The sequence below is a fragment of the Ruditapes philippinarum genome, unplaced genomic scaffold (genome assembly GCF_026571515.1).
Source record: "Ruditapes philippinarum isolate M1 unplaced genomic scaffold, ASM2657151v2 ctg669_1_1_1_1, whole genome shotgun sequence".
NCBI classification, from domain to species: domain Eukaryota; kingdom Metazoa; phylum Mollusca; class Bivalvia; order Venerida; family Veneridae; genus Ruditapes; species Ruditapes philippinarum.
The window spans coordinates 116399-188487 of NW_026859351.1; the positions used below are offsets into that span (position 1 = coordinate 116399).

At 31.7% G+C, this 72089-nt stretch overlaps 2 protein-coding genes across 3 annotated transcripts; both read left to right on the forward strand.

The window, feature by feature from the left end:
• The first annotated feature begins 212 nt into the window (after positions 1-212).
• Positions 213-22316, forward strand: LOC132756195 (uncharacterized). Of its 2 annotated transcripts, none has more exons than XM_060747206.1 (6): positions 213-453; positions 12421-14855; positions 15094-15208; positions 16491-16667; positions 19671-19795; positions 20160-22316. In XM_060747206.1, the coding sequence occupies exons 1-6, from the start codon at positions 321-323 to the stop codon at positions 21096-21098; spliced, it is 3924 nt and encodes a 1307-aa protein (XP_060603189.1). In that variant the 5' UTR covers positions 213-320; the 3' UTR covers positions 21099-22316. The 2 variants fall into 2 exon arrangements, with proteins under 2 accessions (XP_060603189.1, XP_060603190.1); XM_060747207.1 differs by lacking the exon at positions 213-453 and adding an exon at positions 478-620.
• A 9568-nt stretch (positions 22317-31884) lies between these two features.
• Positions 31885-39876, forward strand: LOC132756197 (uncharacterized). Its single transcript, XM_060747208.1, has 7 exons — positions 31885-32334; positions 34204-35189; positions 35503-35602; positions 36644-36823; positions 37572-37681; positions 38152-38351; positions 39374-39876. Exons 1-6 carry the CDS (start codon positions 32244-32246, stop codon positions 38332-38334), a joined length of 1650 nt encoding a protein of 549 aa, XP_060603191.1. The 5' UTR covers positions 31885-32243; the 3' UTR covers positions 38335-38351; positions 39374-39876.
• The last annotated feature ends 32213 nt before the right edge of the window (positions 39877-72089 follow it).

Sequence of the window (72089 nt, forward strand, 5' to 3'; positions counted from 1 at the left end):
CAGTCAAATTAGTTTAATGTTATGTTATGTTGTGATTGGGTATTGATCGAAAATAGTGTTAATATATCGATAGTATGTCAAATAACAGTTATTGGTTTATTTATTTGTCTCCCCGTAAGCGCCTCCGGCTAATATCAACAAGCATAACAAAGCGATGGAATTTGAATGGCTGAGCGATTTCTCGCGCATGCGCACATCGGCTATCATGCTGAAAGGCGCTTGATATGAAAATTCATCTGTACCACATCAAAACATCATTTGAGGTTTAACATGACAGCTCGTTCAGTTTGTGAATATAAACATTCTTACGTACGGACAGTATGCCTAGAACATTTTTAGTGAAACGGACTGGTGAGATAGTTCAATCTAGTGAAATTGACAGTGATATAGATTTATCAAAATCAGCTGTTTACGAGATTTGTGTTGACAGGGATTTAACGGAACCAGCCCGTGGTAAGTGTAACAATTTAGTGATTTTCATGAGTGCACGGGTTTTCCGGAATGCACGGATTATTCATGCTCTGTTAATTTACAATGTTAAAATTAGCAGCCAGGCATAGAAGGCCAACATTCCTTGCTTGTATGATACAGAAAAGAGTATTTTCCATGAGATAAATGTGGTAATATTTTATTATCTTATAATAATTGTTAATGGTGAAAGCTGTTCATGTTTTATTATACGTTTATAGTTTTAATAGACACAACTGCTGTTGTTTTCCCAGATCTGGTTTCAAAATTTCGGACTCAACCTAGGCAACAGCTGGCATGTTGAAATGGTATATGTATACCCTCTTTATTACAAGATAAAGTAACTGAAGTTATAAATACCAAGTACTTAAACAAGCTGGCGAAGAGGACAGAAAATGTACATGCATATATCTGCTTTACACGGGGTGTCTATCAAATTTTATACTACTTAATAGTAGTTAAATATCTTTGCAGAAGGGTTACGTAAAAAGTTTATTCCCCCACTTGTTGCTTTAAAGATTTCGTCAGTATCTTAAAAATTATTTGCTAAGTCAACATTTGTTTTTGTGTAAAAAGCTACCCATACTTCTTTTTGACAGGGTTTGTCTAGCCTTTGTGTGTAATGTTCTTTTCCCTTTTATATGACCTCTTAATACATTCGCCTCACTTTGCACATTTTATCTTTAAAGAGATTTTATTTGCTCTCTGCCTATCAGAAATGCACTTGTCTGTAGAATATCTCGCAGCAGGTGTAGTCATAGCAACTGACAACGAATTAAACTTGTAAAAAGATCGACTATATTCAACAGGCTTCCTGCCACCTGTCGTATAAATACTTTAAAATCCGTTTAGAGCATTTTAAGAAACTTGATTCGGACTATTTTTGCAAATCGGTACCAGATAATACTATTGAAATAAAGGTTGTAAAACCCCCGTTTCAATGAATGCATTAAGATACCCGATATTCGGCCCCTAAACCCCCTATTGATGTTTAATACTTTTGTCCCGTAAGCCATAATATCATTTTATCTTTTCAGCCGGTTCGAACAACAATGGTTTTTAATCAAAGTCTATATTTATTTGACACTAGATAGAAAGAGTTTATTTGTAATGTAGAGTGACGGGGGAATGAAAATTGTTGCTTATTTCTTTTCCACGCTCTGTCGTCTGCTTTTGTTCACACACATTTATAGTACTTTTTTCCCAATTTTCCTCCGTGTTTAACTTTCGATTACATCCTCTAATGACTGGTTTCTATTTCGTTTAAAAGTTTAAAAACGTAATGTCAAAATTAAATGGAAAAATTGAAAACTGAAATTTGAAAACACCTGTAAGTGTATATAACATGGGTGGAGATCAGTAACTAATGGTTTTGTGAAAGCTCGGTTTTTTGTGAAGTTATTTACAACTATGTACATATTGACATTCCAGTATTGATATGTTTAACTGTCTAACTTCTATTATTTATATATCTATGTTAACTAAGATGTAAACAAGGTTATGATTGACAGGGTTGACAAGGGAGTTAGTTTGTGTATGTTTATGCATTACACATTTGACACGATAACTTATAACTTCATCACAAGAATTTTCTCATTGCATAAAACTATGCACTGCATAAATAAAATGTCACCGTAAGAAAAATATTTGTTTTATTTGTAAACAAAAATCTCTACGCGGCATGGTTTTTATTCTGCATCAAAAGAAGTATATAGCGATTATGCATAGTAGTTAATGCCAGATAATATCAAATTATTTCATATCTGTAATAGTGGTATTTTATAAAATAACAGAACTCGAAATATTTGCGCACCATTAAAAATATTTATGCCATGCGAGAATGGCATTTGGCAGTATTTGACGAACGCAGTTTGACGTCTGCATTTACCGTTTTACGTAATTGAAAAATATTGATACGTTAATTAACATGTTAGATAAGTCACCCTGACATTCACTTATGAACTGTGTAAATATGCTACAGGCTACGGATCCCTTCCATATTTCATAATTCACTAGGGATATTTTCCATCTTACCATGTTTTATCAATTAATGAACCGTTGGTCTGGCTCGTAGCGTTCACTTGTAACGCTGCGGGTAGTCGTGTTTTTCGACATGCAACGTGCAATCGCTCTCTGAGCCACCTAATGTATTCATGCGCGTAACTTAAACCCATTAATCAGTCGCAGACATCTTGTCCAAGTAACATATCTCGAAATAAAGGAACGCTGAGGAGGGGGTAACTGGGGAATAAAATTAGTTACAGTTTGTGAAACAATGCAAAAATGGGGGTTTTATACTGAAATTTTATATACGTAGAAGGGTCATAAATGTGTCATTTGTATTGTGGAGCTTTTTATATTCGATTAATAGTAGATAATCCAATTACAACTGGTTATCTGGTCTAATGGACGCTGGCTACTTTGAATACAGCCTTTAAAAGATATTCATTTCGTCGATTGGGATATAAATTCGTTTGAAGATGAAACTTTAAAAAAATGTGTCACAAAGTTTTATTATCCTATAAGACATGACATTGTGCGGAAGTATACTTGTTTAACGAACATATCTGAAAACCTGTCTCAAGGAATGCCTATAGAAATATTTCATTTAATATTTAAAAATTAATCTATGAACATTTTGCAGACGATAATATTTTATTTGGACCGTTCAGTTAACCGTTGTGATACTTGACTTCCGGTGCTTGTGGCAAATGAATTAGAAAACAAGTGATTATCATAAATATGCGACGTAAGACAGTTTAATCCCAGCTTTAATCCGACACCTGCTGCATAAGTTACAATCCGTTCGTCTGATAATTCATTACACGCAGGTAACATCTGACGGCTAGCGCGTGACCTGCACGTGCTCTTCTGGATACTGCAGCTGTTGTCATTGCTTACATTTTCACTCACCTAAATAAATAAAAAGTCAGACTTCTAATGCCATCGAACACTGTAGAACAGTAAACAAAAAATGTGCATTTACACAAAAGATAATGAGAATTCAATCGCGTTTATCAAAAGTTTTAAATTGTTTCGTCTGCATGCTCATTTTGTTGGTTAAATACCCCCGAAAATTGACTTTAATGACTCTTTTAAGTGCTTGGTCAATATTCTTAACTACACAAGCGATCTTTATGTTCTCATAATTTCTCCCTAAATTGACAAATATTACGTCTAATTTATTACCATAATTAACTGGTACTTTCTTGGTATGTAGTTCCCCCGTGCCTCTCTACGCGTGATTTGATTGGCTAACAAGCTCCGGGTATCTTTTGCCTGTTGAATGTATTTGCATACAAGGTGACTATTTGCCAAACACCTGTAGGTTTAAAAAAAGAAAGCAAATTTATTTTAAAGACAAATTTCTTTGACACATTTAGAAAGTTTCAAATTTTATCTCTATTTTAAATCGTTAGGCCGGCGCAAACAGGTTTATTTGGTTTCATTCTGAGGCGCTTATTGAATAAAAGAATATTAACCCTATGTATCGAATAATAATCATTTACATATTAATGTAATATTGAAAACAAATTTTGCCCGTTTGACAAATATACCTTCTTATTAAATATTCCTGGACCGTGGTGTTACTTATAAGCATTCGGTTAGATCAGGGAAGATTAAATCGAGTTTCCCTACAAATATTGAACTTTCGGCACTTACAGAAACTTGTAATCATAATGCGTTCATTTTCGATGTATCTTCATTTGTTTTACGTGTAAGTGTTAGAAAACAATAAGAGACATTCTAGTTCTACAAAAATGTTGCAAAATTTCTAAATCACATGTTAATAGATGTAGGCCTTGCTATTGTTAGTATGTGGCTTAAGGGAGGAATGGTCACACTAAAATTCCAGTCTTTCATTTTCGGCCTTCATTAAACACAAAAAACAACAAACAACAAAAACAAAAAAAAAACGCGTAAAACTGTGCGAAGAACCCAACGATTTTAAGGACTGTTTTATATGCATTCAACATGTATTACAAACATATCATGGGCAATTAACCATATTAAACCATACTAAACCATTTTAAACATATTTAACATTTGACATCTGCTCCATTAATGGTCTCCTAAGCAAGGCTGTAAGCAGACGACCGGCCAGATTTCAGCAGACGACTTTTACTGTTTCAGTTTTTATGTAGCCATGAAAGTAGAGGTAATAATCAGCCATTTCACGACACTATCTGTATGTAATGAGGCAAGAAAAAACTTCTGGCATTTATTGGTGTTTAAAAAGATGACAGCAAGCTTCTCTGTATGTTAAAAAAAACTTCTGGTGTCACGTGATTGTAATTTTATAAGCAACCCCGGGTAACGCTGTTGCGTATTTCTAGAATAATACAAATGTACAATTATTAATGCATTTAGTAACCATTTACCTTAGTTCAAATGAAAAACCTGAAAGCTAGCGTTATGAATCGGGTGAAAAATACATTATTACTAGTAACGATGATTAACTAAAAGATTGACGAGTCCGCGCAACCCACACAAACAAAAATTCAAATATTAGATCAAGTTAAAATGTAATACTATATTATATCAAACACATTAATGTAACATATTAAAAAGTGACAGTTGAAAATTTAATTTCAATTGAACACGTGTCGTGCACTGACATACGCTGATCAGGAATGCAATTTGCAATTCGATGGAAAAAAAAGGATTTGAAATTAGTTTTACGGGGTGTGCATGTTTTTTTTTTACTCACATTTTGTGATTGTAATTCATTATTTTGACTTTGAGGTATTTATGTATCATATATATATGATCAAGAACATAAAAAATATGGTTACAATAAAATGTTAACCATTCGGTGGACCGGAAATGGTGACCGCATAAAATGACCGTTATTTTAAATATGGTTAACCGTAAGAATGATCAAATCTCCCATATAAAGTATCTTATCTGATAGTAAAACACTTGAATCTTATCATAACACTCTTTAAATCCCCGACAATATTAAAATAGTGCTATCAAAATCTAAAGATAATATTAACACCCGTCCACTCAGCGCAAATGGAGGGAAAGAAGTGCGATGACTTTTGGCGTAGGAATTTACAGCGTTGTAAATACAATTCCTTTATATTTATCAAATATTTTGCTTTTTTTTCGAAATTCAAAATTCAGGATATAAGTTGAAACATATTTATTCCCCAAAGTTTATATAATGTACATACATATAATCAATAAACAAAATAGTTTTACGTAATAGAAAAGGATGTTGTATAAAAAGAAAATGTTTTGTTGTTGTTTTTTGGTTGTAAATATTTATTTCTAGTTAGAATTCTGAATACATGGCAACGAAATGTTTTTGGAAACTCATAGGTCATTTATAAACTTTGGCCGTATTTTATGGATATTTAAAACATTTTACTAGCGCTAAATCTTTTCGTATAACAAAATTTACATTAATTGTTATCGTTTACCCGTTTTAAAGCATTCAGTCTGCTGCAAAAACAGACTTGGTAGTTTGAATTGTCCGCGCCTTTTTGTTCTGTCAATAATGCTTTGATTCATAATATGCAATGCAATCTGTTACATGTAGGAATCTTCAGAGAATTATTGATTTTGTTAAAAGACAAAGGAAACCGCTATTGATTTCGTAGCGGGCGGATGCCAAAATTAGTTTTGAATCATTGAACGTGTTTTAATTACCCGAGGCTACCATAAAAATCCAGTTATCAAACTGTTAACAATATTCGCGCACACGTGTGACTAATGTATGATAGACAGGGGAATTGAATCTAGATAAAAATCTACCAATTAAAATTGGGAGTGAAATTCATGCTAACCCTGTAAAAGCTAGCCAGATTCAATTTCTAATTCTATAATAATTTCTTATCGTCTGATTCTTTTACATTCCTCCGCCAACATTGTCGTCTGCTTAAATTGAAAAGATGTTTTACATTGTTATTATTTTTGTACATTTTTTTAAACAATTCTTCATATTCTTTTGAAAAAACGGTCAGTTTATCGTGGGTACATCAGGGAAGATTTTGGCGGGAACATCCTTGTAGTGACCTTGTTCTGAATCTTCACAGTTATGTCAGGGGCGGGTCAAATAATTAGTCCGCGCACCTTATAAATTGATAAAACCTGACAACATATTGAACTAATTTAAAACGTGATGGAATTTGCAGGCATCTAAATGAATCAGAAGAAAACTGATGTATATCTAACTAGCAGGACTGTTGGCATACTGGCATTTCCCACAGCGTCTCTATTCAGACAAATTCTCAAGTACCCACAAATGAAAGAAAAGTAACAGTTTCTACAAACATTTACGCTTAAATTATCTCTACGTGGTGACCTATTCAATAGGTCGCTGACAGTTTCCCGTTATTTAAAATCTAACAAAAGATAGAATGTAGAGCGCAAGGGCAATCGTCAGGTCTCGATGAAAAGATCGCCACCAATTACTATTACATCGCAATAGCGTTTATCACCCAGTTATGTAACTGTGAATTGACCATAAATTGCTTCAAATTTAGGCGGGAATTGGTAAATTTGGTAAAAGATATTTCATTTAGACTAGCATTTAGATTTTGAAAAAAAGCTTCATATTGCTGATATATTGCTGATATAGTAACATATCTATACAAGTTCATAATTCTCAAATAAAATTTTAACAGTAGCCGTTAAACCATCTGTTCTGTTCTGCTAATGTATAAATATCTAGTTTAATTGTTGTTTTTATTAAAAACCTCTCTCTGTAAAGAAAGGCAACATACTGCTAGTATTCGGCGAACGGTTCTTCGATCAATTTTATTGATTTTCCCCCTTATTTCAATTTGTCATCAAACACAGATTATGACAATATGATGGTATGGTAACGGCTGTCGTCTGCTAGGAACCGTTACTGTAACGGTATTTGTAGTCTCCGAGTTCCTTCTTTGTTCTTTTTGAAAATGGCGCCTTTGTAACGGTACATTTACCAGATGGAGCAGACGACAATTAAAAGGGATGCTGATCATCTGTCGAATATGAAAAATAACCTTTGCATTTCTATTTTTTTTTGTCATTTGAGTTTCGGAATATGGATTACGTCCTTTCTTTAGTATGAAGAATGATTTTGTTTCCAATATTTAATTAAATTGCACTCTTTGTTGAAGGAAATCTAAATATCAAAAATGAAATTTAAGATTTGCGGTTACATCGACGTTCTATGTCGCCTAAGAAATGGGATAGCAAATCATTTTCATCTCCAGACAAAAGATTCCTGAAAGTTTTGGCGCACTTTTTCTTGAGACTGGAATTAATTAATTGCACATGCGCAACGGTACTTGAAATAATTAAAAGGAAAAGGAATCCACTAGAGGGTTCAAGAGTTTAGATAGAGATTAAAGTAAACAAGAATTTAACAGATGTCGGTCTATTACTCAATAGTAATAATATTTTCTGGGAATTGCAAGAAATGGAGGGAAAATTACCGTATCCTTGAAAACAGTGTTTGATAAGCATATTTTTTGTCTGTGCGCAAATCTGCAGTGCATTTAAATAAAAACAAATTTATGTGTTATTTAGCAGCCTGTTAGATCACGTGAACAAGTGTATTACATGGAGTCGTTAAGTTGGAGTTGATATCGAGGTACTAGTATCATTGCCTTTTTATTTGACCGTGTTTTTTTAGAATTAATATTGTAATACAAAATCTGAACCATTTATGAAATGACATTTACCATATGAGCATAATAAACTTATAGATATCATGAAGACTGACATGTAAGCGTAGCAATGATCTCCCCTTTTAACTTTTACATATAACTTCATACACCCGTTGGTTCCACCTGTCAAATACGCCCGTTTCTTTAAATTGTCTTTATATATAATTTGTAATAGTTTCTTCCTAATTCAAATATCTTCTGAAACTGATCGAAATTTTAAAACATTTACTTTACCAATTTCCGCTGTCGCCATTTCTAATTAACCGTAAAAAGTACATTTGTAGGACCAGAGGAGGAAATTCATGTCGCGAGAAGTGCACTAGAAATGTGCATTTATTATTCCACTCGTGCATTCTCATGTATTTTCTCGTGGGCGTTCCTTTTTTTGTCTGTCCCACTCATTTTAACAAATTTCTCGACAGAATTTTGACGGATATTAATTGCATGGTGCTCAGGATGTTTTCGGGTCTTGATGAACTGTCATTAAACGTTAAACGTTGTCATTTCCGCAGTAAAAACATCACTTTCGGAATGACATCCGGGTATTTAGAAATAAGCGTACATAATTATAGATATTTAAGAGTTAAAGCCATAAACCTTGTTAACTGTTAATTTATTTTGCTTTAATAAAATTTGGAATAAAATTGTGTTTTAAGTTTTATTTTTTTTAAGAGCTTGTGCACACAAAAGCATATCTTTTTTAAAAAGTTAGTGATAAAAATGATATTTCGGTGGTATATTTTAAATCGTTGTTAACGACTCACGTGCACTAAGACAACTACTACGAATTCAGACAAGACTAGTGTCATCCACTCGTCTATTGATATAAACTGACATTAATAGCTAGAGATAAAGAATGGGGGTATTTATGAAATGATAATATTGTCATTGCTAAATCCAGTTTGGAAAAACAGACCGTCACTCAAACTACGGAAGTTGGTGATCATATTTTAGCACTTTCGCACTATCAAATCCCGATAAATCACTGTCAGATTAGGGGCCACCTTCTAAACTGACCCCTACATGTAAGGACAAGGGCTGCAGACAAAAGACTGTCCGTTGAAATGTCTCAAAAGTTTCTCTATTGGACGGACACACCCGTTTCCGCTGTCCAATTTGCGGTATATCGAATATTACTAGCATTTGCATTAAAAACCTGCCATCAAGAGGATTCTCTAGAATATTGCCAAAGTTTCAACTGTTATTGCATTCTAATATCTTGAACACTTGAAATATGACAGGAAAAATAAAAAGATTTTTTTCGAAAGGGTTTCCCAGTGTTATTGACCTTAATTGAAAGTTACCATTCGTAATTGAGCGGACAGTGTCGTAAATCGGACATTAGAACTATTGCCTTTCCCCTTTTTCTACGGGCAATAAAGTGACCATTCGTGGGTTTCATTTTTCACAAAAGGGGTCATCAAGGTGACCCCTTTCTCACACAGTAAAGGGGCTCCGTTACCTCTAACCCATTCAAATATTTGCTGAGCGCTGTGATTTTCACCCATGATCTCCATTTACTGGTGGTCAACAGTTTGGTATTTCGTCAGAAATAAAAGAGGCAAAAAACAACATGTATGACTTCCAACGACCTCTTCAGAGGTTGCGCCCTGTGGCTAAAATAGGGGTGACCAGTTATGTTTTTGATGGATGGCTGTCGAAATAGACAAAAACGGTCACCTGTATGACAGCTCTAACGATATGTCTTTTTGATTAGATTATTTCGATTAATTTACCTTTTATTGACCTTTTAGATTTGATAAGAAATTTGCCGCGCATACGGAAGAAAATCTTGCACTGGGGGCTACAAGTTATTGCAGGGTATAATAATTGATGTTAACTTTTGTTATTGCCTATTAGGGAACGTCACTTGCTGTCAAGATATTATTAGTATCAATTGATACCGTATATTTATGGCTAATTTTGATCTTAGATAATTTCATTGTCCTTTTTATAATTAATTCATTTCAAATTAAAAGCAGGGTTGCATAACGGACATTTGATGTTTTTATTGACCATTATCTTTAATGATATCTCTTGGGTGTACTTGGATTTTGTTCACTTGGTAAGAATCAGTGATGGAATGAACACTGAGTTAATATTGGAGTTAATTTGAGCCTGAATGCGTAAGTCAAACGATTTTTTTCTCAATTTAAGAATTATTTATAAAGAAAGATAACTCAAACTGTAATGATTTTTTTTCTTTTACCAAGGAAACACTTGCTTCCCTTGATTCTCTCGGTTTACACAATTATCGTGACAAAAAAAGATTGTTGAATGATTGTTTTCTCTAAAATGCTAACATGATCAGAATTAAAAATTATGAAAATTTTGATATTTAGGGTGAATTGGTATGCACATTTTCGTTGTGTTTGTTGTTTGTTGATAGACTAAATGAAACCTTCTAATATTAAGCCTACATTAAAATTATATCGCGCTTCATTGAAGTATTTAGCGAAATTTTATGCTTTCCTAGATCAATAACAATAAATTAGATTTGATTTTTTTTCTGGATTCCAAACAATTTTCTAGTATTCTATATTTGCGCCTGCGTTTATTGAGTTCAATATTATAATTTATTGTACTTTAACAAATTATTTTTTATAAATTGTAAAACATAAGTAGTCAACTGCAAATTCTTTAATTCCCTTAAATATATTTCTTTTTTGATACAATACAATATCATATATGTATGTTGAAATTCAGGAATAATGATACTGTTGGACATGGTGTGTTATTTATTGCGAGCTTTATTTTTAATGTTTGCATTTGTTCAAAATGTCGTGATACTGAAACATTTTTTATCAACATTTTTGTTAATTTTAACGTAAGGTTAAAAACGGAATGAGGATTTATATATGGTTGCGTGTTTTACTATAAAGTTTTCGTGACCATTACAGAAGCTATCTACTTCGTCTGTTTGTATCATAAACATTGTTTCTTAAAATACAAAAAAATGTAAACAAAATAAAACAATAAAGATCTTGATACAATAACACTGCGGAGGAAGACATCTCTACATATTTTACAATTGTTTTTGTATGTTATCACCGCTAATCTAGAAATAATTGTGTCGCAAGTATTTAGCTTTTTGTCATTATCTTATAAAGGGCCGCTTTTTAGATTTCAAAGATAAAACAACGAGACGAATTTTTTAACTAAAAAGAAATCATAAAAATAGTTTTTTCTCTGTTTTTCCTGCTTTCAGAAAGAAAAATGAAACTTGAAACGCGCGCGAGTTGTAACTGTTGCCGTTTTTACGACAATAGACCTATTTCCGTTAGGAATGTCTGCGTGCGCACAAAAATAGAATTCTTGCTATCTGATCCGGCGGGGTTCAGTGGCTATCTACATATAAGATACAGATGGATCTCCAAAAAGTAATAAAATACCGAAAAGATCTAAAAAGAGTTTAAAGATAATTTCACGTTGCATTCAATTTTATTATCAAAGCATCGCAATAGTGAAAAAACGTCCGCGTTATTGTCGTAAAAGAGATGGGACCATTCTTTAACTTGTAACAAAAAAGACTGCAACTATCTGTTGACAACATGATTGTCGCCTGATGGACATCTTTGAAATATTGAGACATCTCTAACAATACAATGCAAGATGTTTTGTTAAGATTATCGTTCGCATGCTTTCACGAGACCGCCACTGTTTAACAAATATCTTGTTAATGCAAAGTAACTTTTTGAGATAAATTTTCATTATTTAAATTGACTGAAACACATGTCGGAGTGAACTATATCTTACAAGAACTAGTGAGACGAGAAGTAACTTTGCACCCGTAATGCTTTGTATCATTTAGCATACAAACGCAATTTGTTTTTTTTCTTTAAGATAACTGTCATGTATTTTTTTTCATCTCACTGATGTATAATAGTAAAAGTGTTTGTTCGTATTTAAATAACTTTGCAAATATTTTTGAAGTCAGCTGTTCTGCTCACACTGTGGATTGCAAAAAGCGCCACCTGTACAGATACCATTATACAATAAAAGCACACCTTGAATGTGCCCTAAGCACAGTTATTTGTAGATATATATTTGATGTTTATTTGTTGTTTTTGCCTTATGCATGTATGCGTATTTTCAATTATAAATGCAAAGCTACTAAGATATCAGTTCCCAATACTGGTGACTAAATGTTTGAAGACTGTACTCTTGTTCTGTGGTACATGTAGCAACTTTAAAGAGTTGGGGGCCTATTAGTACGATCTTATTTTGGATAAGTTAATTGATTTTCCATGACTGTTGACTAATCTATTCATTTTATATATTACAGGAGAAAAATGCCTGTTTAAAGCAGACGACACAATTCATCCAGTTGATCAGATTGTTGTATCCGAGTTTTCCGAATACACCGGCAATATGGATACAGGAAGTATGTCAGCTGAAAGAAAAGTTCTTCAAAATGTAGAAACACGACCTGACAACATAAGAATAAAACATGAAGCTGAAAGTGATAAAATAACATCAGACTTAAACATGACAAGTTCAAATGATGTCAGCACAGATCCAAAGTCAAATGCTAAGTTGACAAATTACATTGACAAAGAAAACATTAAATTTGAGCAAATGAACAATTCTGTTGGAGAAAGCACCGGTGTACTTCTTACCAAAGCTTTAAACACTCTTGTGAGTAGTGATTACGAAATGATTACGCCACCTAGGAAAAGTAAGTCCCCAAAGGCTTCCGCGCAAAAAGACAAAAAAGTCTCTCTTTTCCGACCTTACGATCTAGACAATGGGAAATCCAGTGATAAGAAACCTGCCATACCAGCACAGTCCCCAATGCTACTAAGATCTAACTATTGCAGTTCCGGCCAAGAATGGTTGATTGAGAAACGCAGCAAGGCGGAAGCTATCGTAAACAATGTAAACTTTCTTGGTATCCTCCAAAACGCTAGCACAATCGATACTAATTCTAAAACGTGTTTAAACAGACAAGAAAAAAGTATGAGCTGTACACAAATGTTAACAGGAAATGATCAAAATAACATCCGGTATTTAAATAGTAATTCTGAATTGATTTCACCGGAACAAAAGTCTGTTAAATTACCACCAGCTCTGTTACCGTTACCACACCCAGTCAGATCATCCACACCGAAAAATTCACCATGTCCTTCACCTAACTTAGGGAATTTGACACCTATTCCAGACTTAAGTGTTCAGCGGAAAGAACTGATTACTGTTCGGGAGGAACGCAAATGCCCTCCTCTAGTTTCTGCAGTGCAACAAACAATCTACAAAAACGAAACCAGTGAAATGAAGCCCAAATTTATTCCTATCCAGACGACACAAAGTGATATACAATCTTCCTCAAATGAGCTTCCGGTTCACGTGCGATATCATGCTTCTGTTGGACATCGACTTCCGTTAAAGCATAGCTATAAACACCAGAATATAGTGAATAACCCAACATTGGAAAGGGCAAGGTCTCCCATAAAAAATGAAGCCGAATCAGAAATAGATATGAAAGACAGATACCGCTCAAATAGTTGCCCGCCGATTTCAAAACAGTGCTCCGTGCAAACGCACCCGCAGAAAGGATTTTTATCTAACGTGACGAAAACTTATATTGACGCTGTCAAAGAAACTTGGGCAGCGCACCATGCGGTAATGACTAATACAATGCCATCAAACTGTGATAAACCTGTCTTGCCATCGTTTTCAACATTCACAAATAAGCTTTCATCTAGTCAAAATAACACTATGTCATTACCAGTTCTGAATTCGCAGAGAGGTCAACTCCAAGACAATAGTTCTTCAGCGAACTCGAATATTAAACATGTAAGAAGCAGAAGTGAAGAATTACGCCAATCATCGGACAGTAGCAATGCTCAACCTGAGCGACCTCTGTCCTCGGAACACGTGTGTGGAAATAATTCAGAAAAGTTAAACTGTACTGATAAACTTGTTTTAGAAAGTTGTTACAGAAATGCTGATGTTCGTGTGCCAAAACCTTCACAAACTGGCACTACCAATCCGCAGGCGACAAAAGCTAAAACATGGCACATTCCCCAAGTCACCCATGCTAATACAAATGAACCGGAAGTTGTAATGAATTATGGAAAACCTAGTCAGATTGGAAATGCGGGCGAAAACATAACCGGAAACGGACGCGCGATAGTATCTAGTCATCAAAACCGTGTTCCAGGCATACAGCGTCAGTGGACATGTGATTCTAGTCAACTAGTTAAAAATTATGACAGTGTACCCGGATATTACGCGCCGGATAGTGTGAAAAAAGTTACTTCAGATTTAAAGAAACAGTTCAACCCATCCCTCGATATTTACAGAGATCCAACGCATTTTACAGTACCAATGCTGGATCCGAAACTTCGAATGTTTATGACGCCACATGCTTTCAATCCGAACCTTATGACGCCAAATAGCCTCGGTGCCGGCCTGATAAATTCTCTTCATATTCCTCGTTATAGTAACATGGAGGGATATCAGAGTCATTCCAGAGAAGATTTAAAACCAAACGTGTCCGCGATGGGGACAGGAATAAGACACGCCCAGTCTGGGTCAGTGGGGCGCACTTCTTCAGATGGACGAGTGTTTACGGATAGAAATGCAAGCGTTCAGCTTAAACCAAGTCTTGTTGATCCCCGACGACCACTTTCAACATCGGCATTGCAGAACCAACCAGTTATACAGACAATCAAACCGGAAGTAAAGCTGCCGCTTACACCATTGATGATGATGATGAAGGTAAAACTTTGATCATTTTGATCATTTATCTCTATCTTATTTAAACATATGGCCTTATGTGGTATGGGTATATACTCATGATATTGTAAAAGTTTACTCAATACAAAAATAATTTTCGTAAAACAAATTTCGAATAATTGTAAATACTACATACATGTATAATAGTGTTAGTCTTGTTGTACTTTTGGGTTTAATTTATCATACCTATATAAGACATATATATCTTCCTTCAATACAGAGCGCCAATCAGACAACCAACGTGAACGCTAATGTTGAAGTTATCAACGGAGGGTATGGAATAAAAAATCCGTCTTTTAGTGCACCAAAAATTCAAGATTTCCCAGAACAATGCGGTAAGTTGGCTTCTTATATGGAATAATTTAGGCAACTTCGCAACCAACGTTTTTAATTACAAAGATAATATCACCATCGAGGGTTTCTTTTTTTATTACTCAAAGTCTTTGAAAAAAAAAAGAAAAATGGGGTTTTGTAATGATATGAATATTTATAAGATTTGAATCTAAAAGTTTTTTTTTCCAAACTTGTGTTGCATTTCTGCTATCTATGGTAGAATCTGATAGGATCTCTGATAAGAAAAAAGTGCGAAAAGGAGAGGTTTTTGTACAAAATATTATACACTATATATATACAGAAAGATTCGGATCGTATGCTTAAGGTCGCGACACCCAACGGGAATCAACCGTTGCTGTAAGGCAGTGCAGATATTCATCTTTTTGGCGGGTTTTTTCTTTTCTTAAAACCTGTTGCTTTTAAATTCAAATGATTGAAATTTAAAGCTTCTTTAAATACATGTCACCGAATAAATACGTTTTCTATTGACATATTCATGATCTTGACTCGTGTCGTCCGTATAATTTGGTCGTCTGCCTTTATATGGTACGGGTGAAATTTATTTCACTGGACTCATTTACCCTAGGGGTCATTTTGGTGTTTTACAAAAGCACATATGCCGATAATATGTTCACTAAAACGGAACATTAAACTTTTTAAAGATATGTCGTCGTGACCCCCTTTTTATCAGTAATTATTATCACTGTCTTGTTTTCACTGATTGCATTTGTTCATCTTTCTAGTGGTCCAACGGTAACATCGTTACTTTTTCAAATGCCATGCTATTGAAAACGAAATTCACCATCTGTTGAATCCGCTCACGTGCTTCCTATTAGAATAATAACCTTTCACGTAATGGGGGTCACTTGAGATTTTAAATTGGTATTAAACATGTCCAGAAGACGGCAGGGAGAGAATCCCGCCTCATGGACCGCAAGATATGACATTTTGGTGACAAAAACGGTTATTTGGAGGCATATGGCCCGTTGCATTTTGCACAGATCATTTGCTCTCTTTTGGAGCAGACGACATGTTAATGATGAAGCACGGGCACCGGAAATTTGTATTTGTGCAAGTTATCAATTACCGTTACCCCATAATTCGGGGTTTTTAAAGTCGTGGCCCGGTCAGCTAGATATCTGGAATTTTTATAAAATTGTGAAGGTTCGAGGTCAATACCGTCATGTTAATTTTCGTTTTCATTGAAAATGTATAACATATTTTATAACAAATAAAAAAATATAAGTTAATCTATTTAAAAAAACCCATTGTTTTCTACTTCAGTAAATCCAGATTCATCAAAGTTCGTCTGCAAATTTTGTAATAAGGAGTTTGCGCTACAACGTCTGCTGAACCGCCATCTCAAATGCCACAGTGACTCAAAGCGGTACCTCTGCACGTTTTGCGGGAAAGGTTTCAACGACACGTTTGATCTGAAACGCCACACTCGGATACATACGGGTATGTAGTTTGTTTGATCACTCACTATGAGATAGGTGAAAAGATGGTCCAATTTCAACTTGGCTTTGATTATTTAAATGGCGAGATGAAAAAAAAAATCCCCGAATTTTCTCAAATTATTTTATTTTTTTCTTCAAAAATTGAGTTCCATTGAATTTTAATCAATTCCGAACTATTTTTAATGCAAGTGAGCCATAGGTCCATTTTAAACTGAACTGCGTCATCAGCCAATCATAAGTGACTTTAGTTTGAATTGAAATTCAAATGTGTACAAATTGCATCTTACTTTGGTTGTGCTGAAATTTTAGTTTGCAAAAAGGTCACTGTTTGAATGTGTTTAAAATATATGTAGTACAAACTGATAGAAGTTTATATCCATGACTAAGGGTATATACTATAGTATCCCATCATGCATGTGAAGTAGGACAATACAATTACATCTTACTTTCTACATCGAGCATATTTAAACGAATTAACATAACATAAAAATCACTTTAAGATGAACAGTTTACCGATAGTATAGCACGTAAAACCCGTGCTGTACACGCTAATCTTTAACATGGCTCCTAAACCGTAAATTAAATATTCATTATGACAAGGCAGTTTGCAAATAATGTATTAAATGGCCGTATCAAATGTTAATTGCTAACGTAAGTTTTGTATGAACTCTAAAATATTCAGATTTCATCTTTATGATAATCAACTAAAATGGCTTGTCTTCAAACTAATTTTTAAATCATAGAAACGTATTTGCATCTGTCGGTGTTAGTTATTTTTGGCAACATCAAGCACGTGCCTATCTTTGTATTAAATTTTCATTGTAAAACATGAACGATAATTAACACTTAACAAATAGGCAATGTGCATTCGAACAAGCAATGTGCATCATTGAAAATAGTTTTTTTTACCAGTTAAGTACAACTTGTGACTACAGGGCTCAATGATATACTGAGTGTGTATGAATATTTTTTTTTGCCATATCCTATTTAAGCTATCATAAATATCATAAATTGTTTGCTACATGTTAATATAATGGTTAAATATTGCCATATTTGAAACTGCATCTGCCGGTTACTTTCATTTCCACTTAGTAAACTAACATTTCCCTTTCCAGGAAGGGATTTAATGCTAACACTAAAATAACATCTGTCTTATTTATGTACAGTGCAAACGTATGAAAACTTTTTTCCGGGAAAAAATTGATTTTTTTAAAACTTTTTACACGGCATTTCAATTTGTTTATTATTGTGATAATTGAATTGTTCACATTGATCAGCCAGACGCCGCTGATTTTATGGTAACTTTAAAGTTTAGATTTTTCTGTCGTTTAAAATATAAAACCACATTTTCTTCTTTTCATTCCTTTTTACCATATATAAACCATTAGGGTCTGTTATGTAAATAGTAGTAAAAATCCACATTGAAAATAGCTATTTTATATGATGGATGTGACACTCCAAACAGGTGGATTTTACAACAAACACTATCAATATATTCATCCTGATTCCGAAAGATATTATCATCGTCCCTAATTTTTTTTATCTCTCCCCTTTTTGAACTTGAAAAAGTCATTGATTACAACACTGACTGTCTGGATACCATGTCATAGCTATTCAGCACTTTTATACATTTTCTGTTTAGCAAAAAAGGCACTGTTTTAAATATAAAAAAAACAACTGAAAACAATTACGTCGTGATTAGCTTTTAACCTGCTTGAACCGAAGTGATTTACCTTTGTTAACCAGTATAGAGCCAGGCCAGCCTGCACATCTGAAAAATTGTAACTGGTCTGTTCCAAAAAGTCCAATAAGGAATACAGCAAGTCCAGGAATAAACTTTGTACAGCTTTCTTTTGGTCATCATTAATACTTTGTCGGAAAAATATAAGTGTTACTCAGAATCAAACCCAGACAAATGATCGGTTGATCCGTACTCGGGAATTTATTCGGGGGTGGCTGTTTGTAAAATTTATAAATTGTTTCCTTTTGGTAACTTCACAATATTTTACTTTTTAATACACTCTCGAAATTTTCATGAAAATTAGCATAAATGTGGAGGCGTGGTGCTTTAACGCTTTATAAAAATGTTACTTTAACTATGACGGTCGCTTGCTACATTCAAAAGAATTTGAAGTAAAAATTCGAAACAGATTAATATGCATTTGAATGCAGAAAATGACGAATCTGTTTCAATATGAAACGGAGTCATTCCCTATATTATTTTTAGTTGATACAGTGTCCTGATTAATTATTTTAATTGGTACTAAATTATGCACCGATGGCATGCACCCATATAACATCTGCATCAACTTGAAACAAGATCATATATCAAATAAGTCATACATAATACAGCCTCGTTTATCCTCAACTGATCTCTCTGACTTTGTACTCAAATTCATTGTTTATGAGCCGGTATAGTTGAAAACAGAATTAATTCCCGGGGTATAAATGAGAAACGGTTATCTATCCGAGCTGTTGATAAAGTTTTAAAATTTGAATAATCTTAGGCAGACGTGCACACCCCCCCTCCCCCCAATGCATTCATCGCTTCGAAATGTTATGATTTATTACAAACTTTGCTACTAAAATTCACCTACTAAAAACGTATGTAAATTTTCAACACTGGTGTATACTTTTATATGACGATAATTCATATCAAATGAAACGACATAAAAAAACTTTGTATTAAATTTTAGCTCGCTAGTAAATTTACAAACAAATACATTTCAAGTAATTTGATTTCCAAGACCAGTTACAGTCTCATACTGTAAAACATAAATAATTTTGAAGGTGACAATTCAAAATACTAGAACACTGTACAAGTTTGTTTTGAATATACATTCTCTTTTTGCCCATCAAATGAATGTAAGAGTTGCGAAACGAAATTCAAATCGCAAGCACTTTACTATGTTTTGTAAAGAATTAAATGTGCCTATGATTTCACAGCAAATGTTATTGTTAGCGATATACATAAAGATATATATTAAGCTGTTTTATATTGCAGGTGTAAAACCGTACAAGTGTCCCTCGTGCGAGAAGGCATTCACCCAGAGATGTTCCCTAGAGTCACACACGAAGAAAGTACACGGCATGGACCTACCATACGGCTACAAACAAAGACGAACAAAGGTACCGATGCCGCTTTTATCTTACTACATATTGAAGAAAACGAAAGAAAGAAATTGTATAATACACGTGTAGTGCTAATCAGGCTTAGAGTACTGTGTAAATGATGGAGTGTAAATCAGGCTTCATTCATATTGTGTCTTGGTCACATTTTCTTAGTATTATTAAACGTGACAGATATATGATGTTTCTTTGGAAGATCATGTCTTGATATATAATATTAATTATAATACATGCATTTCAAATAGAGACATTTCGTAGTGTTGTTTTTTGAAATTTATTTTTAAGTATTCTATGATTTAAGCATGACTGCAAAAGTAATGTATTAAATAATATATTTATTTGGATATACTTTATCTATTTCCAGGTGTATGTATGTGAAGACTGTGGTCACTCTACAGCGGACCCAGAAGATCATTTCCGTCATTTACAACAGAATCATCCATTCTGTCCAGCATTACAACGTTGTCACGACAAACGACAGTTCAAATTCCGAGCCGAGCAAGAAAAACAAGACATGGACAACAGTGATGGTAACATTACTCCAAATGCTGATCGACATGACAACGAACCGACAGAAAGAAAATACCATAGGGAGGAAATACAAAATGCGTTTAATCGTGTAGATGTTGACGACAAAATTGAACTCCGTAACGCTGTTGAAACATTACAAAGTAGCATAGAAAATGAACCAGTAGGTAACGTGGATAAAAAAGCAGAACCAGGTGAACATATCAGAATAACTGAAACATTTAAAGACCAGTCAAGACAGACTTACCCAGAATCTCTTTATTATAAAAATACAAATATTACAAACAACAGTGTAGAGATGTGCAAATCTAGCAGTAACAATGATAATGGCCAAAAGGTTGACCAATATAGTAATGTTTATGTTGAACCTGTTGCTGACAAAACAACTGTTAAAAGAAATACAGATTCTGCTATAAATGTAATACCAGAATCAATCAAACGTGTAGCAGCATCCGATCCAACGTGTAATTCACCTAAGAAAAAACTGAAATCCATCAATTCACCAAAAAAGAGTAAGACAAATTCATCATCCCCAATGAAAATCCGTCCTCCACAGTTTGGGGTGTGTGAAAATAGTAATAATATGCCAAAATATGACACGGAGAATGTCATAAGTAAGAAGGCAACAGATAATTTTATCAAGAAGAGACCGTTAGGATCGCTCACACAAAATACATTAAATCAAGAGAGGAACAGTCGGAATATGCAGTTGAGTAACAATGATATTCAGTCAGTGAGGAGACCACTGGGAAACATGGGCGGTAAACAATGGTGACATTACTGACGATTGACAATGTTGATATATATGTATAAAAGTTGAGTTGGTTAAAATAACTGACTAGTTTCAGTATTATGTTGATATTTTTCTTAATTTCTTTGTGGTGTTTCTTTTTTGCTTTTCGGTAATTTGGTATACCGATACCAATATAAGAAGCCGATGAGAACTGTTGTTGTAAATTGTAAAGTTATACGGGAAAAGTGCAATAAGTTTTTGATTTTTGTTTTGTTTTGCTTTGTTTTATTTTCTATGTAGATGTCGTTATTTGAAGCTGTATGATAACATACTTTTTTGTCGATGTGTGTTGATTTTTGTTTATTGACTATGATTGATCAGTTGATGTTGAATGTATCTATAAAATGCCAGTTTCAGTTGATATGAAAAGTAATGTCTCAAGTGTTGTGTAAAAGGGGACAAGCGTATAAAATGGTGACAGGAAATTGTCTCTAGAAAAAACCAGTATTGTTTGCTTATTTATAATGTAGCTTTGTTTGCTTTAGATATTTTTTTTGTATTTTATGTCTCATGTAAATGATATATGTGACATAAATAATATACAAATAAACTCTTCATACTCTCAGGATTGCAAATGGCAGCTTGGTTTTTGTTTTTTTACCTTTTCAGTATTATTCATTTATTTATTTTCGCTTAACTTATTTTTTCCATTTTTATTTTGACCTCATTTATCCTTAGTGTTTTTTTGTTTCAATTTTCCTGTGTTTTGTTGACTTATATTCTGGTAATTCATTTTCATTATAATTTCATGTGTTTTTCTCCTCAGTATTGCAAAATTTTGCCTTTGCTTACCTAAGTCGACAAGCTTTGATTGTTTTATCCATTTATTTGCATTTTTTTCAACAGGTGCTTACACTTTACATTCCGTTCATGTGTATTTTTGTATATACTCACATTTATAAATATGTAACATATTAAACACCGCCGACACGTATAAGTCTGCATTAATTACTCCAAATTCTTTGTTTACTAGTGCTGGACATTGTTTATTCTGGTATCTTCACACAGTACTATTGGATTTGGTTTGAAATACTTTCCAATGTCACTGTTTAGTACATTGTAAATCCTTGAACATTTCTTTATGCTTTTTTGTTCTTTGTTTTTGTTTATAAATGTACATATTGTATGATATTAACACCTATGTACATCGTTTGATTTTTGCTCATATCCATGTAGAATAGAAAATTCAAAATCAGAAAATTGAGTTGTTTTATTTTATCAGTAGTTAATATGATAGATTATACATATCTTGAATATGTTCCTCCATTATAGGAATGGCCTCCGTCTGTCAGTCAGTCCGTCCGTCTGTCCGACCGTAACACTCGTGTCCGCTCCACAACTTTTAAACTGCTGACAATTGTTTGAAATAACTTGGCACAAGTGATTACTTTTATGAGACGATGTGCAAAAGGCCATACTTTGGTTGATACCCACAAGGTCAAAGTCACACTGAAAGGTCAAGTGTTAAAAAGTCTACATTTTGTGTCCGCTCCATAACTTAAACGGCTGAAAAAATGTTGAAATAACTTGACAGAAATGATCACCATTATGACATGATGTGCAGAACCCAACATCCCGATTGCTACCTCCAAGGTCAAGGTTAAATGTTCATAACTTGGAAGATTTTAAAAAACTTGGCACAAATAATTACTATCATGAGACTATGTCCTTATAATATACATGGCACAACATCAAGGTATGTTAAAGGTCAATAAGTACACATTCATGTCTGCTGCGAAAGGTGATTTAGCTGTCCTTCAGACTGTCTTGTTCATATTAATGTCAGCGGGCCTTTTGATTGCATAATATTCAAGATGACTTGAGCAGTCCAACAAAACTGTGTCATGACAACTAGAGTGGTTCCTTATACGTTTAAGTCGAACAGCTAAAATAAGTTGGACTATTAAGTGCGTTATATAAGCTGACTGCCAACACTCTTTAGTATATTTTACTAAGATTTTTTTAAATAAAGCAATTTCTCTGGTGTGATATAATAAAAGGAATAACACACAGTACTTCGTACCTCATTAGCATTATTTTGTCTCGAACATTGGACGGAACTTACTCTTTAGCCTTGGTCCGTTAAATCTTTGCAGGCTTACAGATCGATGACTATAATGCTATGAGACCCTCAGTGCTTTGGCAATTTCTTAAATAACAGCTTAATTTATAACTCATGTACTAGTTATTAACATGAATTGCTTGTATTAATTTAGCTTCCGTGATAGATGTTAGACGCATAATAAAGGGTAACGCGATTTTAGTATTGCAAAAATCCTTTACCACGACTTGAAGAATCAAATAATATTTTTTTTAATCGTACAACTAGTCTAATTGTCATTTGTCAACGTTGATTCAGAAATCAAGGAATGATGCACTTGCGAAGAAATTAGTAACGGTAATTGCTGGTTAATTATTCAAGACCAATCGCCGAGATATAACCAAAAATGTGTTTAAACGAGGAAAACAAACATCTCGCTTGTTCGTTATATTTATATTTTCAACATTAGGTCAGTACAAACATAACTTTTCCTTCTTCCAGATTGTACTGAAATTACATGTCAATACATCAAGCCATGGTTCTTGCATCGACTCAGTTTCATTTATCCCACCCAATAAGCACGGTCTTGATTTGATAAACCACTCGCCACCAGCACTGTCTTAAGTTTAACTAATCTTGAGTTTTTTAATCTCGCCCTCAGCACGGTTTCGAATGTGTAACCTCTCACGCTCTTAGCACCAACTAAGGTCAGTAACCTCTCACGCCGCTATAGCACCGTCCCGAGTTTACTCTCTAGCACCGTCTCAAGTTTGTAATCTTTCGCACTTCTAGCACAATCTTATGTTTATAACCCCCCATCTCTGGTTTATAACATCTCCAACCCTATCACCGTCTGAAGTTAATACAGTTTCACTCACTCACTCACTCACTCATCACTCACTCACTCACTCACTCACTCACTCACTCACTCACTCACTCACTCACTCACTCACTCACTCACTCATCACTCACTCACTCATCACTCACTCACTCACTATCTCACTCACTCACTCAATCATCACTCATCACTCACTCAATCATCACTCATCACTCACTCACTCACTCATCACTCACTCACTCACTACTCACTCATCACTCATCACTCACCACTCACTCATCACTCACTCATCACTCACTCATCACTTACTCAACTCACTCAACTCACTCACTCAACTCACTCACTCACTCACTCACTCACTCACTCACTCACTCACTCACTCACTCACTCACTCACTCACTCACTCACTCACTCACTCACTCACTCACTCACTCACTCACTCACTCACTCACTCACTCACTCACTCTTTTTATTACATACAAGGTTAAGCAACGAATAATTAGATTTCAGCGTAAGTTTGAATGTATGAACAAATCTGTAGATGATTTTGCCGTATATATGTTAAAATGTCGAATACTGCTTCAGCCGGTGCTAGGGGCGCGGACTGTAGCTTGCAAATATTGCCACTACCGTCCATGAACAGGCTCAATCAAACCTAGCCTGCAACATTTTCAATTTCGCGATGTTCAGCCTTCTTAAGGAATCATTTTCTTTCCATGCATATACAATGTATATATATAGACCAGGGTTTTTATACAGGCTGTATATAATTTTATCAGCATCTTTTGAATCAGCAATTCTTCAAGTTTTCTTTTGGGAAACAACCTAATAGATTTACTCAAAACCGTCACGGATGTAACGTTACGTGACCGGGGTTCTTCTTGAAGATTATTTAAGATATATTTTGAACATTGTAAAAAGGACGTCAATGCTATTTTGAGAATGTATTCATTACACTGATTTGACTATTGTTTTTAAGAGTATTTTATTTCATGGAGTCATATATGCATCAAGACATTTTGAAATGTTATTATAACGAGAAAGGAACACGATTTTATCACCGAAGATGGTCATCAGGGGTAACATTTGATACACCTATAGTATGACAGCCATGATCCGTTTAAGGGGTTGGAATTGCTATCTTTATCTAATTTCATTTCAGTGAAATAGCATCCTATCTTTGAAATCTATATTTTCTTTACTTCATTCCATTTTAGGGTCTAGCCGTTTTGATACCCATCTCGAAGCTCACTTTATGTAGTATTGAATTGTGTCCCAAATGTCTTCTTGTGCTTGAAAATAATACTGCAAGCTTCTAAGAAACTGACTGATCCAAGCTTCTATATCACTACAGTGTCAATACCACGTGACTATTGGTGAAAAAACAAATACAAATATCGTTTCAGGTACTTATATTAGTTTGTTAATATTTTATTATTTTACATGGGATAATGTGAAGAGCCCTCTAATTTTATTAAGTAACCATTATATAGAATGTTTCTTGAGAAAATAATCAGTAGTATTTGTTTTGTTAAGTGAAACCGCTTGTATTTTTGAACGTTCAAACACGCAGCTTCACTTTAATTCACGAAAAAATAATGACTTTTTTTCAAAGGAAACATTTTATGTACATGTATTTATTATTCACTAAAACGAACGGGTTTTAAGTTTAATTAATCCCAAAAAATGAAACATTTCTGCCCATACAGAAAAAAGTGACATGGTATATAGGCACCGTTGTGATCACTAAGACCGAAAATAATTATGTCCAACAGATCTGATGTCACCTAAAAGTTACAGCAGTATTTAAGCTTAAATGAACAGCAAGTTAGAAACATGACAATAAATCTATTGATGTACAAAAATGATACAAAATTTCGATGTTGCATAGGAGAATATTATCTAGATTTTTCATCAGCTTGTTTTTTATTGCTTCCTCATTGTTTGCCTTTTTCTAGTGACATTATTTTTTGAGGAGGGAAAAATAAGGATCTAGAACGCGTTTGTTAATAGAAAGAATGTGATCCATGTATGAGGGGTCAAACATACTATCTTAACTTGATCTGTTTGTTTTTATATTCTAACTTAGTCTTTTGTTTTAGACACGTTTTAGCTGTCATTTTGGCGACATTCCATTGTATTAAAGGGAATACCCTTTGTTAAGGAATTATATGAAAATAAGGTACAATGTAAATCACGACAATATAATGTGAAGCGTTTGTTTGGTATTTTACAACGTTTAATGGATATTCTTTTTCAATTTGCATCAAATCTTTCATATACTATTGATATTAAATGGCTGTTTACAAACTTACTATTTCCCCCGACATCTCTACTCTATTATTGCCAATATTGTTTGAAGATTTGAAGTGCATCACAAATATTACACAGTGTCTAAGCATGCCTGATTTTTGCCAGTTTCTTTGACATAATGTGACTGGAAATGATTTTTTCAAAATTAATGTTCCATTTGAATTAGGTCTAGGCCAATAACTTGAGAGCACAATTTCGGATCATTCACTTGCTACGTTTTTTTTCTAGAATTCTTATTCTTATTTTGAAATTTGACACAAAATTGAAAACGATTGGAACGCTTTTCACTAAATCGGGCTTAGGGTAGGAGTAAAATTCGAATTTTTATTCATTTTTTGAGTATATTCAATTATTCTTTTGCACATCGTTCTTCTGTTATAAGTATCCTAGCTGATCTATGTAAGAAATTCAACTTTAACGTTTTTAGGCTTTCGAATCTCAGTTGAGTTCTTTTAGATGTAGTACATAATAACACATGTTTTAAAAGAATAAAATTTTAAGTGTCAAAAATGTTCACTTTGTTTTCTTTTTTTCTGTATTTTTGACACAAAAGTGTCACTTTATATATCTATAAATGTTTTTATGAAAGTAAATCCGCTTTTTTATTAAAGTGAATTGGTCTTTGCTGGCATGCTTGTATCACAATAAATATTTTTAATTGTATTTTCTTTTATTACAAGCAATGTTTTATGAATGTATTTTTAAAATATGAATATCCAAAAGACATGTTGCTATGGTTTTTTTTTTATCAATTTCAAATATTTATGGAAAATGAGTCCAATGTAGACCTATCCGCTTACAGAAAAGATGTTATAGACTTTTCTATTTTAGTGACCCCTTAAATTCTTTTTAGCAAAATTAATAATGGACTTTCATAAGATATTTCAAATATTGGTAAATATTTTACTAGCTCATTTGAACGTGATGTTTAAAGTTTTTTTTAAAACATTGGTGACTGTTAAAGGGACCAACTATTTCTTTGCTTGATAGATGCTACAGTCAAAGTTTGTCGATGATCCATCCATTTCGGTTTATTTAAAACATCTTCTCTATCTCCAACTCTGGAGAGTCCTACAAATGGACGAACAAGTTTGATTTAACATATTTGTTAAATCAACTTTAAAGAATTCTCCAAACTAACTGCGGTAATGGTTCATCCATTTATTCATGTGAAGATTCTCTGGCGGTCTCGGAAAAAGATCCAGTTGGTACAATATTAGCAACTTTCAAGAAGAGGGGTATATTGATGCTACGAATTTGAAGTAAATATGACAGGCCGTTTTAGAGGAGAAGACCACTGTTAATGCCTGTTGAAGACCGACGCCGGAATTTCCGCTTTTTCTTTACAATATCTCACGTTGACCAATTGCGACCAGGATCTAAATGCTATTTGTCTAGTATTGTCATCATTTGTAGTGCATATGAATATTTCGTCCTGAAAAAAAGTTTTTAATTAAACAAAGCCATCAAATTTACCTTTTATGACATTAACATTAAAAATAATTAACAAATATTCTTGAAATATTATCTGTATGTTCAATAGAAAAAAGTATGGAATTAGGATAGGACATAAACATATATAACAAATGTTTACATGGAAGAGAAATACGGTGATTTACAAATTAAAATGAATTTGAAATATCTTCTGACAAGTGAAATACATCTTGAATGTGGTATTTCAAAATAAACTTCATAATTATCATTTCTTAGAATTATGATTTGCTATGCAAATTTTGTGCGTTATGTAACTTATACAATGGGAGCATATATAATTTATGCAGAAAACTGATCTTTAAACGTATTTCTACCTTGAATAGATTTTGCTGGGATTGCAAAAAGCGCGGGAGCGTCGAATGTGAGACGACCTAGAGAAAACTTTAAGAGCCAAACAGAAAATTCAGATAAAGTTGCTCCTGTAATTAACTTATCATGTAAGCAAAATACGCACAAACAATACATACCCATCTCTTAAAAAACAACATCACCTTGTGAAGTAGAATTATGTGATTTATGAAGCAAAATATATAACTGTTTTATATATACATGTACATATGTATGTAACAAAATGATTCATTTTATCATCTCGCATGCCCATATATTTAATAACGTTATATGTTCTCGTAAATGTTATATGATTTCAACAGCAAGTATGCTTGGATAAAGGTTTTATATGTGGCCAGATTACCTTAATTTTGAAATAATTAACACTTTAAACAGTACTGTTTATAAAATAATGACAGGATATCATATAAAACTATTTAATCTAAATACGAACGTAAATATTTAGTATACATGTATGTATATTTGTAATCAATTGTTTGAAATCAAGTAACGTATGTCCAAAACATGTTAATGTATCTTGTCTCCTTAAAAAAATGTGTTGTAGTATTAGATATGATTCTCACTCACTCACTCACTCACTCACTCACTCACTCACTCACTCACTCACTCACTCACTCACTCACTCACTCACTCACTCACTCACTCACTCACTCACTCACTCACTCACTCACTCACTCACTCACTCACTCACTCACTCACTCACTCACTCACTCACTCACTCACTCACTCACTCACTCACTCACTCACTCACTCACTCACTCACTCACTCACTCACTCACTCACTCACTCACTCACTCACTCACTCACTCACTCACTCACTCACACACTCACTCACTCACTCACTCACTCACTCACTCACTCACTCACTCATACAATGTACTGATACTTATATATATACATATAGACCAGGGTTTTTTTTATACAGGCTGTATCTAATTTTATCAACATCTTTTAGAACGCGTTTCTTTGACATAATGTGACTGGAAATGATTTTTTCAAAATTAATGTTCCATTTGAATTAGGTCTAGGCCAATAACTTGAGAGCACAATTTCGGATCATTCGCTTGCTACGTTTTTTTCTAGAATTCTTATTCTAATTTTGAAATTTGACACAAAATTGAAAACGATTGGAACGCTTTTCACTAAATCGGGCTTAGGGTAGGAGAAAAATTCGAATTTTTATTCATTTTTTGAGTATATTCAATTATTCTTTTGCACATCGTTCTTCTGTTATAAGTATCCTAGCTGATTTATGTAAGAAATTCAACTTTAACGTTTTTAGGCTTTCGAATCTCAGTTGAGTTCTTTTAGATGTAGTACATAATAACACATGTTTTAAAAGAATAAAATTTTAAGTGTCAAAAATGTTCACTTTGTTTTCTTTTTTTCTGTATTTTTGACACAAAAGTGTCACTTTATATATCTATAAATGTTTTTATGAAAGTAAATCCGCTTTTTTATTAAAGTGAATTGGTCTTTGCTGGCATGCTTGTATCACAATAAATATTTTTAATTGTATTTTCTTTTATTACAAGCAATGTTTTATGAATGTATTTTTAAAATATGAATATCCAAAAGACATGTTGCTATGGTTTTTTTTTTATCAATTTCAAATATTTATGGAAAATGAGTCCAATGTAGACCTATCCGCTTACGGAAAAGATGTTATAGACTTTTCTATTTTAGTGACCCCTTAAATTCTTTTTAGCAAAATTAATAATGGACTTTCATAAGATATTTCAAATATTGGTAAATATTTTACTAGCTCATTTGAACGTGATGTTTAAAGTTTTTTTTAAAACATTGGTGACTGTTAAAGGGACCAACTATTTCTTTGCTTGATAGATGCTACAGTCAAAGTTTGTCGATGATCCATCCATTTCGGTTTATTTAAAACATCTTCTCTATCTCCAACTCTGGAGAGTCCTACAAATGGACGAACAAGTTTGATTTAACATATTTGTTAAATCAACTTTAAAGAATTCTCCAAACTAACTGCGGTAATGGTTCATCCATTTATTCATGTGAAGATTCTCTGGCGGTCTCGGAAAAAGATCCAGTTGGTACAATATTAGCAACTTTCAAGAAGAGGGGTATATTGATGCTACGAATTTGAAGTAAATATGACAGGCCGTTTTAGAGGAGAAGACCACTGTTAATGCCTGTTGAAGACCGACGCCGGAATTTCCGCTTTTTCTTTACAATATCTCACGTTGACCAATTGCGACCAGGATCTAAATGCTATTTGTCTAGTATTGTCATCATTTGTAGTGCATATGAATATTTCGTCCTGAAAAAAAGTTTTTAATTAAACAAAGCCATCAAATTTACCTTTTATGACATTAACATTAAAAATAATTAACAAATATTCTTGAAATATTATCTGTATGTTCAATAGAAAAAAGTATGGAATTAGGATAGGACATAAACATATATAACAAATGTTTACATGGAAGAGAAATACGGTGATTTACAAATTAAAATGAATTTGAAATATCTTCTTACAAGTGAAATGCATCTTGAATGTACGTGTTATTTCAAAATAAACTTCATTATTACCATTTCTTAGAATTATGATTTGCTATGCAAATTTTGTGCGTTATGTAACTTATACAATGGGAGCATTATATAATTTATTCAGGAAACTGATCTTTTAACGTGTTTCTACCTTGAGTAAATTTTGCTGGGATTGCAAAAAGCGCTGGAGCGTCGAATGTGATACGGCCTAGAGAAAACTTTAAGAGCCAAACAGAAAATTCAGATCAAGTTGCTCCTGTAATTAACTTATCATGTAAGCAAAATATGCACAAACAATACCTACATATCTAAAAAATATTAAACATCGTCTTGTGTATAGTGTTAATATACATGTATATTTACTCGCATCAGTATGACTTTAATTCGAGACACTGGAAATGATAAAGCGACTGTCAAATTTATCCGTCTAATTCAAGAAGTAGAATTATGTGATTTATGAAGCAAAATATATAACTGTTTGTATATACATGTATGTAACAAAATGATTCATTTTATCATCTCACCCGCTCACGATGAATTCCCATATATTTAATAACATTATATGTTCTCGTAAATGTTATATGATTTCAACAGTAAGTATGCTTGGATAAAGCTAGGTTTTATATGTGGCCAGATTACCTTAATTTTGATATAATTAACATTTTAAACAGTACTGTTTATAAAATAATGACAGGATATCATATGAGAATATTTAATCTAAATATGAACGTAAATATTTAGTATACATGTATGTATATTTTTGATCAATTGTCAGAAATCAAGTAACGTATGTCCAAAACATGTTAAGTTATCTTGTCTCCTTAAAGAAATGTGTTGTAGTATTAGATATGATTTCTTTTCAATTAACTGCGCCCTTTTCTTTTAACAAGTACCTTTAGAATAACGTTATGCTCACTGCTTAATAATTATGTGATAATAGAGTTCACTGCATAAGTAATATTTTAAAATAGATACATCTTTATTGATTGCCAAACAGAATGAATGCGAAGAATTGATGTTAAAACTGTTTAAAGTTTCAACATTTCAAAATATCATTTTACCCCTTCAATACTATTACATCGCTATTTGCGGAAAAAGTAACAAATAAAACGGTGTCTTACCGTAATGTAACCGTTACCTGGGTAACGGGGCGTATCATGAAGAGTAAATTTATGTTTTAAACACCCGCATTGGTTGGCTACCTTAACGGGTAGTTGGACAGGAAACTGTTAAATTGAGTCCGTTATTGTCATATAGTTTAGTGGTTTAATGTTGCATGCAAATGAAATCCCGTAGTAACAATTTTCTAAATTCACTAGTTTTGCTTTTATATCAAGTTTGATCAGAACGCGAAAAGAGTTAAAAATTATAGTTTGTAATATATATATAATAAAAAAAGCTGTTTTTGAAAGGTCGGATATTTAAAGATGTCTCAGAGTATGAACATAAATTAAAATTGATCTCTGAAAAATAGCAGTACTTTAAAAATTCTTTTATACTCTTTTTCAAGCATAATTTATAAGTAGTACAAACTAAAAACGTTGATATAGGGATAGTAGCTAAAAACGTTTCAACAATGCCAAAGTCGTTTCTAGCTGGTAGGAAATATAGGAAAGAACATCGGTACCCAGGAATAGAAAGGAATGGAGAACGCAAGAAGAAAGAAGGTATGTTATCCTATTTAACTATCAATTTAAAGTATAATTTATTTCAGTCATAAATGCTTATTATTGCCATAAATAGATTGACCTCTTGAAATAAATTGACATTTCTGTAAGTATCGAAGTTATCAAACCAATTGGCGGGCTTAAAATTACCACTTAAATGGGCTAGGACCACTATTTCAGCTTAATTGAAATAACATATGGTAGTAGACAAAACGTGTAAGGATGTTTTATAGATAGAGAATTATTCCCTCTGAGTTTATGTATATGATATGAGTACTATATGAGTACTATATGAGTACTATTTATAAAATAATTATCAATGACTCCCCTAAAATGATCAATTTATTAAGAATTGAACTGATTGATTGATGAATACTTGTTGGTGTTTAACCATGTACGTTTTGTGATTTCTTGTTATGTTGCTTTGTTTTTAAAAAGAATGAAGTTTTGTTAAACTGTATGTAGCGTTTTGTAAAATATATTGAGGATTAATGTTACTCATTAAAGTTCTTTGCTTCATATTGATATCGTTAACCTTCAATGTTCCGATAGCACGTTTAGGTGAGCTAGTGATAGAGTCGTGCGAGTCTGCACACATGCGTATTCTTGTCCTGCTCTATAATGATTGTATATTTAGTCCTTAAGAACAGAACAGAAAAGAACAGACAGAACAGTTCTGTTCTATAGTGGTTTTAGTCTTTAAGACCACTGAACTGGTATTCTGACAATGCAGTGTGTATTTATATGACATTTTAAAACGTTTATGTCAAAGTTCTGAAGAAGTTCATGTATTTTGTGTAAATTAGTTTATCTTATAATATTATATTGCTAATTGTCAAATTAGTTTAAAACACTATGCACTTCACATATACGTATGTTTCATCCTTTTCCGAAAGAGTTGTATGACTTAATATATTTTCATTGCATAAAGTAGCAAAAGTTGCTTTAAAATCACAATGAAACCTGTTTACACAAATTTATGTTTTAAAATTAAATCAGCCTTTAAATAAGCATTTTAAAAGTTTCTTTTTATCGTGAAGTATTTATATATGAGATACTTTATAAAGAGATTTAATGAATACTACGTAATGATTTTGCTGAATCCCATATTTTCCACATGAAATCCAAGCACAAGTATTTTCTTTTCTATTCAGTTTCTTTAATTGAATTGGCCCCATCCCATTTACAAAACAATCGATGTTTCCTAAGGCTAGTGTCACTTTTAACCAATACTCCCAAGTTTCACTAGTGGCAATCAGAATACATTATTTCGACAAGTTTAGGAGAGCACTAAAGTTTGTACCCGAATAAATGTGTACTTTCCCCTCGTTAACAATAGCCCAAGTTTAACAGATATAAACGTCAACAGATGACAATCTTGTTAATATTACATACAGTTTATATCGGATATTAACCCATACCCTGCTAAATTTGTATCATTAAGTTTCCAAGTATCTCATATTTTTGTCGTACGATAAGTTACGATAAAAAAGTTAACGATTGCGATATCAAAATTTAGAAGGCAATGGCAATTGTATAGAGCCCAGCCAGACCGCATTGATTTGAAAGCAGGCCTGGATTTATAACAGTGACACGTATGACTATTATTTCTAGTACCTTCCATGACCGTGTATGCTCCTATATCAGAGTGATTTACTGTTGATAACTGCCCCTTGAGAAGAAACATTGTAGAATAATATTAAGTCAAACTACAAATCAGAGGTGACATTCTTGTTGAACTATAGCAAGGTATATATTTAATCTTTTTATGTTCTACTTCTTAGTATTTATCAGAGCATTTGCTTTACATACTCGTACAGTTAACCATTGTACTTCTTAATAATCATGAGGTTCTTTGTTATATTTTAGATCCGTCAATGGTGCGATTACCATCACCAACCCCTACGATGGAAAATGATTCTGTTGACACATATGATGAAATAGACGGAGACATGGATAAGAGAGTCGTGAAGCGGAAACAATTTTTCCTGCCATTGGTAAAGAACAACGATTTTCAGACAAGAAATGTACAAGAAATGTACAGAGAAGATTATAGATTGGTTCACAATTTAAAAACAGATGAATCGACATCAAAAACTAAAAATGAGAAGCATCAACATAATAACGGTTCAAAAAACTCACACTTAAATCATCTTGCGAGACCATATTCTAACACAGATATACACACATTCAACTTTGGTTCATTATTTTATCCACCAAGCAGACCGTTATCGCTGTCACCTATTTCTTCTTTTCCATTTCGTCAAAACGAGCTTGCATCCCCAGATTATCCATTACCCTGTTTTCCTTATGTATCTCCAAGACATGTAGCCCCATATCAAATACCAGTGTCGCCTTCAGATATAACTGACAGTCTCGCCTCACCAGACAGAAACAATAATATTCCAACAGAAGCAACGAAAAGGAAAACTTTGTCTGACGAACGTCTCACTCTAACACCTAATAGCATCAATACATCTGAAGAAAACTGTCGAATGAAACACGTGACAGAGAGACTCACTGATGGACTCGATCATCATATTACATCAAAACCAAAAGTCCCAAAAGACTCGTTGACGTCACAAATGTCACCATCTAAAACTAAAAACTCTTCAAACTTTACGAAACGGACAGATACGTCACGTGAACAACAAACTTACACCGGTTCACGTATTTGGAGACCGGTGCCTCAAATGGCTCCTGTGGTTTCTCCGTCACACTTTGGGTTGACAGAACTAAAAGAAACAAAATCAATTAACTTTGACTCAAATCGACTTACTAATATTATGCAGTGCAACACCGGAGCCTATACGTTACCTATGATGAAGACCATTGAACCAATCCGAACGTTTCGGGTGAGTAAGAGCTTTAAAACTATTGCACAAATCTTTCATATCTCAAAATATGTGCGAATGGAGTAAACAGTCCCAGGACGATTAGTTAAACATGCGGAGAATCTTTTATAGTTTTTGTTTTTCACAAAATTCAACACATACTGTTACAAAATAAATTGTCTTCATGTATATACGTAATCGATATGTTTTTACGACTTATAAATTTGAACTTCGTGATGAGTATTATCATTTATTTACTTATTAAACAAATGATCGCAATTATTAACATAGTACTTGTTAAATAGTACAAGAAACCTTTGTTTAACTCTTTCAGACACCTATTGTAAAAGGTGTGGAGCTTGTAAATGGCGGATATGGAATAAAGAACCCATTGCTTACTCAAACCAAAGTGGAATCCAGACATGAATCTATTGGTAAATATTATCTTAATTAATACTCTAAAACCTTCATTTTCAACAAACACTTTCAAAAAATAAATGTTATCATAGTTGCAACGCGTTAGTTTTGAAATCTTTACCATGCAGAGTTTGATAGGCCCTGATTGAAACAAAATGTAAAATGATTGTGTCCTTATGAAGGTGTACAATACAATATATTCAACATTCTAATTTTACCATCATTTCTAGAATAATGGATAAGACTGTACATACTATAAGGCATGGGCCCCATTTGTTCCTCATAAGTTTTAACAATATGAATTTTGTTTACCTTGATTAAGTTTTGTTAATGTAAAACCTGATATATACGGAATATGCACGGCCCACAACGTTTTAGTTTTATGTTCAAAGTATACATGGGTTTTACCAATATACCAAATAAATATTTCAACACCATCCTTGTCAGCTCAGCAGAGATGAGACAGCATAAAATATGTTTTGTCATTGTATCTATTTTCATCACAGTTTCATTTTCTTATATACCGTTAATTGGTATCTTCCGTTCAAAATCCGCAACAGGGAACCGTGTAATTTATCAAATGTGATAGTCTAGATTTGCAATTAAGGATATCATGTGGCGCGTATATATTTACATAGGATTATCATTAGTTATAAGTACTTTGATGGAGAGAAAAAACCTACTTAGTAATAATGGTGGTTGCAGTTAAATTTCACCACTATCTAAAGGAAATCTAGATACTGTAGTATATATTAGTAACGGAAACAAACTAACATCCATCTTACTTAGAATTCAAAGTCATTTTAATAGTTCATTTTTCTTTATTGCTTTGCGATTAAAACCCTTTAAGATCACCTTTTTTAGGATTGATAAAGTAGTAAAGGGGTACAAGGACATTTAACTGTGCTATGTTTTAGTAACGGTAATCATTACTTGAGATCTTTTTCGTTATCTTTCACGGTTAAGTATTGAAGAAATCGGATACATAAGTTACATATTTCGAATTTTCATCTTCCTTATTACTTTAAATATCGCATTATTTTTTGTTTCTATTTCAGCAATCCATAGCGAGGCAGATCGATTCGTTTGCAAACTGTGCCAAAAGTCATTCCATTTACAGCGTCTATTAAACCGTCATTTAAAATGCCACAGTGACGTCAAACGTTTTCTATGCACGTTTTGTGGTAAAGGTTTTAACGACACGTTTGACCTCAAGAGGCATACAAGAACACATACAGGTGATTTTTACCTTTATAGTTTACCGAAATTTTGTAATTTATTTATCAGTAAATCAACCAAAAGCAGGACAGCTCTTTATTGTTTTGAAATATGTGTGTTTCTTTTTAATAACAACATTCTTGTTTTTTTTGAAAAACTTCAAATGAATAAAGTTTCAGAAGATATTTTGCTTCCGTCTTTAGTTTGAAGTATTTTCAAATGTCATCTTCTGAAAGGGACTTAAATTATTTGTATAGTGTATTCATAATGGGCGCACGCAATAAGAATTGTTTAAAAAAACAATAGTATTTAAAGCCTAAATACAACGCATATATTTTACAAACACAACTATGAAATTCGCCGTAAAATAAAGAGCTACGACTATTTTTTTAAGCAAAACTAACTATTTATTAGTCCTTATAAAATCTGTTATATATAAGTATTGAAAATAGTCTGGGTTTACTTTTAAAAAACAAACCGTATTACTTTCTCTTTTATGTATTATATTAATATGCACCAAGTTTCATTTAGTTCGTAATACTTTTGTGAAAGGAATATTTATTCTAGAAAAGTTAAGTCATTCAACAAGAAAGAAGTCATTTTGTTATACATGTAACTTATAATTATGATTTTATATTGCATGCTAATTATGTATGTTAGGTTAGTCTAATAAAAATCATTGATTGATCAAATTCGTGAACAAAATACATTTTAGAGGGGATGTGAATAAAAGTCGTTTGAAATAATATATTACATGCCTAATTACAGGTGTCCGGCCGTATAAATGTGATAGTTGCGGCAAATCGTTCACACAGAGATGTTCTTTGGAGTCTCATTGTAAAAAGGTTCATGGATACGATAATAAGTTCGAATTCAAGGTAAGGAGTACAAAATTACACGTTACATTTCTTTGATCACATGACGTTAATGAAAACAAAATACAACCGATTTATGGTGATTTATACGTTTCGTTTTCTGTTTTTAATTTTATTGTCTTTCAACACTGATTATATTTTCTACTTAAATTTTTAGTTTAAACATATCTATTTTACCCCCATTATCAAAAAAGCTTAAAACGTATATGGATAACTATCCAGTCCGATTCTTGGAACCAACCAATATTGGTGACATTTCAGGGACCATGGCCCCATGATCGTGACCATAATAGATCTAAATAATTCTGTTTAATGTCAGACTACATATAGATTTGTCTTTAATTGCTTAAATAATAATTTGTTCTTCTTCATAAATGCTTTATGAATAACTAAGTATATACATATTTTACAAATGTATTATTGAATAATGACGCAACTCAATTGAATATCAATATCTGGGCAATATATTTCAGGAAAGGCGAGCAAAGCTGTATGTTTGCGAAGATTGCGGACACACCACCACAGAACCCGGAGAACATTTCATGCATTTAAAAAACTTCCATCCTCAAAACCCTATTTTATTGAGATTTTATGACAAAAGACAATTCAAATTTAGCGGAACAGAACCAAATCTTTCAGAAAAATCCGAGATGTGATTCTGATTTTGATATAGGTATGGAAAAATGATATTTGTTCTTTATCGTGTTTACTGTTAAAATGCCTTTACAAGAAGAAAGATACACAACAATTGGTTTTACTTCAAACTAAAGCTATTCATCTTAATATGTATTAAACCTTACATCCTTACATTTTATATAACTACTAGTAATAAATACGTCAAATTTAAGGACACTAAATTATAATGGAAATCGTATCCCAGTAAACTATGAAAAAAAAAAACACAAAAAAACAACAAAAAAACAAAAACAAAACAAAAACAAACAAAAACACAACAACAGGAAAAAAGTTATTTATTGGAATGGCGCTTATATCATTAATTTTATGCTCAAATAGCTCGCTGATTATTAAAAGAAATTTACCAGTTGCGGAATTTAGTACTGGACGATTGCACAGGAAAAGTTTACATTTTCTGCTAGTTGTAAAAGGCATTCTTAAATTTTAAATAGTTACAGAATGAAAAAATCAATCAGGAATAGGTCATAATTATATATTGAAAGTTACATTTAACTGAAGGGAAATTGACTAAAACAAGTTGACCAAGTTGCCCAAATATTGTTGTAAAAATGTTCTTTTGAATTTCTTTTCAATTGTAATTCGACATCTAATTAATATCAAACTTGGATTTCAAAGCATCCAACATCGAAAAGTTATGTTCACTCTTTAACAATGACCTTTCATGTCAGATATTGTTACGCCAGTCCATCTTAAATGGCCGAAGGTTGAATTATCTATCACAAATTGGTTTGACTGAAACGTTACTTAATACCATCTTGCATTTGTAGCTTCTTGAGATACATCAACGCTAACGCTTTTCTGTAACTGATATTTGAAGCAATTCGAGTGAATTAATAGGCACACATACAAGTAAAAAGGGATGTATTAGTTTAAAGTAGACACCTTACTTAAATTTGTCAGGTTTTGATATTCAATACATCGTATGTGATACTTATCTATAGATTGTAAAGGTTGAAGAAGTTGTTTTCCTAATTGCTTGACTTTGATGTATATTTTCAGATGCCGACATTTATACCTAAGATACTACTTCAGCACCCCAAGGGACTTGACATTCTTATTGATGTTCCGCTAAACAATTGTGACATATTGAGTCACATAAACGACTATACGGCCGTTAATTGTGGTCAATGTTTGATGCCTTTAAATATATTCAACTATGACTCAAATGACTGTCTTAAAAGTCTTCACCGTCATTATATAAGTTTTGTGCTGTTTCTTTTTGCTAATTATTGTTACTAAAAAGATTAACTAAGCAAACAGTAACCATGCCTCAAATGTTGACATTATTTTGTTCAGACGGACAAATGATTTATGTGCTTTAGAAATAAAGTTATGAAAAAACTTACCCTAAGACGACTATTCTGTGTTAAAGTGTGATCGTCAGAATCATCGACATACATTTTAGTTTCTAAGTATTTATAATACATGTAGTATTTGTTTTGTGATATTGTTTTATTTGTTTTTTGTTAACAAAATGATTGAATAAAATAACACAGAAACTGATAATGTCTTGCTATGTTTTTATTGTTGTTGGTATTTGTTTAATATTTTAAGGCAAGATATATAAAAAAGATATAAGATATAAAATATGTCACATTCTATATGAGTTGGGCTCACTATTTTGTCTACAATATTACATCATGCATCATGCATATTATCAGCATGTGGTGAATATGTTCTTCAGAGCAGCGTTATAAAATATTCAATATATTTGAATCAGCCGCCATGGAACATTTTGTCTATATATATGTCATTAAACACTTAGCCTGCTGAAACTGAAAATGAATAGTTTTTGCCATCAGCAAGACCATCCTGTACATCACTGCAGTCTCTAAAGTCTAACTTTACATTTTCGTCTTGATAGCCCCAAAATTTATAATGGAATAAAAAAAATGGAATTTGGAGAAATTCAGCAACTTAATGGTTAAAGAAGGATATCACTAATATTTGTAACGGAAATTGTAACTTTAAGAACTTTATAAGTTACAGTTACAGTTACCGCAGCTTCATTACCACTCGCTGTTTTGTTCTATAGCTTTACAATTAAGACCTGAACGACAATAACATACCAATTCATGTACATTTAAAATACTTCGAAGAATTTAGATAGGAAACAAATTCATTTTGTATTAGTAATTCTTTTATTCTTTTAATGAAACCATTCCCATGCCTGTAAGATGAAGAGTATTTTTTCAATTGCTTGTTCGTTGGAACATACAACAAATTTGTTAATATCAAATATTTTTTTCTAATTGAATTAACCGTAGTCTATTCAAACACGTGTTATAATTAAGTGGTTTAAATTTCAATCTTATGAAAGTTATCTTCGAAATTATTAAAATAGAGAACAAATGTAATTTCAAGGTTTTGGCTTTACAACAACCAATCCTATTTTATCATTTGTATCATTTTATCATTCTAACTAAAAATGTCACAATTACTAAAGAAAGGATTCATTTTCTTCTATAAAAATATACATCCGAAGTAATATGGACAACTATCTATTCTTATGAATCTTGGGTTTAATAAATTAACGTTCAAAAAAATGTTACATGAAACTGGTTTTATTTTACAAGATCAGGGGATCCTATTTTGTCTCCGTTTCTTCATCTTGCTACATATTTTGTAATCTTGTCTTTATATAACAGTATTCGTTTCTCCCGTTAGAAGACACCTTCTGACACAACACAATCTATCAACTTATTGTGTGACACTGATTTAGGATATCATTGAAAGTTTTTGGTGTTTGTTTACAAATTATGGTGTAGCAAAATCTCTCTGGCAATTGTATCAAATTTTACACTAGATATTGTATGTCCATAGAAATTTATGAATCTAGAGCATCGACATTCAAATAGGTATCTACTGTTCTATGACTTTAATATGTCATCAATATTTTTATATATATTCATTACGTATAGTATTAAATGTTATTTTACTTAAGAAGTTTGTCCCCTAAAATGCAAACAATGTATTTATTATACGACTAATGATTATTTATTACAATGATAATTTTCCTTATCTATTTGTCAATTAAAATGCAAATGATGTATTTATTATACAATTAATGATTCTTTATGACAATGCTAATTTACCTCAAACAAGGACCTTTACCAAGCATTTATGAGAGAAAATCATATTTGAAGCCTCTTCATTCTAACCTACAGCCATGACTTTGCCCGTAGTGAATTCTAATTGTTATTGAGCTGAGGAAAGGGCGGAACTGAAAGTAGAAAACAAATTTTCTGATGTTCAGGTCACAATATACGTATATACCATGGTAAAGTCAAAGTTACAAGATGAACCCAAAGAAAAGTATTTTACAGCCTTTGACAAGGAGCAGTGAAGGCTCTAATGTTATTCAATAACGAACACCCATGGAAATGAATGTTGGCTTTTTCAATATCTAATGAACATTCCTCTTATCCAGAGCAGATCAGTGATATTCCAAATTTGTTTTAGAGAAAGTTAATTTAGCAACGTTTGCTGTAACTAAAGCTTTTCATCAACTTTATGATATTGATTGACACGTTGATTACACATTATGATCTTTAGTGTATAATACTTTCATATCATTGAAACCGTTCTTTTGAAACCCTTCACAGAACAGACTGTTATCTATAACGTTTATCAATGTAACAAAGAATATGATAAACTGGATACTTTAATTATTCAACACATAGGCTGTTCTTCTATTACATATATTTATGATAATATTTCTTTTGTAAAAGCTTATGTCACATGCTATTCCATTAAAGCATAACATTATTTAGTAGGGAGCGTATCATATAACGACCAAGTTGGTAAAAACTCTCGCAAATCATTTAAAAGTAATATCATACTTGTCAAGCGTAAATACAGGCTAAAAGTTAAAAAAAATGAAATGTATCCGTGGTTAAAGTAAATAATACGACCAATTCCTGTTTGTTTGAATGTACCTTTAATCAAAAGAGTGAACTATTTTTAAGCAAACATGTGCTTTGTATGCATACGACTTCAACAGTTATAAAAACTTTGCATGTTTTTCACCGAAATACTACATGTCCACAAGTCATCCAGATATTGATAGTTTACCAGAACATTTCTGTAGATCCTGATAGTTATAAAGATAGAATATAAAACATTTCTTTATAATGTTACCGGTAACAATGCCTTTTAGCTTATTGTCGTGGCTAAAGGGGAATAACTCAATCTTATATTGATCAAACCTTAAATATATGTGGTGTACTTCTATAAATATTTTAAATCAACTTTAAGTTAAGAGAAACAGGCATGGTTTTATTTCTTAAACATGCATGCTCATCGGTTGAAAATATTAAATCATTCTGCAAACTTACGTTGATTTATAATTTCGCATATAAAAGTCTGGAAAAAAGTGATCCATCGGAAGCATTATTACAATAAAATTATATAAAAATTGCAGACTCGGTTTGTTTGAGTTTGTACATGAGGGATAAAGAAAAAGCGCAAAATCCCTCACACCTCGTAGCACCGGTTTGAGCTGTCCCTGAAAAGGGCTGAACATCAATAATCTCGAAGGACCAGAAAAGTTTAACTTCACTGAAGTGAAGTACGAGACAAATTTTATAGCTAAGACATGTCAGTTGACCCCATCTGCTGCTGTGAAGTATAAAAGTATGAAAAAGTGATCCATCATAAGCATTAATTACATAAATTGCATGAAGATTGCAGACTCGGTTTGATTGACTTTGTACATGAGGGATAATGAAAAAGTGAAACATCTCTCACACCCTCCCAACCCCCAGCGCTGACTTGAACAGTACTCAATTTTCAACATTTAAAGTGCTGGAATCAATGATCCCGAAGGATCAGAAAAATATAACAACACTGAAGTGAGTCTATCTTTTTTATGATATTGTATATATTGTTTATATTAATATTAACTTATAATTAACTTTACTTCCACAAAATACAAATGATCCACATGTTGCATATATTGAATATTATTATGCAGACACTAGAAAAATAAATCTAATTAATAAACTATATATTCAATGATAGTCAGTAATAAAGTATCAATTTCAAGTTTGTGCGAAAAATAGTTTCTAGGTTGACATGTCATTTTTGTTCTCAAATTTCTGCAATATTTTACGAAAATTGTCTTATAAATATATATATTATCATAAACAAACATAATCTTTAACTCTTCACAATTTAACGCCATTTGTTTTTTGTCGTTTTGTATGAAGGTTTTCCTCTTTTTATACTGACCCTTAAGTAATAATGTATTGTTGTTATCTTAAAACTTATTCACATGTCATGTATATATTATTATGAGTGAATATCTGTATATTGACAGGACAATGTACATGTGTATAAGTCTGAAAATTAAATTCTGTTCTGTTATTAACGACAAATATAAAAATAAAAAATCTTTTTCCTCCATTCCGTTTTAGTTTTTATCATTTTGTAAACGTGCTTGCTTTATATTGTTTGTATCTATAAATGCAGCACAACTATATCAAACCAAGTATCTGAGAATCTTTATTGCTGACAAAATGGCATTACTTGCAACTTATCTATTCTTATTTCAATTTTAATGCATATTGAATGAACATATTTTGATTACATTTAAGAAGGGCGTTTTTCAATTAATGAAAGATACTTTTTACTCTTTATGGCATGGTCCTTTTTTTGTAAAAGCAGAAACGAGAGAGCAAGTTAAATGATTATGAAACATGATCTATGATTTATATGTTACCTTTATCTTTTTAAAAACAAGTTACCTGAAATAAATCAAACTTTATATATAATGACTTTTTATTTTCATCGTCATTATAACATACATTTTCTTTAAAAAAAATGTATGCTGGTAAAGTATCCATCATTTATTATCGTGTTGTCATGCACGTTCTTGTAATAAAGTGAAGATAAGTTTAGTCATCTGGTAATATTTGAGATGTTCATGTACTTGTTAGAGGACAAAATACTCTAGTCTTGCACTTATTTCTATTTCATTTTTTTAGTACTTGCACTTACTAATATTTTGTCGTTTCGATGTGAAAATATAAACCTACGGCCTTCTTGACAATTCCTTCCCATCAAACCTCTAAACCGATAGCAGATAAACACCTCTGAGACCGGTATAATAATAATAATAATAATAATAATAATAATAATACTCACGTTTCTAATTCATATCTGAACATGGCATAATCAATAGTCGACGCTTTACGGCTTATATTAAAGTAATGTACGAGAGCATGTCTTTTCTTTAGTGGTTGGTTTGAGCATAAGGTCATGTTTGATACCATCCTGTCCTGATTATTATTTCAGTATCATTAAGAGTTTTTCTTCTCCTTCACCGATTTACCAAGACTTCGAATGCACGAAAAGAGATGTTAAACATTGGATTGCCTATCGTCAATAAAATCAATCATAACGAATTTATTTTCGAGTAGTTTTGATAGTTTGATATTGATATATAAACAAACATTTACTATTTCTACAACTACGGCACACATGAAATTTTAAATAAAGAGGAAGTGATGCCGGACGATAATAATTGGTGCTTAAAACACAAGCCATTTTATGTTAAACGGTAAGTCTGTTTCACTAATTGCACCTTTTAAATGAAACATTAAGAAACCAACCACTTCAGAATAAATTAACCAAAACCATAAAATTGATAAATTTTTTGCAAACCTCTAAAGAACGAAAAAAAAACAAAAAAAAACATCTGCCTTTTTTATTCAGATAAAAGTTGTTTCAGCTCTATATACCTTCCTTTCAATTTGTCTCTTTATTATAAAGTCAAAGCAAACGATTATAATTTATATGTCAGCATTTGTTTCACAATATGTGTATCATTAGAGTTATGGCATAACGAACACAGGAGTCATAATGATCTTGAATCTTAGACATTTGCAACATTTTGTTATAGAAAATAACTTTAAAATTTATTAATCAGACAAGAGCTATGATATTAATTTCTGTTTGCCTATTTATTTTGCTTAGCAATGGACCGCGTTGTAGTAAGTCTACATTTGTTTATGGTTTACATACAAAACTAATTATCTTTACAACAAGACTGAAATTACATTGTCAATTAAATAATAGAAATCTCTTGTATATGAAACATAGTGCGGATTTAGAATCTGGTGTACCTTCCAATTCAACAATATTATCCCCAATACTCTTAATTTATTTCATTGCATTCGGCGGATAGTTCCATTTCACAGAGAGTGATTATTGTTAATAATCCAGCAAAGAGAGAGATGTTAATGGCCTCCAATAGCATCCTAAACTTTTTCAATTAGGGTTGGTCATTGACATGCCAAGGAGGTAAGAAAAATAATATGCTTGCACACGGTGTGCACATGATGAACAAACCCTGTCATTTCGCTGTGTTAATGATACTTGTGGCACTAAAGTTTTGTTTGTTGAAGATAGTAATACATGTTTTACTTAGAATATTGCCATCACTGGGCAAAACATTCCAGCACATAGATTTACATATTCATTTACACGCAGTATGCATTATTGTTATTGTATCTAATTACAAACTTTTATTGTCTTAAAAAATGTTTCTTTATAGTCATACAAAATGGTTGTTATAGAGACATATACCCCGAACTGTATTGAACAACGCTACTTTTTTAAGAAGATTGGGTATGATAAATAAAGATACACAAAATGTTACATGAAACTGGTTTTATTTTACAAGATCAGGGAGGGGATCTTATTTTGTCTACATTTCTTCAAATTACAACATATTTAGTAATCTTGTCTTTATATAACAGTATTCGTTTCTTCCGTTTTGAAGACGCCCTCTGACACAACATAATCTATCACCTGACTATCTGACACTGATTTAGGATATCATTGAAAATTTTTGGTGTTTGTTTACATATTATAATGTAGCAAAACCTCTCTCTGGCCAATATATCAAATTCAACACAAATCTGAGATGATATAATTTAAGATCATTACAATACAATTAATCAGACCGCCACAATTTATAAAATTGCTTTTCGTTACTGTTATATATCACTAATATACACATTACATATATTTTAAAAGGGATTGACATTATGGCTTTAACTCATTGAACTCATACAAATTCATGAAGCAGGAATCTTTAGTTTCATCATTTTTTATAGAACCATAAACATAAGAATGCTTAGATCAATAATATTTTTACAATTTAAAAATTTCTTCCATTAAATATTTCTACAGGCAAGTTAATAACATACGAATTCTTTCTTGAATGATAACATGCCTCCATATTTCCTTCTCTAAAATCATTTGCAGAAATACTGTCATCGTTAATGACTATTAAAACAACATACAATTTGTCAAACTGGATATATATTTTGTACACATGCACATTTTTATGATAATAGTTATTTTTGTAAATTATAAGAGCATATGTTATTTTAATAAATAGTTAACTTTTTTCAATTATGAGTTAAAAACTAAATACAAAATTTAAAACAAAAATGCTTATTTTAATGGATATTGTTGCCTGAAAAGTTGTTATTTACAAAAACGGTTTAAAACTCCTTCGAAATCAGTTTTAATTAAAAAAAAGATTACATTTTTTTTTCAAAAACTTTCATCGAATACTAAGGAAGAGCATTTCAATATCGTGGCTAGCCCACATATAGGTAAGAGAGCGAGACTTGTAATTTCAACATTGTGGGTCCGATTCCCGGGCAGGCCAACTAAAATAACTTGATGAGACTTTTAATCTAGGTCCCGTGTATGAGTGCTTTAACACTTGACATGCTAAAGAACCAGGAGGAGCTTCTGGAATTGGAGCATATATCTGTATCCGTCTGTATCTTACATAATCCTTCAAAATCTAAAAAGATTAATACTCTTATGAAGGATTCGCCCATATAGGCAACCGGTGGCGTGTATATATAAACTCAATTATAAACAACATGAAAATGTGACCAAGTGTATGTGTCTCCCGAATACATTATAAGTCACTTCCGCATACATTATAAGTCACTTTTTCCCTACTTTGATTACTTAACCTTTGGTATAATATAACTTTTTTTCATGAAATGCTCTTGCTAAGAATCATGTGTTCGGGTAGAACTAATAATTTCTTTTCTTTCAAATTCGCACGAGACACATTATTTAAACGGACATTTCGGTGACCGAATTCGTCGTTCACTTCGATCCGCTTTTGGTTAGATGTTAAGATGTACCTTTTCATTATTTTCTTATATCGTCATATAAACTTTTATCACAGGTGCTAATATCGACAAACATTAATCTTAATTTTTTTATGAAACAAAACTATTTTGTTTTATTGATTTAACTTGGAACATACCTTCAAAAACATTTCAAAATATTTATTTCGATTGAATGTATAAAAGGAGTTTCTCATCATTTAGGAGACATATTTTATTAGCGATGGCAAACTATGTTACATCAAAGCAAAAACGTGCAAATAAGACAAATTACTCTGAAATACGATACTTGATAAATACGTTATCTTTGTTTTGATAAAAATACTACTTAAAATACAGCAACCCAAGAATACGGCTTTTAACTTTTATGACTATAAGATTCATATCGCCAACAAAAACATTTTTCAAAATATTTGCGGGAAAGTAGCGGTTTTGTAAAATAACCTTTACCTTGGTTAAGGTTCATCAGGTGGCGATGACTATTGAAAATAGTGATTGGTTTTCTTGTGCATGAACAGAAAACAGCTAAAGCTACATTATATTAGGCTAGCAATTACTTAAACATAAGTGTTCACAAGATATTCCTTGAGCAATATTAATACAACTGGAGTATCAATTTCCGTGTTTACATTTTAATTTTTGCCCACTAAATTATGTTCCTTAATCAGTATCTTATCAGCGTGTTTTATGTAATTCAAGTGGTGCACCCTCGATTTGTTTTGCAAGATTGTTACTATTATCCTCTTGGTCCGTATATTTTTAACGATTCATGTTCTCAATTTTCTTTATTTTGTTGCATTATTGATCAGTTCTTTTATTACTAGTTTGTTTTTACCTTTTTTCTGGACGTTTTGCATCTGTGTATCATATAGTTTTCTTGCATTTACCACTATCGACCATTAACTGGATCAAACAAACTGGGCCTGCAAAATTAAAAATTTTTTGGGATTCCGTTTCCTTTGTTACATTAACGTTTTTTTTTGTGTCGTGGTGAAGCACATTCAATATGCTATGATGTATTTCCGATCCTTGAAGCTCGTTCAGCATACATTTTAGTTTCTTCTATTAGGTTACTTTTTCTGGTTGGGTGGGGTTCCAATTTTTCTACTTGAATGCTATATTATCACTGCTCAGATATATTGCATGTTGTTATTGTTTTTTTTTAAATTTTGTCTTGTCTTTTTATCCAAGCTTCATGACCTATATTCCCTTTTAAAATTTCCATTTTTTATCGTTTAGGGCACAAACATAGTTTATTTGGGAACTATGCACCGATTTTATGAAATGGCACGAATGTGCCACGTTAACGGTTCCATGATAAACGCTGTGAACACATCTATATAAAAATTTACCTTCTCATGTCCGAGTACTGCTTAATCCGGTTCTTGCGGACGATAGCTTGCAATTATCACTACCGGTCATCAAACCGATCCTGCAACGTTTTTAATTTTGCCATTTTGGGGCGTTCTATATGTTTCTCTATTTTAACATTACCATGTTTCACTCGATATTTGAGATGTTGAAAGGGCTTTGTTCAATGAATTCTAATACATAACTGTGCTATATGCGTACAGCTTGCTTATATCAAGGGATAATGTCTCAAATCCTGCTTCAGCATCTTGTGATTTCATTTGTAAACCATATTTAAATGTTTTTTTAAGCCCAAGAGAAAACTCCATTTATCGTTTCCGTCATAGGTAAAATTTGGCCGGAGATTCATCCACTATTTCACCTTGCGAGTTTTCAACAAACAGAAATTCATAACATGTTACAATGTAAGAAGAACAAAAAATGAAAATCATCATAATCTTTGGCTATTAAATGATAAATGAAAACTAAACTAAATTGATGACTAGATCTATTTATACACTCAAGTACACGTTAGTATCATATCTTATTTATTTATGATAAATACTGTGTAAACTCCCTAAACCAGATACTCTGAATTCGGAACCCTCCGATTTTTTAGGTACAGATTAGGTCTGTGTACAAAAAAAGCTTCCGTCAAACTTAAAATCTGAGAACGGGAAAATTTTGCAGAAATTTCGTGTATTTTAAATGTAATTTTAGCTTTGTAAACAGCAAAGAAAAATAAAAGTCAAGTTATAGGAGCTCATAGCGCACCTTTTCAACGCTTTTGTTGAAATATCACATTTGAAAATGTGTGAAAACTTACAACTCAACTCAAAGTTGCATGGAATATAATATACTGAAATTGATAATGATAATTTGAAGAAAGACATTTGAGGAATTTTATGTAACAAACACAATGCAATTGAAAAAAAAATGAAGTCACTTTTTAATTAACCAAAACAAACATTAATTTTGGACTCTATGTAAGCCGAAACTTGGCGGGTGTAGACGACTGCTGTTATGCAAGCGATTCACAATGACATCATATGATAACGACTGTCACAAATAAATCGTATTTGGAATTATTATATTTTATTTTGACATTGAAGTTTCAGATTACTTAGTTAGGTGCAAATAGTTTATTTAAAGATGACGTCGTTTTTCATAACGATCATGTTTAATATTATTTTTTAGAAATACAGTATGGACATGTCTGTGTGATAATTTTTTTTCAAAATTTATTTGCAAATAGTGATGAGATAAGATATGATGTCGGAAATGAACTGATAAAAAACTGTCACATTTATACCACCTTCACTTGCTTCTCAGGATCCAGTATCTTTATTGAAGTAAGAAGAACACCTGGCTTGGATCAATTGTCATTTCGAAACATGACAGTTGTCTTCATCCTTCCGTTATATGTACTTCAACTTTATACTCATTCCGTGACAGTTACATATATTACATACCTTTAAAAGCGTTTGTAAACAGAGCTGATCCAATGAAATATCTTCTTGTACAGATCTTCTCAAATATTTTCTCTCATGTTACAATTTTTATTAATCAGCTTGAATTGGCCTCCTTTATATTAAGCAGCTATGTTCCTCATTCCAACAGATGAAACAACCCGAATGATTTATATCTGAAAAATGTTAATTTGAACCTTTTTTTCACTATATAAGTACATGGATACTTAGGTTTGGTATGAAAAATAGTGTCTTCATTAGTCAATAGATAATATATATATGAAAGAAGTCAAGATAAATATAATAATAATAATGAAAAATGACTGAAAATGAGAATCATTTCGTTACGTGATATCTTATTTTTTTCTTTCATTTCTGCACATGAAAATTCGAAAAAAAAAAACATCAAAGGAATATAACGTAGAAGTAAAACGTACTCAGCCGGCAATAATTTGATTTAACAACACCTACAATTAAGGAACACAATTTTTCACATTTATGAATATCTGCCAGTTCACCTAGTGCAAAATATGTTACTGTGACAGTTGATGCTGCATCCTTTGTAAGCTTTTCCCGTTTTAACTTCGATGTGGGTTCTCCATTAATGTTGATATTACTCGGAGATGATACTAGTAGTTTAAAACAATTTGCAGACACAATTGCCTTGAAATACTTCTATAATGTTTTGTTTGACATTTCTCTCAGAGCCATAACTTACAAGGAACTGTAAGTCAGTTTGGACATTAAGATAGCACAGTTTACTCATTTGCTACTGTGTGTATCAATGCCAGAAATCCTCCTAGCGAATTTCAAGGGAATGATAATTTAGTTTTTGAAGAAACAGTTATTTTCATTTTCTATCTTTTACAATTTCGAATTATTTCTTATAACATTTAATGCGGGTTAAAACGGAAAGAAATATTTCCACTTATATCTTTATAATGAAATTAAGTTTTTAAAGTACGTAAAAAATCTTGAACCTGTAGATTTTATGCTTTTAGTACGTTTCTGTCCACGACCAGTTTTTCTGGCATTTGTTTTTATTTAAACCTTAAAAAATATGTAACAAAATAACCATTTAATGTCAGCATGAAATGTTTCACATTATAAGCGTCAGGAAATTATGTATAATTTGTTTGAAAAAACAACAACAACCCCCCCCCCAAAAAAAACAAAAAACAAACAAAAAAAAACAACAACAACAACAACAAAAAACCCCAAACAAACAAAATGCCTTATAAAATGGGTTGCTAATAGAGATAAAAGAAAATAACATCATAGTATTCGCGAGTATGGCAACAAAAACTTTTATGAATAATAAGATGACGAAGAAGACGATTTATAATATAAATTAAGTTATACATCAAACTATTAAAATACATATAAAACATTTTGTCACGGTTGGTATAAAACGTAACAAAATAATAAATGTTTCATTTTATACATTCTGGAGAATAGGCTCCTTATGTTGGGAGTGTACGTGTGTTAAATATCGAATGCACACATGATTAGCTTTAATTGAAGGACAGGTGGAAGGAAGTATGGATATGTAAACGGGAAATAAAGGGTAGTAAAGGGGCCATTAGGGTCAAGAGTCGTATAAAATCAACAAATTACTGCTGTAAAAAATCTTTCGTGGATTTTTGGGATCAATTTTCTTTTTTAAAACGGTAAAGGCTGAACGTACTCAAATGGACAAAATGATGTACACTGGCCGCCCATGACGTTTACAAACCGTGTCATGTAAAATACCGGTAGATATGAATTGCAGTCAAACATGTCAAAGTATAAATAACTAAATCGGTAGAATTATCAATATACCTTTGTAAAACTTGCTTAAAATATTAAGAGTTTTGTAAGCCTCCAGTCCTGTTTTTATTCAAGTCGACACCAGGCATATATGCACAATGCAGGATAAAATTGCATGGGATTCAATAGCGATATTCTACGTTCGAATCTGATAGTAAAAATGTTGATTATTGCCAGTCTCTTTGAAAATGTAAAATAAACATGTTTTGATTAACCACCAAGTAGATAATTTATGTTATGTTTAAAATTATACACACTATAGGTGGTAACAATATAAATAAATTTGTTTTATTTAAATAAAACAATGTACAATCTATATATGGGAATATGCGTTCGTTATTGCAGGTCAAGTAAAGCTAGTCCTTCCTTTAAAACGGCCATTTTTTAATGATACTATATAGTCAAAGTGTGTCTACTTATAGTATGTTAGACATATCTACATTTAAATTGTGTGAAGTCAAAACATATTTATTTAATATATACAAAAATACCGTGTAGCAATTATCAATATTTTAATATATGAAATTTGAGCATAGTGTATATTTAAATAAGTTATAAGCATGTTTCGCGACGTGATGATCAAGGAATGGTAGTGGAAATGTATCAAAACTAAGAAGCAAAAATGTAGCATCTATCACAATAATGGTTGAGACAACCGTTTCGGTCTTAATGTCATGATTGTCTCGCTCAATGAATATCCTTATATGAACACCTGGTTTGGATCAAATATCATCTAGAAGTTGCTAACTTTCTACATGTGTCCGTAATATTTGAACTATCTGAATAAGCATCCTATGACAATTAAATAAAAAAATGACATGGTCGTGAAAGTTATTACCCAATTCTAACACTATTTTCTCTGCATCAACAAATGTTTTTACTAAAAAAACATCAAGATGTTTCTTTATTAAAGCCTTAACAACACATAAAAGACATCCTTCCCCAAATAAAACATCAACAACAAAAGACTTAAACACAAAAAACAATCAAACAAAAGAACAACAAAAACAACAACAACCAACAAACAAACACAAACAACAACAAACAAACAAACAGAACAACAAAACAACACCACTACCCAGAACAACAACAACATAAACAACCATGCCAATTTTGAATAGCATTATTAATATTCTCATTTAGTAGATTCATTTTGGCATGTTTATAGTTATATCATATCAAGCAATTATGAAATGAATATTGGCTACTTTTAGAAAAAACCTTATTTAAAATAAATGTACATGAATTACCTACAAATAAATACCACCTACCATTTACATACACATTTTACTACATTACAGATTAAACTTTGGAAAAGAAGAAAATAATATTAACACACAAATGTTTGTTGTTTTGGAGATACTTTTTACGCAGTTCAAAATGCAATCTAAAATATTCATTGTCGCTTTTTGTGTTTTAAAGAAGCAAGGAAAGGCTGATTACTTTAATATGACAGATGTACTCACAGATATCTATTTTGAATCCGTGTAGTTAGCTATTGGTATGTTGGTGATACTACTCATGTGGCTGTCGATCCTCAAAAAGTGTACAGAGGGACACCTAATGTTTTCATCCAGCAATAAAGTTAGAAAGTCCACATATGACATACAACAATTGGAGAACATGTGCGAGAAAGTATGGGTATTTATCAGATGTAGATTAAAGATTTAAAATGAAATTACCTGGGGACATTGGTCTATAAAAACAACAAACTTCTTCTGCAGATTGAAATCATGAAGCAAGGGCTTCAATATAGCCGGAAGAACTCAATACACAGACAAGTTGAATATGACTGAAACAAACCGTTTTCAATTATGTTTGTATATTTCTTATCTATCAATTTCTTCTGTAATTTCTAATATATTTTTTAATTATGTATTTTTTCACAGATATACATACATGTATACATGTATTTATCTCCAAGGATTTCTGTCATCATCAGTTGCTGTACAAATATTATGTTTCATGTAAGATTATCTAGTATCAAAGAATTAAATGCATTTAATTTTAATACAATCATAAGACATTAAGGTGAAATATGTACACGATAGTTTTACTATACCTGCGGTCATTTTGAATTGGGAAAAGGTAACAAGATCTGTCATTAAAGACAACGTTAAAGGTTTTTATTTTCAACAAACTTTGAATGCTGACTGATGACTAATTTCTTTAGTTTCCTTCTGAAAGAAATAACTTTACAACAAATGAAATAGATATAGCTTCAGATGAATTAGATTTCACGATATTTCAGGTTTTAGATCTTTATTTTAAATTACAATAACTTACATATTTACCAAGAGCAATACATATTTATTTCATCATATTACGTTGCTTGTTTGCAGTTTACTTTGTGACGAGGCTTCTAATAAGGGTTAATAATGAAAATAAAAAAATGTGTTGGTTTTGTTATCATGTTATAGGTGATGAATTTCATTTTTTTTTTCACATGAAAAATAAGATGTTACCGAAAGAAGTAACTAACGTAATATTTCCATGTTTAAACGAAATATTTTTTTAAAATTTATATTTTTTAAATTTTAAAATTTATATTTGGATTGTTAATTGACTACACATTGTTTCATTAGGCCTTTAACGTATTTGTTTGTGTAAGATATATTTATATGTGATATTTACATAAAAAATAACTATTATATATATTTCGATCATTTTTATAACTAATATGCCATTATTCGCTGTTTTATATCAAATAATCTTGTTTACTTGTTGTAAACCTAAGTTCCTTTGTATTCCGACATTATAGTGTTAAATCTTTTTATATCATATTTATTTAAAAAAGATTGTAAAAGAATCTTATGACCTGCTAGTACCAGTATCATGTGAGAAAACACCGAAGTTCCTGCATTGAAACTGGCGTAACACGCCGACCTTGACCTTTTACAGAAATCGACTACAACCTTGCACAGACCTTTTTGAATAATTGTCATTAACTGATAACGTCTATATTAAGCATGGTTTAATACCTGAGGTTATTTCAATTATAAATACATTTTAAAAGATATCGCATTATTAAATCATGGAAGCATAAATAATCTGATTTGAAACGGTTTATGTCACATTGAAATCGTATTTAAATTCCTTTATGAATATCTATAAACTAAATTACATTCCTAAATCATCAATATAAATGTGAAATTGAATAAGTTCTGCTATGATTACCTTCAAAAGCCATATTATGCACAGTCATTTTCACGTAGCGGGATTTCTTATAAAAACGATACATTTTATATGATGTTAGAAAGATTTCAATGCACGTTCTTCACGTGATCGCCAATAATGTAACCTTCATTTAACTTCGTAAATAATTTAAGATATTAAGTCATCATTTCATATATATTGGAGATAAAACTATATTATCAAATGACAATCATTTATTACATCTTATAATGCTGCCCTTTGCTGCTTTGATCATTATAACAACTCTGTTTTTGCTAATAAGAATGTATTATAAGAAAATGATTTCTCCTGTAACGACATGCCTGTAAAACACACTTCCATGTCATTTTGACGTCATTAAACCGGATACTATGAATTTCCACTGGAAAAGAAATTATACTACATTTCTTCTTTTAAAATGTCACCTTCCTTGAAAGTTAAGACTAGGCAGGAACTCTGGATTTAAAACAATTAACACGAAGAAAATTAGAACAGATATGAACAAGGCATGGCGACGTTCACAGGGCGCCGCCCTCGGCACAATCCAGTGTAGATAAAATAGACCGAAATACTTTAACTGTATTTTCCTTCTCCAAATCTCTCCCGAGGCGTGCACGTCGCGGAGAAGGCACACGGCAGGTCAAGGTCAAATCGTCTTCAGTAGCAGAGTCTTTGTTGACCTGTCATGACTAACTGGGGAGGGTGGCACTAATAAGAGCCGTTTAATATACCACATGTTTGCTGCCGTCACGGACCATGATGCTTTGGCAGTATTGTCTTTCTCCAAACGAAGGAAGAACATGTTAAGGAAGATCGGCATATAAACCGCCCCGATGATATTTCTAGAGTGGACCGGCATGGACGCTGAGATCTCAGTCATATGGAGTTTACGACGCCGAGCTTAAATAAAACTAAAAACACAAATAACTGTATTTTATAACCATCTCTGGAAATGCTTGTACCTATTCAGAATATTACAATGTTTAGAAAGATCTTTAAAAAAGTAAAAACAAAAAGAAATTAAACACTTTCAATTAACATTCTGCCCTTTGCTATACACAATATATTATTTTTACAGAATAATAAAAATAAATGAGCGTTAAAGAGATAAAATGACAAATGCACCGAATGCTGTATAATGTGTTAGTGTTATTTTTAAATACATACATTAATCATATTTTGATTATTGAAATCAAATATTGTAAAAAAAAAAACTCCATCAATGTGTGATTTCACACCTGCTAGATATTGAGCAGGTTGGGGGCACCTGAGGTCTTTATCCCCAAGTAAAGCTGGCATGTATACATATGATGACCTCAAAAGTGTCGAGATGACTTAAAAAGGTACAATAAGGTCAAGTTAACAAAGCGCAAATTAAGGGAGGGGTTGTCTGAACTGAAACTATTAAAGTCACAAACGACAAAGAGAATGCTTTATTTGATAAACACAATGCAGCTAGGAACTATAGCATATGGAAAAAAGAAGAGCCATCAGTTCTACCTTTGCGACTTGTGCGGACCAAGATCAGCCCGCAAATACGTGCCTTTGGACCAAGGTCTGCATTGTTTGCTATTCAAATATAATATTTTTCGAAACATTCCCCAAAAGATGATGAAAGGCTTTGTCCAATTCGAAAGATGTTCAAGAACTTTTTAAGATATATAGCGTGATAATGGGTAAAAAAGCAATTATGTTTATTCTATTAAATGTCTTACTAAAGCGAAGAAACTGTTCGCTAGCATTGGCACATTCCTTTTATATCTTAAAAACGAAATGACTAACTCAAAATGTTTAACAATCGTGATATATTTAGAAATGACATAAATGAGAGTGTTTCGCGATATCTTTTTAATTTATACAAATATCATTAAAATAACAAAAATATATCCCACGCAAATGTACAAAGCAAAGTAAATACAGCGATTTAAAATTTTGTCAAAAACAACAACAACAACGACAACAAACAACAACAACAACAACAACAAAAAAACGATGAAAGTAATAAAATTTTGATTGAAATTTACTGTGAAACACATTTCGAATAAATTTTGCTTCTGCTTATTATCAGTTTGATATATAACCGTATATATTTTGTTTGTAATCTATATAATCAGGTAAATATTTTCATTTTGGAGCCCCGTCGGGATATAATCTTAAGATATGAAATTTACATTTTAACGCATGAGTAAAACGGAATAGCCTCATCTGTTTTTAGTAGATTTCTATTTCAAATGCATTAATTGCTTTTAACGGTTGTGAAATTTAATTTAGTGGATGATTAAACATAAAGAAGTGCAACATGGATCTTGAGATTAGTTTTCGACATTTGATTTTAAATTGACAAAGTTGCTTTTCGTATTCAAACACTATGCTCAGCAAGATGCAAATAAGGTTTGCTTTGTCAGAATTTATCCATGTATGTTTCAAATATATATACAGAGTATAGATATCAGAGATGATTTTTTATTATCATTTAAGCAATTTCCGGATATATTACCCTGAAATTTCTACTATTAACATTAGGAAAGATATTATGGTTGCACTTGATCAAGAGTTGTCAAGCAAATACGTATATACATTTAATTAAAATACCTATATTACGATTTAAAAATTTAACTTTTATACGCTCGTTGAAATAAATTTTGCAAACCGTTTACAATAAGGAAATACGGAACAGTACGATTCAATGTTAGGGGCTTAATTTTAGTTTATGACCTTTTTTGTTTGGTTTTACGGCGCACAAACACAATTTCGGTCATATTGCGCCGGAACGGGAAAGATGAGTTTGGCTAATCTCATGTGTTACAAACTTAAAAAAACCCCTCACCTGTTGGAGCTAAATGATGCACAGACTCTAGTTATTCGAACCCATTTAGTCGCTTCTTACAATCAAGCAGGCATAAATGATGGTTGCAATTATGTTGCCTCAATCTTTAATTTTCAACCCCACAGCCATAAGAGATGGGGAGGGGCATTAATGAAATACAGGTGCAATACTACAGCTGGTAAACTTACTTACTTGAGATAAAAAAAGTGAAACTAAATAATGTCTTCACCTTTTTCACATTTAAAACACTTGATGACTCGATGACTATATGTTTTCAAAACATCATTTATACTAAAAAAGAAAAAAAGAAAAAAAAGGAAAAAAGAAAAGAAACGCAAAAAAGCTATTTATACTCTCGATGTAAGTGATATAGATGATCTTTAAGACACGAATGATTTATTACAGTAATGCATCATGTAACGGAAGAATATATATAACACGGTTACAGCCAATTTATAAAGAAAGTGATACTGATGGGTTTTTTTGTGTGACCAAATCAAGGTTAACGAAGGTAATGTGTTATCTCCCGTGTCAGTTAATAGAGGACTGAATTAACTAGTATAATTAGGAAATAAGAAAGTAACAAAAATTACAGGAATTTTGAAAGTTTAAATTTACATCTCCGCTACCTTTACTAAATATACAAGATAAGGAAAGAAAGTTTGGAAGCAAAATCTGTTCCCATCACTGAAACCAAGCTTTTTCTATGGTGGCTGATTTGTTACACGTTGTCGCTGACTACATCACGACAAAGCGCCAAGCGACGCGTTATCGCCTTGTTGTCCTGTCGCGCGTTGTCTCGCGGCGTGTGGCGCGTGAGACTCAAATTGAAGAATTGGCTTATTGGCGCTTTGATGCTCGCGACAACGAGTCATGCGACAGCACGATAAGAAGTCAACCTCTCGATATAAGCAGATTGACAGGGCGACGTGGCGACAACGCACCGTTCACAGCCACAAGACGAAAAGGCGCTAACGATTTTTGTTGACAACCCAACGCGCAAAAGTGTAACACATCAGCCACCATAATTTTCTGTTAATTTTATGACAATTTTTGACATGAAAGATAAAAAAGCATTAAAGTCAACCTTTCAACGAAACAAAACGTAAAGGTGACGGACTGGATGGACGATAATATTAAAGATGAACTACATGACCAATATGCTATTTCTATTTTTGATTTGACTATTATGCTACATTTGAAAGACACCTTAACATAATACAACATTAATATCCAGTATGTTAATACAGCAACTGTATAACAGGCTAAAGTGGCAATGCTTGCTTTAAATTAAAACTTAACATGATGATAAATATTTGTAAAACATATACTTTATTTAACACTAACCATATAAAATTTCATTACGTTTTTTAAAAGCATTGTGCATGAAATAAAGAAAATAAGAATCCCAAAATTGAAAATGTTGCAGGCTCGGTTTGATTGAGCCTGTTCATGGACGGTACTGTCGAGTGCAAACTGCCGTTCACGCCCCCTAGCATTGACTTAAGCACAACTCAACATTTAAACATGAAATGTGACTGTAAAAGTTCCAAGCATTCTTACTATCATCTGGTTTTCGTTATTCATTTAGTCTATAAATCTGTAAATAGTTGGCCTTTGCCAATATTTTGATATTTTTTTTATATCTAAGTTCGTCTTATAACTTGCATTCTATATTAAAATGATACTCGTCTACTAAGACGTTACAAAGGTTACAGAATCTTCCATTTACTGTTTAAGACGCCTGTCTTGACCAATGATGTACATGGTTACATAATAAACTGTATTACTCTGATAAATACCATAATACATCTCTATAAGCTGATATTATTTTGTTGTTACATAAACTGCTGGCTTCTCTATTTTTATCAATTCCTTTAGAAAAAAAAGCATTGATGATTTTGATGTGATTTATTTTTCAAATATTTCGTTTATTGCAATTTTATTCAAATTTTATTTGTTACATGTAATTTTCAGTTTTACGTTAACCACTTTTGAACGAACTTAATCGCAACAAATGGACAGACTAGAATATGGAAGGTTACATCTCACCATACCAAGCTAGCTGCATTTTAAACCATAAACCTTTATTTAGCATATCAATATGTAATACTCTTTTAAAATTCTAAAATAACATTTGCGATAAAAAACATTAAATATCGTATTAGATAATCAAACTATTTTGCACACTTTCATCCGTTTTTATTGGACATGATTAAATATCGGAAAGCAGTAAAATCATTTTTCAAACTATTTATATTTTTTTGCGTTTATTATACGAAAATCAGCTGCAAAGAAATTTTAATATTTTGTAATAAAATAACAATGCATACTAAAACAAATATACTTTATAATTCTTGATATTTCGGTTATTTTCATTTTTGTTTCTATCGTATTAAATCATAAACTTCCAACCAGATCTTTTTAAAAGATGAATTTGGAATAAAAAGTTTTTATTAATTAACCATATACAATAACAATAATACGATATCAAGTCAATTTTCATTTGTGGCAATAAGGTCTGAATTACAAGGATTCTTCTTTACACGTCATTTGCTTCAATTTTTTTTTCTCCTGAAGAATTGATAGTTTTCAACGGATTTTTGAAACAATCATTTTTGAAACAATCATAATAGTAATTGCTATGTAAATAAAATTAGTACTGTTCAAGAATTATAAAGAAGTAAAGCTTTGATAAAGAATAAAATGTTTCTTCAACATTTGAACGTTTCAAAGACGAATTATTTGGCATAAAACAATACACATTTTTAAATAATGTACATATAGATAAACAGATGTATTATATAGATAACTATAAGAATAGAATATGATGAATAAGTATAAATCGTAACGTAGAAGTTGAATTATGAGACCTTGCAATGCAAATGACATATGAAAAATACCTAAAGTAGCATTTTGGAAGTAAAATTTTCATATCAACTTAAATAGAATTTAAATATTTATTATGTAGCATGAATCCATACTTACAATGGTTAAGTATGTACGTAACGGAAATAGCATCAACTGATAAAAATCGAGACCTAATAAATCTTAAATTGGAGACTAACTTTTAACTGTTATCGTATTTTTTTTTATTCTTTAGGGGACATCATAAGAAACTGAATTCATTTATGGGCAGACATTAATTATGTACCGTTCTAGTACCACCCAGATAACAAAAAAGTCATTTGGCGTGTTACATTTCAACATCTACCATTTCATCTTTCATATCAACCCTATACACTTTTATACATTTAATTTGACCGGACTTACCTTGAAGCGGGCATATAGCTTTTTTAACATTGTAATTCGATTAATGGACTTCGCCTTGAAGATAAAGTGCCCCCTTTTTATACTGAAATTAAAAGAACAAGTAAAACATTTTTTCACCTGTTCTATAATTTCATTTAATGTCGGTTTGATCTGTTTAAATCTAGTGAGGTTTTAATCTACGATCTTTGTATTTATATATTTAGCTGTAGAGGTTGTAAAGGTCATGATTAATGGGGAGATTAAAGTTTTACTGCGAACATGTCTATCCCTTGTAATAAGGTCTAAGGTCAATTATCAAACTTTTAGTAGCTGATGAATGTTACTTAGTGGCGGCGTTGCCGGGTGTATTACACACCAGACTAGAAATATAAGGACTGACGTGGGTTCAAACCCAATCAGAGACAAGAGCAAGAAACTTTATTGTTTGGTAACAGGAACGGATCCAACAGTATGTCTATAAGCTTATAGCTACCTAAACATTCGAAATAAAATAAATAAGTATAAACTCATGTTATTCAATTTTAATTGGTGAATGTTACAAGAAATGTTGTAAAAAATAGGTAAAAAAGAATTTACAAAAATAGTGATTGTTGTTTCCGTATATTTCGTATTGTTCATATAGATCAGTTATACAAAGCAATAGAGAGAAATTGAATTCCCAAAGAAAGCCCAAAACGACAAACTTGAAATTGTTGATTGGTTTAATTGAGCCTGTTCATGGACGGTACTGGAAAGTGCAATCTACCGTCTACACTCCCTAGCACCGACTTAAGCTGTATTCAAAATTTAACATAAAATGGTAAATTTTTTTTTGAATTTTGAAACATCCCCAAACTACTAAAAATGATATTTAAGATTTAATGTCTAATTATTTAAATAATGTCTTATTAAATAAACACATATTATAATAAAGTACATATGTACTTGTTTAAAGTACAGTATTGTTAATAAGAGAAATAAGAAATTAAAGTGCAATGAAAGAAAATACCTTCAAAGAAACCAAAGACTTTTAGATATTTCATACGTTTATCTGATTATTACCTATGTTTCATGTTTTGACTAACGGCTTTAAAAATGGATATATATTTTATTTCATTTTTTTTAAAGTGACAATATTCGTCTTTAAGAAAGTGTAGTATCATTGAAAAAACGTTGATGATTTATGAGGTTACTTGATATACAAATTCATAGCATGGTCTCACATTTTTTTCAGAGCCTTCTTAAATTATTTAGACACTTATTTGCATAATTATATTTAGAAGAGTAAGAGTCAGTTTCTTGCTTAAGACAGTGGTAAACAAACCACGATGGCTCCGTACTGAGATAATTTAAAGGGACTCCACTGAGAACTTTTGACATGTCGGGGCTGCAGATAATTTTTTCGAGATTAATGTTCAATTTGATATAGGTTTATACCAATAAATTGCGTGCAAAATTTAATTCGCTCACTATGTTTTTGCCAGAATAATTATTCTAACTGTGAAAAATTACCCAAAAATGAAAAGCGTTGCAACGCGTTTCACACAAGCAGATCTAAGAATAAAACAGAAATACAATTTTCTAAGTATATCACTAAATTATCTTTTGCATATCTCTCTGTTTCAAGTGCCCCAGTTGATATATTTAAGAAATTCTAATTATATTTTTTTTGTGCTTTTGGACCTCATTGGAGTTCCTTTAATAAATAGATTTTAAGGTGAAGATACTGACCTTCAACATAAAAATAGTGTCCTTTTATAACTGAACTGAACTTAAAGCGACAAGTTCAATACAAAACTGATACATTTAATTTTCTACCGGAGAGAAAGTAAATAATTTCGTATCCTTTTCATTTAATTACACATTTATGTTAATTATATCTTGAAGATCACTTAAATCGGTTAATCGATATATTTTTCTGTATAGTTATTAATTTATAGTTTAGGAAATAACAAATAGCTATGTTTTTCCCCTGTTATATTTAATCATTAAGATTTTAATGCGAAGAGTTTTGTATTATAAATTATTGCTTCAGTAAGAAAGGGACACTATCGCACGGACCGTTTGACGTTAACAGTTATTTCCCCTTAGTGATCAATAGATCTCTGTATTTGTTGATGTATATGTAATATATACATCCTTGCTGTGTTTTAAAGTGCTTTTTAAAAATATTTTTTATGTATTTCATTGACCCGCTTTTTATCGTTATTATTTATAAGTAACAGGGCTAAATAAAATGTAGCGAAATCTTAAAAAGTATACTATCTAACACCATTAAGTCCCAACATGGTACGCAAATGTATTTATAGTCTGTGTAGTCTAAAAATAATTAATTCTAATATTTATAATAAATTGAGTCAACGGTGTGTTTAATTTGCGATATTTAAAATATATTTATTGCATCTGTGTAATTTTTTGGCGTCTTGTGTGTATTCTTCAGACCCTCATTTCTTGGCGGACGGATTAAATATGTACTACGTACGTGCAGGCAGGACTTTGCAGCAGTGAGGCAACAAAATGAAATTTTCTAGCTAATATAATATATTTCGGGCCTCATTTGACTTAAGAAGTGTTGAAGACAATATATTTCTCAACAGGTAACCGAGGATTAACATTTTCTATTTAAATGTGCCTGTAAAGAAGCTGTTGAACACCAGATAGCCCTGGAGCATGGCAATCAATGTCATCACACCAGCGTCTTAGATTTTGAGCGTGTATACGAAAGCACGCCTGTCTTTAACGGCTTGTCACGGATCAAACTGTAAACCTCCCGAAATCATATGAATATATTTGTTCACTTAATGATTACATCATATCACATTATGTCTACCAAGGTGGTGGTAATGTGTTCTTAATTCACGACAAAGAACTTATATTGTATTCTTAAACATTTAGCAGTAAAGTGAAATATGTGTTTAACATAATATATTCTGCTAATCAATTAGCGGCATCAGATTTTTCAAACAACAAAGTTTCGCCCAATGTTAATCTACAAACAACATCTTACTGACTTGTAATTTAAGTGACAGTGGTAAAAACGCACTATTTGTTTCGTCATACAGTCTATCAAGGCATTAACTACAATGTGATCTAAGGCGGCTGATACGATAAAAGAAAATATTTAAAAACGCCCCAACACAAAACCAACAACAAAAAGTAGCAAACGAGTCCTGTTAGATACTTCCTTATATTCTCAAGTCTCCATGTTACTCTTAAAATATTTACCTGTATTAGTGAAACAAGACGTAATTGTTTATAATAAAGGTTTGATTATTGAAATTCAACATGATTGCATGATTTATAAACAACCGATAAATTAGCAAATTATCTACCAGAAAATGCAATTCGTCAGCATTTTACATTAAACATAAAACTGATTGCAATGAAGGTAATTAAATCAAATAAATACTTTGTATTTGAGCATAATAGAATTAATTCAGTTTGTTCAAAATTTCATCTTAAAATTCATATGCATGTTACCTGGGTATAGGAAATGTCTCCATTTGTTAACTTTAAGGGTTCTTTTCTATGATATGTCAATAAAAAGTATTTTCTTAATACTTATATATATTAGAACTATATCATCAGATGAATATTGTGCGTATTAAATCTTAGTTGAAAGATTCCCCCAAAATTAATATCTTTATCTTTAAATGTCATTGAATCCTCATGCTATTTCAAATTAAAACACTATTCATCGGCTGATAAGTTTGTTTAGCATATCGTATATGTTTATAGTATATCCCCATGTTGTATTGCCATGTACATTGGAAATAAAGAGATCTGTTCTGTTCTGTTCTGTAACCATCGTCCTCTACAATGTTTTTTGGCTTGCAAGCGTACCACTTTTTAAAAACAGTTTAATGCTTAATCCATGAATTTATTAGCAATTGATAAAAAACGAAAAAACAAAAAACAACAACAATATAAAAACAAACAAACACTTATTGACCCTTTTTAGTGTTCTTTGAACCCTCAAACAAACTTATAAACCATTTCGCCTTTTGTAAATAATACAGTTGTTAGTAAATCTGTTCCAACAACAATATAATATCAAATAGCATCAAGTATTTAACACTAACTGAGGTTAATTATCGAACTTTTTTATACATACGGTATATGAAGGAACATACTGGTTACGCTATTGTAGACAATTTAAGATTGTCATAAAAACCATTTATCTGTGATTTAAAATGGAAAAAAAACTCATTTGAAAGCAACATGAACTATACTAATGTTTAATGAGTATACTAGAATACACGCACCAAGAGGTGGTTTAACTTTACATAGAAACCCATACAATTTGCATTGTCAAAATTTCCTGTTCATATTTCACACTTATATATTATACCTAGATACGAATCTTCATGATTCAATATGTCAAATATAGACCGCGTGTATTACAGGTTCCCTTTTAAAATTGTTAATTTTTTTTCCCATATCTTGATTTTAATCATGTATGCATTAAATCAATTATCAAATGTGCCGGTGTATAGAATTGTATATGAGACTTGGTGGTCTTACTTAACAAGTTTCTTATATCTTATACACCAATCTTTCCGCTCATATTTATGTCGTTAATTTAAATGAATAAAACGATAAATATTCAACAATACGTATATCATATTTCAACTAATCAAAGGAAAAACAGCCCCGCATCTCACGGTTGTCAATTATTGTAAATTTACTCGATGAATTACTTTTTTCTCTTTCAACAGGTGTTTGAGATTTGAAAATGTAAAAGTCCTCTGACGGAGAGCTTAGGTATAGATATATCAAAGTAATAAGGTACAGATATATGAAAAGTGATTAGGTACAGATATATGAAAAGTGATTAGGTACTGATATATAAAAAAGTGATAGGGTAATGATATATAAAAAGTGATTAGGTACTGATATATAAAAAGCGATTAGGTAATGAAATATAAAAAGTGATTAGGTACTGATATATAAAAAAGTGATTGAATACTGATTTTTCAAAGAGATTAGGTACTGATATTTAAAAAGTGATTGGTATATATTATTAAAGTGATTAGGTACTGATATATCAGTAAAAAAAAATGATAAAGTACATACTATAAATAATTTCAGATTAAAAGAAAGGGAAAGTATATCTTATTAGTTTATTTTGTAGGTTGACAAAATCCTGCAATGATTTTTTTTCCATTTAACTGCCTGCTTTGTTACTTTAACTTATTATAAGTTTTAGACTCATCATTTATTTTGAAAATATTCACCTTTTAATCTTATATATAATGTTATATAATAATGTTGCTTGTAATTTTTTAAATCATAAGAAAAGAACAAATTGTATATCTATAACAATATAATGTAGAGAACAAAATTGCATGCTGAAAATCATGTGAGCATTATAACTATGTACGAAAAACTCAATATGCTGATATAACCATTTTAAATTCACTGTACACTTATGCAGTGCGTTCATGATACAAAGGTCATTTAAGTCCCAATGTGTTGGTGTAATCATCAACAAAGATGTTTGTACAGTTGTGTTACTTTCAAAAAGACAAACAGGCAAAAAGTAAATATTTCAAAACCTATTAGCAAAAATATAATTTTACTTTTATTGACATAGGTTCATTTGATACTTTGCAATGCTTTTGATTTCATTTATAATGCTATAAATTTATCAAGATAGATATACGCTATAACTGCGAATAACTATGGCATAATATTTCATTTAATTGAATAGATACACATAAAACTTTAAATGTAAAGTTATCTCATAGAAAAAGATGTTTTAAGTTAATAATCTAACAAAATACATAAATAATATAGCGAGATCATTCAACTTGTAAAAATACTTGCAAAGTATGCACATACAAAGAGTCAAATAACACTATACTAAATTTGCATGACAATGCTCTACTCCTTATCTAATTTATGATTCTATTTAACTGTGATTTAATTACATTTTATGGTATGTTATAAAAAGCAGTAAAAAAGTTAACAATGCTTTTGGCAAAACATATTTGTATAACTTCCAGTACTATTAGATTCGGAAGAGGCATTATAAAATGGAAAAAAAACCCTGAAAAATACGAACATAAATAAATAATTGCTAGATTGCTGTTGAAGTTGCTCCAGTAGTCAGAACCACATATTGCCACACTGTTGTCACTTTGTGGTTTCAACAAAAAAAATTCAGAAGCACACACATAAGTATCAAATTTTGATACAGATCTTTATAAACCAATATGTAATTCTAAATCACCGTCTTTAGCAATCTTCCTTTTGAAACATTTTCCACGCCTTATAGTTATTGATGACAATCTTGAAATTTAAATCAATTATGAGAAATACAAGTAAACAGATATGTACATGAGTCATGGTGGTCTTCTAACCTTACAATTTACATAATTGTATTCACAGATAGCAATCTTTCCGTTAATATTTACGTGTTTTGATAATATAAAATACAAAAAAGAGAGTAAAACTTAGCTAGAATCGCATCGTATACCAACCATGGGAAGCTAAAATAGACACAAATTGTATGCTTGTCGATGGTTATGAAAAATTATATGGGTAATTTGTAATGATCTAAAAGCCAGCCAGGTGTTGATATGATATTGTAAGTGCAACATTATTAGTACATGAAACATGTGAATATTATAATATAATGTAATGTTAGGTTATATTCATGAGGCGCTTTAATGATAATGTAGGTAATTATAACCAGGTGTACATACCAAAATACAGATTTGTTTCATTATCAGCACATTTAACATATGTCTGAACAATATCATATTCAAGCGTTGGGCGTCCGTGGCCAAGTGGTTAATGACGTTGACTACAACCACTTGCCCCTCATCGCTGTTGGTTCGAATCCTGGCATAGACTTTGGATTATTTCATGTGAGAAAGCGATCCATCTAACTTACAGGACGTCGTTGGTTCTTCTTAGGTGCCCCTTTTGACTGAATTATTCATTTCAAGGAAGGTTATCTGAGGTTTTCCTCCACCAGTAAAGCTGGAAAGTCGCCATATTACCTAATTCGTGTTGATGTGATGTTAAACCCAACCAAAAAATTAGCCAAATATAATACAGATATAGTTAAATCTTAACTTATTTATTTTGTTTTGCAAAATCTGTTCAAACATTCAGTTCCTTTATGTAAAAGAACTCTCTAATAACCCTTACTCGGGAACATCTGAACATATAACTTGATTAGGCTGCACGTTGTGTAGAGATTCGGTACATTATGAAGCAAATATTATTCATATATATATATATATATATATATATATATATATATATATATATATATATATATATATATATATATATATATATATATATATCTATATGAAGCAAATATTATTCATATATATATATATATATATATATATATAGATATATATATATATATAAATAATATTTGCTTCATAATGTACCGAATCTCTAAACAACGTGCTGCCTTGCACAACTGGTTGTAACAATGGTTGCTCTTTATGTCAGAAACAACGAAAGACAGTATATTAAACTCAGCGGAATGTTTCAATGAAGCAAAAAAAACTTAAGGAAATACACATAAACTGAAAAATACGTGTACCATATGTGTTATTATTTTGATTTAGTCGATATTTATATGTAAACATGACATGTATGTTAGTTATTACTCCATTTGTTTATTTTTTTAGATAACGTAAAATGAATGTAATACCGTCAACACTCTGACATTTGATTTCGTATTGTGCTTGATTTCTAATTATGTTTTATTTCTAATATGTTTGACAAATGTACACTTTATGATTAATTTAACATTGCTTTATATCAACATATTACTTACTTGTACATATTCTCATACATGTTTATATACAATAATACATCACTCTGATCATTTGAAAACCTGATTTTATTATTTTGAATAAACACAGTCATTGTCATTGCCATACTTTAGTTTCTTCTTATGAATTGCTTAACGTCCAAAAAAGGCATTTCCATTTATCATAGAATATTTTAATTGCATTTGTAACAATGTCTACTTATCAATTAATAATTTAAAGAAAAGCTTGATCATATTTATTGTGCTGCGTTTGTTCGAAACTTTTGATAATCTGCCAACATCTTTGATTAGAATAAAAATATTTCTGATCTTTTTTATTCGACGTTATCATAAATAACTTTCCTACTTTCTTAAATATGTGCAGACGGTTATTCAATACTAATTTGTTATGTCAAGTTAATTATTAATGGTGCATCTTTCATTCTGACACAATCAATAGGAGGATATCTTTGACATAGCTATTTATCCCATCACAAAAAACGACAAAAGAAAAGATTCGTCTTTTACGTGTATTTATTTCTTAAGGTTTGGCGATATTTTTGTCAATGGCTGTTAATCAAGAATATAAGGCATTTTGTTACAAAGTTGCATGTATGTCCCGATATCGGTCACATACGTTATGATAGATTATGCCATAAAGATTATTGAAGTAAGTACAGTAACAATGCTACAAGACACCAATCGCATAAGCTCCGATAACGGTAGCCAATTAATGTTTTTACTTTGTGTCAATGTACAGCAGCTCTGCCTTGTAACCAGATCTTTTCCACCCACAGAACGTAGGAAAATTCCAGCCATGACGAAATATTTGTACAGTATAGACGTTTCTGAAAATATATAAATTATACGACAGCAAAGGAATTCGGCAATCACATATTAGTGGTGGGAGGGAGAGGATTTTGAAATATTGTGTTCTACATAAAGTTTAATAATGTCCCGTACCTTCTTTAACGCTGGCGAAGTTGAAAAGACCGGGAGCGTGGTCTGCAGCTTCTTATATATGCGGCTAAATATAGCTCGCAGAGGGGTTAACTAATTGATGCAGATATAGTACCGTCGTTTTTGGATAGAATAAATCGTTTAAACTTTTAGCGTTTAAACTGTGCATTATCCCATCACAAAAAACGACAAAAGAAAAGATTCGTCTTTTACGTGTATTTATTTCTTAAGGTTTGGCGATATTTTTATCAATGGCTGTTAATCAAGAATATAAGGCATTTTGTTACAAAGTTGCATGTATGTCCCGATATCGGTCACATACGTTATGATAGATTATGCCAAAAAGGTTCATGAACGAATCGAAGAGAAAGGGAATGTACCTTCCGCCACAAAGCGGACTATCATAACGAGCAGCCTTGTCAAAAATATCGCCAAATAAATTAAAGAAACACAACAACATAATATCCCAATGCAAGAGAACAAAGTATGTGTACCATCTTATTTCCTAATAAAATGCTTCAATTAACATAATAAATGTGCAAGTATAACATTAAACAATAGATATTGTAATTGATTAATAAAGTGTCACATAGATTGTTTTGCAAATCGTGGTCGACTCGTCCAGGAAAAACCAAAACAAAAAACCCTTTTAAATTTTTTGATTGCAGTGTTATTGAAGGGAAAATATTTTGGAAACCTGTGCCCATTTGCCATCACAGGAAAGTGACTGTCAAATACCACCGAATGTTGGGCCTCATCCTTGCAAAACAGTTAACATTTATACAGAACGATGTAAAAAGTGCGTGATATTTAAATATTTATGTACATGTAGTATATTAAAAATTACTATAGCTATTCAGAAATTAAACGCAAAACTTGCACACTTTAAAATTGTACTTATCACTTTAAAATTGTACTCATCACAAAAGAAAAATTTTGGCATTGAATTTTAAAGAGTTTGTCCCTCAGCGTTGTTCGCTAGAAACTGATTTCAAATATGAAAAACCTGATAATATACAGCTCGAGTCATTCAAGCAACAATGAATGTACAAAAACTGGTTTTGCATTAAACCTGGTACAAAGGTACTCATCTATACGTTGTATAACATTTTCCCCAAAGTGGACATAAACATGTCTGAATTTGGATATAAATCAAAACATGTAAGTTATTGTCTCAATAACTGGCAAAGTATCATACCGCTTTGATGCTTCCAGTGTACATGAATGTTGTCAATCTCTAGACCAAGTCAAGGACCATCAGTGCGTTGCAATGCTCTCTCACCATAGATGAGCCTATAATCCAGATCGTGGAGCCTGAAACTAGTCTAACATATGTAACTTTCAACACACAAATAAACATTAGAACTAATAAAACATTACGAAATAATTAACGATAAGATGAAAGTATGCAATAACGTATTTATACAAAGCTTAACTAAATGAATTAATGGCAGAACATACTAGTACTTATATCTGTGATAACGTTTTTATTGCTCGCCATCTACACAGAGGGAGATCTTTTTAATTAAATTCCTGACTGCACAATGACATAATATCATGGTCGAACTTAGTATTAAATATAACATGCAGTCACATTGATGCCGTAATATATATATAGGATTTGCTGAATAAAATGAAAGTTGGTGAGACTGTCCTTTCAGCATACTAAGAAAACATAATTAAGAAATTTACAAAACGCACGATGTACGGGTAAATGGCTGGCTTATACAATGCAAAACCCTAACGTAACATTTCCATCCTTATGTGTATAACTCTTATACAAATAAGGATGGAACTTATTATGACAATTCATCACAAAGACCCGTTGACGGACTCTAAGTGGAATTAAATTCTAGAGCCAAAAGCGGATCGCCGGGCCTAAAACGGGCAATGGCAGATCCTTTTTTTTTCTCTTCTCTCA

Coding starts and splice junctions, on each gene's coding strand:
- LOC132756195 (XM_060747206.1), top strand. CDS start 321: ATGCCTAGAACATTTTTAGTGAAACGGACTGGTGAGATAGTTCAATCT. Junction 14,856..15,093: donor CATTGATGATGATGATGAAG/GTAAAACTTTGA, acceptor CCTTCAATACAG/AGCGCCAATCAGACAACCAA. Junction 16,668..19,670: donor CCACACTCGGATACATACGG/GTATGTAGTTTG, acceptor TTTATATTGCAG/GTGTAAAACCGTACAAGTGT.
- LOC132756197 (XM_060747208.1), top strand. CDS start 32,244: ATGCCAAAGTCGTTTCTAGCTGGTAGGAAATATAGGAAAGAACATCGG. Junction 35,190..35,502: donor AACCAATCCGAACGTTTCGG/GTGAGTAAGAGC, acceptor TAACTCTTTCAG/ACACCTATTGTAAAAGGTGT. Junction 35,603..36,643: donor ATCCAGACATGAATCTATTG/GTAAATATTATC, acceptor TTTCTATTTCAG/CAATCCATAGCGAGGCAGAT.